This window comes from Ciconia boyciana, chromosome 18, assembly GCF_034638445.1.
Source record: "Ciconia boyciana chromosome 18, ASM3463844v1, whole genome shotgun sequence".
Classification (NCBI taxonomy): domain Eukaryota; kingdom Metazoa; phylum Chordata; class Aves; order Ciconiiformes; family Ciconiidae; genus Ciconia; species Ciconia boyciana.
The window spans coordinates 3,258,310-3,313,483 of record NC_132951.1 but is presented as its reverse complement, the minus strand read 5'-3'; the positions used below and the strand labels follow the sequence as shown (position 1 = coordinate 3,313,483).

The window sequence follows — 55,174 nt, the reverse complement described above, 5'->3', positions numbered from 1 at the left end:
AATGGCAAATCTATATATTGAAGTACTACAGCTTTTCAGTTTATTGTCACTATGGTTTTGCAGCAGCAGCAGGATCCTTGTTGTGTTTGGAATGAAAGCTACTAAAAATATCACTTTATATATGTGAAGGAATAGATGAAGGACTTGTTTTATTTCAGACTGGTGCCTTATGTTACGCTATATGTTACACTTGAAGAAGATAACCATTATATTTGCAATTAGGTTTGTGAGTGAAGCCTGAACCCTTGCAAGATGTTATATACAGAAGGACGTAGCTGTAAAGTAACTAGTGCTGATGAGAATAGGAAGTGTCTGCATAGAGCATGTCAGACACATTTAATATCCCCCACCATTCTGTGTTCAAAATCTTAGATTCTGGCACCCAGATATATTGACCTGTTCAGTCAGTGGCAAGACTTCAATATCAAGATTACTCTCCTTCAAGGTCTAATATTTTGTTTGCCTTGGTTTTGATCAATATTAACCTCCTGGGTCAATAAATCTTGATACTAGCCTCAAGAGGAGTCATTATCTTTCATAGAAAATGATTATTTCTCAGTTAAACCCTACATTTAATTTTCCTGTAATCCATCTCTTTCATCTTCATACATTTAACAATTCTTCTGAATAAAATGCACTCTAAAATATCTTAGGCACTGCAGATTTTTAAAATCCCAATTAGCAGCTGCCACAAGATTTTTCAATTCTTTGTAACCGCCTAATTTTGTTGCTTACAGTACCCAGGAAACATAGAGATAGAAAACCCCTCAGCTGGGATGTGGTACAAGCAACCATGTAACACATAGCTGTGGACACAAAAGATATGTGACTGAACCACTTCGGATATTAATGGTCAAGAAAAGAAGATCAGGAAAAGGAAAGGCAAAGGTGGCAGAATCTGTTACTTGCCTCTCAGACGAGAGGGTTTTTACTGTATAAAAGATTCCCACTGTATAAAAGATTCCCACTGTATATAAGATTCTGGATTACTGGCCAGAAACAATGATACACTAGATTCTCATCTCTGAATTTACGCTGGTGGGACTGAAGTAAGAATTTGGACGCATTTGTTTCTTACTTGTTCTTGGAGGATTAAAAAAAGCGTTTGTGAGTAACAGAAGTAAGAATTATCTTTTTGGAGACCTCAGTCTTTCATTATCTGAGTTTTAAACTCCCCTGAAGTCGGCCTCTGGGGACGTTTTCTCCGTTGGTTTTCTGCCTCTGTTAATGTAATGAAAATTCTTGAGCCTGTATTTACAAATGAAAGGAGACTTTCATACTGTGGCTACAGCTATAAAAGGTGCTAAAATCCATTACTAGCACACAACCAGTACGAATTCACTGTAAGGACAGAGTTTCCAACGTCCTCTTCAGAGCTCTCGGAGTCCTACGTGCAGCCTTTCATCGCATCTTCAGTTTGAGGAGAAACGGCTCTTTCCTGCCGAGTGATGCACTTTGGGATGAAACAGTTCTCGGCCCAAAGGCCGTGCTATTTTCATCTCTTCTCAGCGAGAAGCTTTGTGAAGTCGAAACTTCTGTGTCTATAGCAGATTGCTCCATAAAATCGGCCACCAAGCTATCCCTGTTGTTTTAACCTCATTAGTTTTACGTTTTTCCTGAAGACAGTCCCCCTGACGGAATCGTGGCTCTGAACACAGCGGCAAAGGGTTTATTTGTGGGGTGTCCCTGTCACCGGGGGTTGGGAACGCACTTGGGCCAAGCAGGAGGGAGCGACCCTCCCGCCTCCCTCGCCCCGCACCTCCTGGGCTGGGGGGTCAGGACATGGCGGCTGGCGGTTCGTGGGGGGCGGCTGCCAACAGGTGCGTCCCCACCCGGGGAAAGGCCGCCTCGCCGCCTACGGCCGGTGTGGCGTGGGGGGCCGCGCTCTCTTTGGACGGAGGACCCCCGCTTCCCTCAGAAGGAAACAGGGGCCAGGCCTCCCCTCGGGCCGCCAAAGCTCCGGGACGCCGAGGCGGGGCGGAACGGAGCGGGGACGGGTCACAGGGCGGCCCGGCCGTCCGGGCACTAGGCCGCGTCGCCAGGGCCGGCGCGTTGCTATGGCGCGGCCCCGCCCCGCCCCGCCCCTCGCCGCGCACCGCCTGCGTCCCAACATGGCGGCGGCGGGCGGCGGCGGGCCGCTGGCGGTGTTGGCCCTGCTGCTGGCGGCGGCGGCGGCGCGGCTGTACCTGGCGGGGGAGGACCCGCTGACCGTGCTGGCGGCCGGCTCGGTGCGGCGGGCGCTGCTCAACTCCTCTGCCGCCTGGGTGGTGCAGTTCTACAGCTCGTCCTGCGGCCACTGCATCGCCTTCGCCCCCACCTGGCGGGCCCTGGCGGGGGACGTCAAAGGTGAGGCGCCGCCGCCGCCGCCCCCTCCGCGGCGGGCTCTGACCGGCACCCGGGGAGCGGTCTCCGCCGCCGCCCGGCGTGAGGCCAGGCTGCGGCGGGCCTGAGCCGCTGCTGGCCCGCAGCCCTCCGTCCCCGCGGCCTCCCTCGGGTCCCCGGGCCGCGGCCGTCAGTCCCCGGTGTCGGTGCTGCGACCGGGGCCGCGGCTGCGACCGGGGCCAGCGGTGCCTCGTCGTTCCTCGGCGCACGTGGTCACCCGTGGGGCGCTCGGCTGCAGCGAGGCCTGGGCACGCGTGGGTGGCAGCGGGGCCTCGGCTCCCTCTGTCACCCGTGGCCCTCGGTGGTGCCTTGCCACGCGTAGCCGTGCTGCACGTGAGCCGCGGTGCCTCGGCGTGTGAGCGTTGTCCCGCTTCTGTGGTGGCGGGCACGGCCCTTGCCACGCTGCCAGAATGGCACCCAGGACAAAGCGAGGCGTGGATGATAGTAGCAAGTCTCCAAATTAAAGGTTTCATAGGAATCCAGGGATAAAACATCGCCACCTCACACATACGCAGCGATCCAGCTGCGGATTTACACGCAAGCGTCTCCGTGTGTGTTGCAGCGTGCGGGTGGATGCGCTGAGGCACAGGAGTTATGTTTAGACTAAACTCTTTGAGGCAAGATCTTTATCTTCTGACCGTTTTGTAAAGAGACTAGCCTATTTTAGAGGCTAAATGAAAAATGAATATTGTGGTACTGGAGAGGCCATGCATCTCCAGTTTGATTTGAGTTTTATCTTGCAAATTCAATATAGCGTGAATGGACTAGAAGGGGGAAAAGGACCGCCAGGAAATAATACAAAAATCAAGCTAAGTGCGAGTCAGATTTTCAGATTTATCAAATAGTGACTTAAAAAGAAATGGTGGCCTCCATGGTGTATCCTGAGGGAGACCTGCCTTACTGTGTCTTAGTCTGCTCTGGTTTTTTGGCAGGTGCTGAAGTGCTTTACTCTATTTGTAGATCTAAGGTAAGGAAACAAACAGGCCCCCCAGGTATCAGTTAAATTCACTACCTCTGGTGGGGAGAAGACCTGAGATCAAATTTGTAGGAAATGTTATGCTTAATATAGTGGTGTTAAAGGCTTTTAAACTACTCTTAATTTAGCATTTGGCCCAAGAGATGTTTCCAGGATGGAGGCAGCAGTTCTAATGCAGTCATACGGTTTCAGTTTGAGAGGGAGTGAAGAGCTCTGGCTTTTCTCTGGCAGCCTTGTATGTGAAAAGTGTCACCGATTACCATGAAATTTAGGTGCAGTAGTAGGTATATGTGGTTTTAGATATATGGAAGTGGAGGCCTTCCCAAAAATAGATCCTGATGAACTCGTTACACGCTGAGGATTGCTGACTGATGAGCAGAAACTCAAAAATGGAGAAACAGAGCAGTAATGGTTTCAGAGCATTTCAAATGCTCCTTACTTGCATGGGGGTTTTGTTTATAAAAGCAGTAGCTTTTTTCTGTTTTCTTTGCATAAGTTTGTGTAACATTTTCACCTTCTGATGTGACTTGCTTGTGGACAAAATAGTATTAGATTTTCTTCTTTTTTGAAGAAAAGTAAGAACAAGGAGGTGTTTGAACACTGCAGTGAAGATCATGAAGAGCCTGAACTGACCAGAGCTTTTGCCAAAATAAGACAGGGACATATTTATGTATTACTACAGCAGCATGATACCTCTGTAGGCAATATTTTTTGTAACTTATAATGACTTCTTCAAATATATATTTTCTTTCTCATCTGCAGTCGTGATAACTGCAAATGATGTTATGCACATGTATTACTATAACCAGTTAAAGGCCTATCTACTCTTTAATCCATTGAGTTTTTATGAAGACTTTCATTTAAAAAGTGGATTTTTATGTTTGTGGACATTGGCACTATCAGCAAATGCAATTGGCTTCTGGTGTTATTTGTCAGGAAAATGTTTTCATTTTAAAGTTGGAATTAATGGATTTTAGTAGGAGACTGAGAACAGTCACGCTTTTCGTTCGTAGCTTCATCCAAAAGAAAAAGCCCAAAAATGTTTCGCCCATTTATGCTGTCTCAACAGTTATTTTTCAAAAATATTTACTCATCTGCTAGGATATTACAGCTATCTTTGAGGATGCGGACTCATCTACATTAGAGAACTCCTAAATCACTGTGGTGGTATTTGCTAGTTTGGTATAGTCCACTTAAATTGGTGCAGCTACTTTGTCCATAAAAGGCCTGTGCTGATATACTTAATTTTTATTTCATTTCTCATTTGTTAAATCTTGGCAATACTATCATTGCAAACTTCATAGCAGAACATAATCCTCCTGAAATATAGGAGTGGTGCTTGCCTTTGTGTAATCTTCGTTTTGAGTTTGATACTCCCTCTCCTCTCAGAACAGGCTTTAAGCTTAAGAGTCATTGCTGCTGCATTCCTAATCACACATTTAGTATTACAGTAGTGTCCAAAGTGGCTGTTATAGTTAATTGTACTTTTTCTGTCTTAAAAGGTGATTGAATCTATCCACCAAAATGCCTGCTGGCTGGAATTATGTGTAGTAATTTTCTGTGTAGAAGTAACAAACCCTTGGAAATCCCATATACGACAACCCTTGAATTATATGCAGAAGCAATCCACTCCTCTGGATTTGGAACAACTGTTCCAAATCTAGCAATAATGATTTCCTTCTAGAAATGGTTCTTTAAACACGTTTGGTGGGGAACTGCAGAAACCTCATCATTGTTCAGGAAGCAGCTGATGTGTTAAAATACGTAACTCTCAAGTAGCATGCGGGGAGAGGTTCCTTGTGATGCATCTCTTATCTCCCTGACTGAAACTTCGTAATGGAAAATAACACACGGTACTGCATCTACCTGCTGGAGGGAATGCGCAAGGTTTATGCAAAGAAGGTGTCTTTCTCGTAGTGCACGATGACTGGTGTGTTGGTGTTCTGTAGCATTTCTTAAGTGAGAGGTTTGACCAACCTGCTGGATTTCCAGTTTGTCCAATACATTCATGTCATTCATTGGAGCTTGTTTAGCATAAACAGAAATAGCATTGGTTAATATATCATCACTCATCTACCCCTTTCATATAGTTTGTGAGTTAGTATTTCAAAAATACTAATTTAAAATTCATCAGCATTTTAAAAAAGCAATCCAGGCTACAGTGCCACTGTAAACTTGCACGCTCTAGGCTGTGCACTCCAGCAACTTTCGCATCCTTTAGAAAGGAAAAGCTCCTTGTTAAGCAGAAGCAAATGCTAAGCAGCACACATCCCAGCTGGTGCTCTTTAACCCACGTATTTAGCTGGAGATGGGTTTGCATTGTTGTGAGCAGGCTATTTGCATTAGGCTCATAGTACTTCTATTCATTGTATGGAGGAAGATCAAAACAGGTGGAAAAAGGAGGAGGAGTGCTGAAAGTTGAATGAGATAGATACCCAGAAGCCAAACTTTTTTTTTTATTTTGCATTTTATTTGTTGAAATAGACTGTTGTGTCTTTTGTGCTGCTGTGAATGCGTGCCCATCTGCTCTAGCATGCTTGTAGTTACTCCTGGTGCCTGTTCAGCAGTTGGCATGTTCAGCACAACTGAAATTCTCCATCGGCTGCCCCATCCTCCTCCAAAGACAAATAAAGGTCAAGCTAAATTTCAAAAGCAGCTAGGCATACAACTGTCAATCAGATCTTGAACTTGATGAAGCTTTCATGCTCTTTGCTATAAAAGCAAGTTTATTTTTAGTGCTTTTTAAATTTTATTGATACTAGGGGATTGTGGTGTACCTTCAAATTCTGCCTGCAGCTGTTTTGATTTAGCTTAGGTTTAAAAAATAATTGTCTAAGGAGTCTCTTGGAGCAGTTCTTCCTTAAAGTGATTGCTGCAGCGGAGCATGGCTCAAAAAGATAAGTTCCTAGCAAAATGAGAAGGAGAAAAATCTATAAGTGAGTTGAAAGCCTTTATTGAAGTTATATAAGCATATTTATAGAAATACTTGAACTCTTGTGGGTATTGCTGTGAAACATTTATAAAGGAAACTGAGCGATGTTCAAACTATTTAGCGCACTGGTTAAAACTCAGCTATTTTTTGAGGTATCTCTGATGTTCAGGATGTGTTGGGATTCTTCTTATTTAGGTGTATGGAAAATACTGATGCAGCTAAGGAAAACAAGGAGGTTTTAGTTATTTTAAAAATCATAGATTGTATTACACTTGAGGATAGAAATGAATAGCAAATGAGAATCGACCGGGGGCTTGATTTTTATGCCATTGGAATCTATTGGAGTTCTGTTGTTGATTTCCATGGGAAGCAGGGTAATCCATCAGCTGGGATCTGTGATCACCTGCTGAAAATTGAGAGATATCTTTGTTTTCAGACTGGGAAGCTGCAATTAGAGTTGGTGTGCTGGATTGTGGGGAAGAGGAGAACTATGAGACGTGCAAAGAATACGGTATTCACTATTACCCAACTTTTAGGGTAAGTGGCGTGATGTATTGCCGTAGGTAAATGATGCATGTTTATAGTAACTAAAACCGTAGCAAACCTGCTTGTGCAGTGTTACATGTAACTAGTTGTTCTTTAGCTGGACTTTTATTTTGTTTGCTGAGGAAACGGCAGAGTTGATAAAAGATTAATTTGAGTTCTTCTTCCTGAATGCAGTAGCTGATGCAGTTATTTACAGCACTAATTCAGTCCTCGGCTCTAAATCTGAAAAATTCTTATTGAAAGAAGATACCATTCTAGAAAGTACTATGTTGTTACATTTATATAACACCTAGTTTTAATATATTCTTTAGATAATAACAATTTGTATAAATATTTTTCAAATTCAAATGTTCATGTTTCTTAATAGTGGTTTTAGTTTTGGTATGTGAAAGTAAAGGTAATACATTGAGACTGCGTCATGAAGTCAGCTGATTTCATGACCAATTAAAAAATTACCCTTGATTGATCCTTCACTATTTTTCTAATTTATTTCATAATTTGCTTAAACAGGCTTTTATAAGGGATCTTGTGTTTGCCCAGAGTATTTGCCATTGTTCATTTTCAGGTCTAAGTGCAATTTTTAACTTCTCTGTCTTTGTCAATCTGTCTAATCCCATTATTAAGCGTAAGGATGAGCAGAATGTGATGGATGGAGAGGATTGAATAAACTGTGTTTGTTATGACAGGAGAGGGAACAGGAGACGTTTCACTGTAGAATTTGTGATGTTCTACCCTGATAGAAAGAACAATTTTTTTTAAAGTTTTGGGTGTAAATTGGAATGCACTCTTTATTAGCTATTGAATCTTTTCTATTTTACTTTTTATAGCAGAAGGCAACCAAGCTCCTTTATATATCGTGTTTAACCACTGGAGGGAGTTGAGAAAATGTGAATAGTGTTCTAAGTATATACACAGTTGGTAGTACTGATTTGGTAATCAGTTAATTTGTGTTTGAGTTAATGTTTGCAGTAATGGATCGATACACAGTATTGAATTATGCATTATGGTATTTTTTCCTCTAAAAGTTGGCTTTATTGTATACCAGAGTTTCAACTGGTACATACGAGCTACCCTCATATAGTTGAGAAGCAGGTCTTTGGAACTTATAGGCTAAGAAGGAAAACTGTCTTCTCAACAGAGAGATAAAAATGTTTTGTAATTAGAGCTGTAAAAAGTAAAAACTCTTGAAAGCCATTTTTGTTTCTAAACTGAGCTTTCGTCTGATACAGTGAGTTATTTTCAAAGCAATAATACTTTTTTTTTTTTGTCCCACATAGTACTTCAAAGCATTTACAAAGCAGTTTACTACTGGAGAAAATTACAAAGGTAAGAATATCCTACTGTAAGAAATCCCCAAAGCAGTTATCCTATCAGCCAGGAATGTGTCTCACAATAAGCAAAATCCCTTTGCCTGTCAATTAGTTTAGACAGCTAGAGATGGGATGGACACTAAATAGCTCTTTAAGATATGATATTACAAGTACTGTATGAAAATGGAATGTCAGGCAGAATTTTAGACAGGCAAAACATTTGTTCAAGAACTTAAGGCTCACATTCCTCCTTTTTTTGAGATGTAGTTCTTAATTTTCACAAATAGCTAGATAATTTTTTAAAATTCCTTTTTTCTACCACACACCTCATCAGCATGAGATCCAGTTTGCTCAGTCCTGACTTGGTGCTTTTTGGTCTGTCAGCCACTTTCCAGGCATCCTGAATCTCACTGGGAGAAGCCCTATTCACATGTTGGCTAACTGAGAACAGGCTTATCCTGTGTGTCTGAGGGGATCACAGCTTGAGGTGGTTTGTCTGGGGACAAAAGTAATGTTGTCTTTTTCAGTGGATTACCATTTAAAAGGCCAGGGGTCGGAAGAGAGACCACCTGCACCATTAACCCTTCAAGAAGAAGTAGACCATAGTTGTACCTGTTACTTTTTAGCATTTGTGAGAGTTTCTGCGTTTTAATTTATTTCTTTTAAAGCGAATAAAATATTCTCACACTTCAGTTATTTCCTCATATTGTTACGTGGCTTTGTAACCTCACCTGGCCCATTTGGTAAGAATGGTACACCTTTGCAGTTTATAATGCATGATGAATATCCTTGTTGCAAAAAAGCTACTGAAGTCGCCCACACAAACTATTGTGAAAATCAGCACAGATTTAGAATGAAGCATTGTTTGAAGAGAAAATCAGCAAGGCAGCCAGATGGTTAGATTTTGAAGAGTCTTGAGGTTTTATTAATTTTGGGGTGGGATGACAGCTTTTAAATATGATCTCATCTCAACATTAAAATGAAATCCTACAACTAAATCCTTAGTCCCTGTTCTTCAGCGAAATATTATTCTGGGTTTTAAGTCCAAATTTAAAACAAAAACCCGACACGGAAAACCATGAGAATGTATGAAAACCTGCATGTGAGTCATTTTTTCCCAGTTTTCTGAAGTGTTGTATTTTTTTGTAACCTGTACTCAGCAGGAGCAGATCGAGAGCTGCAAACAGTTCGTCAGATGATGATTGACTTCTTACAGAACCATTCCCAAGAGCTGAGACCGCCTGCTTGCCCACCATTGGATCCAGTTTCGTAAGTTCCTTGTTTAAAATGCAGCTGGTGTATGCTTACTATGTTAATTAAATAAAATGTAGAAGGTCCTATTAAAGATGAAGTAAGCTCTTTTCTTATTATCAGCTCTGCTACGAGATTGTAAAAGGAAATTCCATCAATAACAGTGGGTGTATTGCATTCTACCAGTGCTAAATAGCTTTTCTTTTCTTAAAAGGTCCAGTGATATTACTTCTCTTCTTGACAAGAACAGCAATCATTATACTGCCATTGTGTTTGAAAGTAATAACTCCTATGTTGGACGAGAGGTAATGTATGACTTATGAATGACATAATGAATATGAATGAATGTTATCATAACACAGCTGAATTTTATGTTATTTAGCCAAGCAACAAAATTTCTGATTATAGGACTGAATTAAAGGGTCATAAAGGGCAGGTCATGCATATTTGAGATATCACAAAGTCAAGGGGTTATACGGGGCTATTGTATTTAGTCACACAGAGGAACTTGCTTGCAAATGAATGTGATGTCATGTTAACTTCTTCCATTCACGTTTTAGTGGAAGATTAATCTATCAATTTCATTGTTAGCAAAATTATTTTTTCTTTCAAGATTTGGGAGATCACAACAAAAATATTGTCAGATTATGTTATTGTTTTGTTACTGCTAGAGAACTGCTCATAATATTCATTCTTCTGGACAGCTTCGTGGTTTCAACTGTTTCTAATAATCTAAATTCTCTGGTTCTCTTTCTTCATGTATAGGTTTTAGGAAATTATATTCCAAATTAAGATGATAGCATAAAATTATTTTCACAGCTCTGAGGCACTGAGGAAGTGGAAGTCTTTGGTTTTTTGCTTCCCCCACCCCTCCAATAAAATATTTGATTTGGCATCATTTCACCACCTAATGAGCCTGCCATTAGCTTAGACAACTGTTACTTTTCTCTTCCTGCCAAGATCTAGGATAAGTAAAGAAAATAAATTGCATAATTATCTAGGCATAATCTGTGTAGAAACATCCAGTGTCTGTGAAATGTTTCTAATTAGATTTGGTGCTGAGATGGCCCAGTTGTGTAAGTGGAGGAGAGTGTGCCGCCAAAAGCGAGAAACATTTTGAGAAGCAGACTGCTTCCAGACGTTTGTTTTCTGGAAGCTGCTGTGTTGATACAAGTGGGCATTACTGAAGAGAAGGAAGGTGATGATTATCAAGTTCTTCAGCTTTTTTTATCACACTTGCTTCAATTTTATTACCTGCTGTTATAGGGAAAGACTGAGTGTCATTTGATTAACAGAAAGTGGAGTCTGCTTTCAGAAGAACAAACATTTGCTAATGTTATGTAGTATTTTTAGCTTTATAGAATAGTTTAGTGAAATAGAAAATAACATTATTTTCAAGTTTACAGTATAAGACAATATGGGCAAACCTAATAGAACTCACAACAGCTGAAGAAAGGAAGGCCATGCGTTTATCACTGATGGAAGGAAGGAAGGGTCTCTTAAATTATAGGTTTGAAAGTGAGGGAAAACATAGCAAAGATAATACTCACCTGAAAGGGAAAAGTGTGGTGGAAACTGTGAAACTAACAACAGGAAAAAGATATAGAAGAGGCAGACAGGGGTAAAAGTGAAAGAATGACAATAGAAATGTGTGAAGAGTCGGAAGCGTGGGAGGTTTTGTAGGTAAGAATGGAACATTTGAAACAGTAGGATAAGAGCATAGCCTAATGGAAGGATGTGAGGAGTGTGGCCATTAGAATGGCAAAAGAAGATGCCTTTAGCAGTGGAATCCTGTAGGATTTAAGAAGAGAAGAAATGAGTATTTGAGGTTTGTTTTTTTTTAAAGGGCAAATTTTCATTACTTATAACTGAGTCATCATATTTGTAGGTGCAGCTTTGGCTGTAGTTGGCAAAGAATTTTGATAGTTGAGTCCTCACAAATCTTTGAGGCATCCTGATGTTACCATCCTCTTCTGCCTCCTCCACCCTTTGCTGAATTTTACACCTTGCAAAGAAATTTGTACCCACTCCCAGCTGCTCTAGTGCAAAAGCCCAGCATCAGGTTTAAACAGCTGAAGATTGGTTTCAGCTAAGATGCTGGACTGTGAACTGGAGCTTTTGAGATATAGGCACCTCTTCCTGTATGGAGTCTCTGCTGTGGGGTTGGTAAACAAAAAGAGCTGAACAGACAGCTGGGTGCTGTGACACCACAGACTACACAGCTTGATTTGGCAGGGCTTGCCAGGCAAAGCCTTAACTCCTGTGGAGCCCTTAATTGTTTTCTAAGTCATGGACTTTGACATCAGAATGCCCTAAAGTGGTGGGACCAAATAAATGTTTCTTCACTACCTGAAAATTTGCCTTTAGACCCTTACATATATAACATGAAACGTAACCCTCTTGGTGCCTGTGGAATATCATCTGGGCTTTTCTGAGGTTTATGAGGACATTTTATCATTCATTCTCATGTTTTCTTCAGATGTTAGACTTCAAAGGGAAAAGATCAGGATAGACTAAGGACAAAACATGGAAGACAGGAATAAATAATTTCCAGAGAAGGGTAAATCTTCTTTAACTGAAATTGTTGGTGTCCACAGAATACTTGTAGATGTACTTCCTTGGTGAACAGCTTAATGATACCCTTAAAGGATGATGCACTTCACCTATTTATATGTCTTGTGCTACAAGATTGGCTATTCCTTGAACAATGTATAATTGATGTCATCTTTTGATTATCCAGGTTATCTTAGACTTGATCCAGTATGAAAACATCATTGTAAAGAGAGCGTTGAATTTCGATAAGCCTTTTCTTGAGAAACTTGGTATTACCTCAGTCCCTTCATGCTATCTGATGCATCCAAATGGGTCCCATGGATTAATTAACATGTAAGTAGTTATCTGTCTGAGGAATATGGGGAGGTTCACTTAAGCTATAAAAACAGTTTCCATAGCTTCCTTTCATACAAAGTAAGTTACTCTATAACCTTCTATTTGCATAGAAGGTTATAGAGTATATAACCTATAACCTTCTTTTGCATATATATAATGACATCGTGTCCTGGCGTGTAATCGATACGTTGTACTGACTGCAGTTGTGTGGTCCATTTCTTTGTTTTTGAGAATGGCCTGTCCTGAGTGCTCTCTAGCAATTATTAAATCATCTAGTGGTCTTGTTTACTCTTTGTGAGTGCTTGTAATAAACAGACCTGGGTTATGCCAGTGGAAGTTAGATTTCATCATATAGTAGGGAAGATTAGCCAAAATGGTGTGGTGGCTAATTATAACCCTTGTGGTGTTTGACTACGATAACAACTTTATACTGCTGACGAAACTCACTTGTTAAGTGGATGATTTGAAGTAGTGTTTCTAACTGGAAACACTATTAATTAATGGACATAAAAGCTCCAAGCCAGTGTTTGTTATATGGAGTTTGATATGCTGAGAGCAATGAGCAATGTTCTTAATGAACCATTTAATATTGTTCCCTCTATTTTTTTTAATGAGACCTAATATTACTTTTGCTTACCACTGTTGCCTATTTATAGCTTTAACCTAGTACTGTGTTACTTCTGAAAGGAAAACACTTTGGAATAAAAGTGAAAAAAAATTAATGAAGCATCAAAGTTCTTAAAAAACCTTGCTTCTAAGTCAAAACACTTGTTCCATGTGAACATTGCCTGTGTAAGGCAAACTGACGTTTTGATGAACAGGTGTTCTTATTTTGAGTGGAATTTCAAACCACTAATCCAAATGATTGATATTACTATTCCTAAATTGAACATTATTTCATTTCACTGTGCATCAAAACATACCATATTGCACTAGGACTGAAAAACATAGAACAAAGTGAATATCTTATTTTATAAATACAGTGATTTGCTCTGGATATTCACTTAGTCTGAGATTAAAAGTAATCTTTACTTTGTCCATTTATATGCAGTTTGAAGCCTCTACGGTCTTTCTTTTCTTCGTATTTAAAGTCATTGCCAGGCGTAAGAAAAAAACTTCTTTTGCCGCTTCAGCTACCTGTTCAAGAAAACAAGGAGGAGAGTACAGAAGTCAAGGTGTGGAAGGAGTTCGATAAGTAAGTGATACCCTTGATTTTCAGATCAATGCTTGGTTATAAAAATTTGCTTGCAGGTTTTTTTTGCCACATGGGAAACTGTGCTGTAATTTATTATGAAATCCTAGTGCAGTTCAAAATTTTACTTCATTCCATCCCAGGTGATGCACCTTGAGTTGAATAGGTTGGTCACTACTGAACGATCTACATTCTTCTGCCAAGTAAAATTACAGGCGTTTGTGCTTAATCCTGGAGAAATCATGGCATCGAAGCTGAAAGCAATGCTTTCAGCTGTTGCTTCAACTTCATCCATTTCTCAGTATATTCAGGTAACACTTGTGAATTAGTTCCATTCCAGCATCAAGGTTACAACTTATTTACGATTGTGAGCAGCGCTTCAAACAATTCAGAGGTGAAATTATTGAGGGCTACCAGTACTTGTTTTTTAGCAGCAGGCATTGCACTGCTAGGGAAGGAATGTTTTTCTCCAAAAGTATTGCTAAATACTTAATTGACTGAAAAATACCAAGGACTCATCATCCATTACCTGAATTATATAGATCACTGATTTGAATTGTTGAAAAACTTCAGCAAGTAATGGGTGTCCCTGAAAAAATAAATAGTAAAATAACAAGCTATAGCATTTCTGTAGAAAATGAGAATTCTCTGAGTGTATAATAGTGAAGCAGTGCCCACTAAAAAGTGCTTGTCAAATGCAAGTATAACAAAAAATACTGAAGTCACTGTAAAAGATGTTTATCATACGAAATCTGGTAAGGTTTATCTTTACCCTCTTTCCCTCTGTGTCTTTTTGAGAGAAGGATGCAAAGGCTTTGCAGAGAGATAATCCCTCGGCATCTTTAGATGGAAAAGATGTAGGACTGAGTGCTTTCATTTTGTACTTATTTTCCCTTCATGGACACTATTAGTGTCATCTTCTTTCAGTGACTATTATAAAATATTTTATATGAAACATTCTGTTATCAAAACGACTTAGTTCAATTGAGCTGCTTTCTAGCAAGACAAAATCTTGTTGATGTGAATCTCAAGTCCTAGTATCTTCTAAATAGGATTCTTTGGGGGAACCTCATGCATTCACATGGATGTCTCTTTATTTAAGAAACTTGAAGGAGAATTTTGCTGTTCTTTTATGTTTAAGTGAGTATGTTATTAATTAAGGAGAGAAATTCAAAGTAAGTCTAGTTTGAGTTGTTGAGAATGTAGATTATTCTGTATTTTCATATGTTACTTAAGGGGTGGGGCCAGCCAATTTCTTGAATGATTGTTCTTTTAATTCTATTTGTTTTCAGAAATAATAGTGCTGCTGAACTCTTACAAGAAATGTTTAACTCTGTTAACTATGTGAACTTCTGTTTGTTTGGTTACATTGCTCTGTATCATTCTGTCTAGAGTTTGTACTCTGAAAGAATTGAAAGATAGGGTGTTTTACCTGATGTATTTGTACTTTGTAAAGTGGTTTTGTTCTTATGAAGTTACTTGGTTGTGAGAAGGAACTCTTAAAATCTTTGATTTGCTTTACGTGTTTTACTTGTACCTGTCATAAGGTACCTAATTCTGTCTTAAGCAGTGGTGGGATTAAAATTGACTGTTAAACTTGTATGCGAAGAACGTACAGTAAAACTACTGCATTTGGGAGAGGACTCCTAGATTCAGTCCTTTCCAACACTGACCTTTTTCAGTCTTGTTTGCACTCCTGCTCTGTGTATAATCTACTTTTGTTCAACAAAGTCTGCCTTTTTTCATAGCATGTCATTTTTCTATTTGTGGTCAATCCTGAAGAGAAGCTATAATTTCTTTACACTAGCTATTTCCTTGCTGACAATGTCAGGGTTATAATTTCATACAAGGTAAAGCTGGCTGGGAGGCAGAAAGTTTAGTCAAATATAAAAGAAATTCTTGTGTGTGGTTATGCTTCATTTGTCTAAACTCTGAACAAAATGACATAAAATTACTCTTTTAAGAGAGTTACAGTGAAACTCATTGAACTTGACATTCACCATACTGAGCACCTGAAGTAACTGCTGTGTCTTCCCGTACTGGTGTAGGATATAATGCAATCACTGTGGAGTGGCAAATGTTGAGGTTTTAATGACACCTACTATATATCAATTTTACCTTCATGACTGGTGAGAAAATGAGCGAAAGAAACCTGCCACTGTATAACATTATATATGTGTGTTTCAGATCTAAGCTGTACATGGCTGACCTTGAATCGGGATTGCATTACCTGCTCAGGGTAGAGCTTGCCACGCACAAGACACTTGAGGGAGCTGAGCTAAAGACCTTCAAGGATTTTGTTACCATCTCTGCCAAGGTATACACTTCTAGTCTTTGATTATTTGTAAGAATAAAGTGACTCTAACATAAAATTTATTAGGTGACATAAGCCTCTCAAAACATCTTTCAGAATGTTTAAATATATGCTTTCTCACTAGCTTAAAAATAGTTTTGTGGGTTTCTTTAAATTTTATTTTTGAGTTATTGTATGCCGTTCTGACATAGGGTTGAAATGCATTTTAATTTAATCTTGGAGGGCTCAAAATTAAATAAAGCTTAAGTAGTCTGCAGCATATTGAACAAACACTGTAAATATAGTCCATTTATCAGATTTTCAGGATAAGTAGCTATTGTAACTGAGTGGGATTAAAAAAGCCTTTGTTTTTCATTCGTGACTTTTGGATTTCGTTAGTGCATACTTGACAAATGGTGTTCTATTTAGAGATATTAGTAACTTCTGTCTCAATTTTGAATATAATTGAGTTATTGAATTTAATTATTTCAAAATAATTGAGGTATTGAATATAATTGAGTATTTAAAAAATAAAGATGCTTACATATTACATTTGAGTGAAGGGACAATATCTGTAATATAATGTGATATAACTTGAAAAAAATTGAAATAATTTACTTTATAATGTCAGCCTACTGAAATGACCAATGTCTCTTTATATTTACTTACTGAACAGCTAACACTTTGTTTTATTTTAAAGAAAGTGAATCAGTATCTCTTTAAGGGAATAATAAGGCCTATATGAACTATTTCCAAATATCTGGATTTATCTGAAAATCAGACAGACAGTTTCTTCCACCCACCCCCCCTCCCCCCGCAGCCATCAGCGGTCCGAAATCTCTAGCTGGCCTCATTTCTTTAAGAAAGTGTAGTAGTAATCTTTCCATCATATTATCCCTAAAACATCCTCTGTTCTTCCTGATGGCTCCTGGCCAGCTGATGTCATTTGCTTCCCTGGCTATTAGTGCCTAAATGGGGAACGCTCTCTTTCAGTTGCATGCTCATCTCCAGACTGCCGTTGTACGAGTGGGGACTGCTGTCCTTTATTTGCGTTCTCTTGTCATGTAACACTTTCCTCGTAGTTCTCATTCATGATTCTCCGGTGTTTCCATTAGGAAACTTTTTATACTATCCTCCTGTGTAACAGCATTTATAGTGATGATAAATCCCAAGTCACAGAGGTCTCTAGTTCCCTACTTGGGGAATTTTCAGTGTTGTAGAATTATTTTTTTGGCAATCAGTGCAGAAGTCCATTGTTTTTTGAATACTTGATGAGACTAATACCTACCTGAGATACTGTGCAACTATTGTCTTTTAGATAGTAATGCATGATATTCTGGGCCTCCTACAGGAGTAAAAGTAATCATAGTATGTCGTCAGTAGTTCAGAGGTGTGCTGGTTTTTTACAGACTATTTAAGAGTTGTCTTTGAACCCAAACAATGCACGGGGTCCCTTGTGTTAGATACAATACAGACAATTAGCAAAAGGGAGTTCCTGCCCATTAGATTTGCATGGTATCAAGTAAGTGGTCTGTGAATTAGAGATATTATTGATAGTTGGACAACAGCTGCAGAATGACTAGCATATGTATAGCATGTTCTGTCATAAATTGCTTTATGTATTTAATGTAGCAGATACAGGGACTTTATTTCCCCATCTGGTGAAATACTGCTCCCTCTGGAAGGGTACTTAGAGGATGGTATGCATACTGTATTTAATCCTATAGTAATTACAACTATCACTAAAGCAAAATACCATTTCTAGTGTAAAATAACGGCATTACCTCTGATTTACAGTTCCTCACGCTCATCTGCCAGACTCTGACTTCAAGTTGCAAGTTAAGGAAGTCACTATTTCCAAATCCCTTTGGAAATCGCTGTTACACATATGAAAAGGAAAATGCTCTTCTAGATGACCAACATCATCTACGTTTACAGAAATCTGAACAAATATTTTATAAGAACTAATTTTTGTGATTAATTTTCTAAGAGTGAGAAGGGATTTCAGTCTCTCTGATTCACTTAGGTCTTCTGCTCCTTTTTGAGCTATACACTGAGCTGAATTACCTTAATGTGAAATTCTATGTAATCTGTCAAAAGTTGTTCTGTAGCATTTCTAACTGCTGTTGAGTAGCTTCATTTTACTGGTTAACATTTTGTGCATGCAACTTGTTAAATTTTGTAAGCAAAAGTTAGTGTGAGAGGGCTTTTTATTGGAAGTAGAACAAGTAATTAATGTGCCCGTAGCAAAAGAGAATCTGAAGCATTTTAAAGACAGGAACAACGTGTTTAGATAAATATAGAAGTGTCTTGTTGCTAATGAGATTTGTGCTTTAAAATATGGGTATTTTCTTCTCACTTTTTTTTTCTCAGCTTTTTCCTGGCCGTCAGCCTGTGGTAAAGTTGTTAGAGACCTTGCAAGAGTGGCTGGTGAGCCTTCCATTAGACAAAATCCCTTATGATGCTATCCTAGATCTGGTCAACAACAAAATGCGGGTAAGCTGTTACTAGTTCCCAGCATAAAATACAGCATTAGTAAAGGATAAGATTCTATATCAATCTAAGACATCACTTACTGATGGTCCCTCAGTCATAATGGAGTTATAAGAAGGTTAAAATGAAAATAAAGTGAAATCATTACTAGAAAAAAAATCCACATGAAGGAGTTGAGAGAATTGAAATACACAATCCTGTCTCAGTTTTATAATGAGCAAGCAATCGCTAACATACGCGTGTTCCCTAACGTCAGCTTCAAATGATGCAAGATTCCCAGCAGATATTTTTGAGTCGCCTTTGGTCGCTATGCCTGCTGTCAGCAGGATTCTCTTGAAGGTCAGAGTTTAAGTGGTGGGAAATTCACCCACTGAAATGGGCATTATTCCTGAAGAGTTTCCCCCAATACTCTTTAACTTCCTGGCACAGTAAAGGCTTTGCTAGGAATCCCATCTCACTTGGGTAATGCAAAGCCCTGTGATAGGGCCATCTTTGTGCAGAAGTTCAGATCTGTCTTTCTTCCCGTGAAATGGGATTGTTATCTGAAATTTGGAAAGCTCTTTTGTGTTTTAGGAAGCAGAGAGATAAGTCTCAAACTAAAATCTTGCACTGAATTTTAGGTATAATGAATAAGTAGTGGTTTTGTTTTAAGAAGAAATAATAATGAATTCTACATCTTAGCCTGTTAAGACTTTACCACTGTGAATCATGTAGATCTTGCTGAGTAATATGGAATTTTTAATGTGCCCAGGGAAACTGTAGCTCTCAGAGTTTACAGTAGTATTTGTGTGTGTTGTGTTCACACTGTGCTTAAATACACTTTACAAGTTAAGCTACTTAATGTATTCTGTCAGACTAATTAGACATTTGTGATGTGCATTTTAGTAGGTTTGACATGAGTGATGGTACGTTGTGTATCATGTAATATGTTTGCAAGAGGGATGAGTGTTATAGTGGTGCATCAGAGTATCTCAGACTTAAGGACTGTTAGAAGTTTAAAATTTGTTTGCCTCAAGCGTGAATTCATTAGCAACCAGAGCAGAGTGTCATTTACCATTCTTTATCCTTGGATCACCTCAATTTCAAGGTAGGATCAACTGTGACTGCTGTTATGTTCAGTAGTGAATTTAGGTCCCAGAGCTGTGTATATCTTAAATACATTTTTTTTTTTTCAGATTTCTGGGATATTTCTCCCTACGAAAATTCAGTGGGTTGGATGTCAGGGCAGCAGACCAGAGCTGAGAGGTTATACCTGTTCCCTTTGGAAGCTGTTTCATACCCTAACTGTTCAAGCCGCGCTGCGACCAAAAGTTTTGATAAATACAGGTAAGCAGCAGTTATGTGAAACACTTGAAGGATGAGACAAATATGTGCAGCAGTTCTGCTATGCAATAGAAAAAGTAATGGCTTAGAGCAAATTTTGTGTGTGTGTAAATACTCAGCTAATACATTGGTGGAGGACAGGGACTTTCGAGGCTCAGCTTTCAGGGTTTGTACCAGCAGGGGTCAGAGCCTAGCTTTACTGCAGCGGGAGGGCTTTGAAAGAGAGCGTGTCAATTTGTCCTTACTTAGAAATGTGGTAAATAAAGAAAATAAAGCAGGAAAAGGGGAGAATTTCCAACAAAGAAATTTTGAACTACTTGAAAAGGGTTGAAGATTGTTCAGGTTACCTGAGGTTGCACTGTTAATTTAATTTGAGAAGAATGAGATTTAACTGTGCAATTTAGTAGCTAAAAAAGCTGTACAACCATTAGCCAATCCTGTAATTTTAATTCTTAAATACTGAATGTTATGACAGTGGTTTTTTTCAGCTGAATGTACCCAGTGTCCATTAATCTGTGCAGTGATATACTACTTTGCAAGCACTTTGTAAAATTGTTTATTTTTAGACTTGTGGCATCTTGTGAAGCAGTGTGTTAATATTCTGGTGATGATTCCTGTTTAAGAAACATGCTGGATATATAATCTATTTTTCTTGCACAAGGGAAATAGAATTACTAATGCTAAAATATTGGCCTTCATATGTTTTTATTCTTGCCAGGACAGTGCTTTGTTTGGTTATAGTTCTATTTAGGTTTCATTTAAACCTTTTTAATGTCTCTTCCAAGGAACATAAGAATGCTAGATGGAATGTTACTAGATCATAAAACTCAGAAATTTGCAATTTGTCAGTTGCTGATTGTATGTTAAAAAAAAAAATATTTCAAATTATGGATACACACATTTGTCCAGTTTCACTTGCAATCACGGTGAAAATCTCTCAATTCTTAATATTGAATCTCCTGCAGAATAGTGATTTTTTTGGATAGCTAATCATCCTGTTGTTGATTTCTGTTTCTCTCTTTGGTTTGTCTTGTATTGTTTGTTATTCATGGGACAGTAGGTTGAATCCCTGTAATTTAGTACTGTGTTCTGCCTGGTGAGTTTGGGGGTTTTTTTGTACCAGATGATATATTAGCTGTTCAACAGGATCATGCATAAGTTAAATTTCCCCTTTTGTCCTAATTGCCAAAGGTGTTCTAATTAAAAGTAATATTTAACTTAATATATAACTATACAAAATTGCATCTTAAATTGCTCCCACGTTTCAAGCATGAGCTCTAGTGAGTCTGAAGTTAAAAATACATTGTAGAACCTGAAAACTCTTTGGCACACTTAACCATCAATTTAAATCGGGACAGATATGTGATGATCACTTCTTATGGTGAAAGAATTGGGTCAGTCTGAGACTGTCGGATTATGTCTTGGGAGGTTTTCCTCTCCTTATTGCTTGTTTAAATCCCATCTACTAAAAAGCATGATGTACTCCCTAATCCTTCCCACCACAGGTAGGGTTTTATGGTTCTTGTCCACTTTAAAGATTAGGGTTACCCTGAATTGCAGTAGTTTGGGAGGAAAGAGAAAAGGAGGATTACACGATGATACATGGCAGATGTTAATAGAAGATTCATCTCTGGGCTGATAAAAGAAAAACAAACAAAATGAGCCATTTTGCAATTGTTTGTTTTCTTTTTAAAGCAGATGTATTTTTCTTCATAGTTTCCTCTACTTGCAGAGTCTGGCAGTCAGTGTGAACTTGCTATGGCTTTCTTGATAGGATGTTTTTATTGGTTTAGATTTGACACGTTTTAATGTTGAACGGTGTAATTTGAACCTGCAGTGGGATCAGCATAAGGGAATCCAGAGGAACTCTGAACAGAACTGCTCACATCCGAGGATGTATAAAATCGTTGTAGAAATCTAGTCCTGAACACACTTAATTATACGAAATGTGTTTTTAGGTAATAGGATCTATTGGTGTGAATAAGACAGGCTTGTGGATTTTATAAAAAAAATTATCTGGATTCTTTTTAATCTGTTGCTGAATTTGAAAGACCTCCCCACAAAATGAATTTTCAAGAGCGTAACATTACACAGGAGAACAGATATAATTAAATTTGTGTATGAATCTCTGTTCCTCCATAAAGAGGTTATTTGCTAGTAGTTACTTTTGTTGTGTGTGTTGGGTTTTTTTCTAAATATATATTTTGGTATATATGGTAAAACTGTTTTGCCTGAAATTCGTTTCAACTTTCCAAAATTATTTTTCAGCCTTTCTTCTAATACTGTAATTTAATCTGCTTTAATCTCATAGCTTTTATTTATACATGCCTATTCAATCACAGATATTGAATGTCTGAGTAGAGATTGTTTGCTTTTAGTGATTTATTTTTGGCTTTAAAGAGTTTTTTTTGCTGCCTTATTTAAGAATATAATGTTGTTGTTGTTCTAAATGAAGGTGTTTATGACAGTCTTCATGCATTTCTTGTATCCATAACAGAGAAGTACTCTGATAGTTTTGCAGAGGTTTTGTTGAGAATTTTTGTTTTTTGAAAAAAAACAGTGCACGTATGGAGGGCATATGTGCTACCAAACTGTTTGTTATTCACTACCAGAATAGTACAGTGAGCAAAGCACCGTAACCCTTTACTACAGAACCTACAAAACCTGCATTGTAAATTACTCGTGATAGAGGTGTTCAACTGCAGGAGTCGGTAATTTGATCAATCTGCATCATAAAATGTGTTTCATTTGACAAGTGTGTGTTCGTGGTAACATATAGTACATTTGTAAATACATTTTGGCATAATTTACTAGGTCAATTAAGCATGAATCAGAAAATCTGTGAGACAGAGATGAAACCATTAGGATTTCAATGAATTATATCAGGTTTTAAGCCACTTATAGATGTAGGGACTACCTGCTGTCATAATAAAGGCCCAGGACAAAGTTCTCAATCTGTAAAGACCTTGACTGACTTCTGAATAAAATAATGATTCTTTTGCATTGTCTTTAGTGTAAAAGTGTGAGTGTTAGAGAAAGAATAATGTGTGTGTTTGTATTTTAGGAGGAATTCCTGAGTTACTCTTGAAAGTTCAAATGTTGCTAAGTAGCTATTATGTGTATGCATTCAGTGCCTGCCAAAAAAGCCATGGAATTAATAACTGTAATGAGATTCTGGTATTCTGTAGTACTTCAGAGTTATGGAGTAACAAACAGATATCACAGGCACCTTATGAAATACTTATCAGAGGGTTTTTGACTCTTGGTTTTTCAGTAGCAGGGTCACCGTAACTTTAGTGCCTGAGCATAAATGCAATGGTGGATGCATAACAAATGGTCATTTAGTTATTGGGCAAGAAATTGGAGAGAGTCTCTACTTCCAGAAGAATTGTGTGAAGTATGGACAGCATGGACTTTGCATGTTTTAACAATTTCAAAATGTACTCTGATAATGGGCTTCTGGAAAAAAATTTGAATGTCTGATTTTCATTTAGCTAAGTTTGTTCCCCCCTCAAATTGTAAGATATTCTTTGAAAGAAGAAATTTCACTGTAAAGAACACTTGACCTTTAACTCTTATTTTAATGTAACTTTAATTTTAATGTAACTCAACAGGGTAACTTTGAACACATTGTATAGACTAAATGTGTTAGTATGTATTGGTATAAATGCTACTTGGCGTTTTTAAGAACACTATCGCTCACCTGGCATTTTTTTGAACCTTAGTGTGTTTGAAATAATTCCCTTGCACTTGTGTCTGATATCCCAGACAACCTTTCAAAACAGTATGTGTTGAAACGTACTGTTTGAGATCGCTTTAAACAATAAATAATGTAATTTATTGCCAAATAATTTGGTTTCTAAATGTCTCACCTCAACTACTTAGTGACAATATTATATATGTATTTTGTTGGGGAAGGGTATTTCTTTTAAGGACTGTGTGAAGCTTTTAATCCCTTTAATATTTTTGTGACTTACTGAGGTATAGGTTCTGTATGATGGCACGTTTGCTGTGGATATCTTTAAATTATAAAAGCAGCTAGTTTCTTGTCTCTAAAGTGGAGGTGTAAATCTGCATGGAACAAGAAGGTAGCAACATTTCCTTTCCTTTTGCCACGGTTCACTTTTATGTACGTTAAAGTACCTCTGTTGAAGCTGCGTTTGTCCAGATGCTGCTAAATGCATCTATCATCTGTCTTCCTAGGTCTTGAAGACAATCCCCAAATAGTACTTCAGATCATGCGGAGATACATTCACCACTTTTTTGGATGCAAGGCTTGTGCTCAGCATTTTGAAGAAATGGCTAAAGAGTCCATGGATTCCGTTAAAACCTTAGACAAGGCTGTTCTCTGGCTCTGGGAGAAACACAACATAGTGAATAACAGGCTCGCAGGTATGGAAGACCTTGCTAAGGAAAACCCACCAAAGGTAGCTGTGTCTGAAAGGCACGGCTATAGCATTTTATACAACGTGGTTTGTATTTGAACAGAGATATGCAAGTTAGGCTCTAACATGAGTTTAGAAACAACAGTAACAGTTGTTCCAGCTTGACAGTCCTTTATTAAATACTGACTTCCAAAGACTAACTCCACATTTACATTGGCGCACGAAAGGGTACTTGTGGATAGAGCAAAACCTAGGGCATCCCAATCAAGTATATCTCTAAAGACCAACACACTAACCTTTGCATGAGTGAGAAGTATACACTTGAGATACACTATCCTCCAGTAACATAGTTATCTCTTAGGATATGTAACGAAAAAACATCATCGTTCTCAAAGATCCTGTTTGTTCTGAGATTTCACCTGTTGCTTGATGAGAGGATCTTTCTGGAGTACAAATCAAAGCCTTTCCAAAAAGGAGCAATACAGTTCAGCTACTTATCAGTGGATAAAAAATAATTACATTTCTTTCTGTAACAGTTTAAATAGATGTTAAAACCTGTCTTCATTTTGTTCTGGAAAGATGCTGTACAGAAAATGATGATAATTGAACAGGAGACTTTCTCAGGATAAAAGAGCCTAAACTATTAGCAGATCAGCAACTGAATAAAATAAAATTACTGTGTGAGGAAAATCTGTTCCCCCACTAGATTGCTATGTTTTCAGTTAGACTAAAAGTACCGTTAAAATACTGGTTGTATTTAATCCGTTCTGTTATGGGGGTATCAAGTAACTAAAGCACTAAAGAAAATTGGTTTCTCTTTGCACTTAATCCCTGTCTGCTGTTATGGATCTGTGTAATGTAGCATTAGTTACAATTTAAATATGCTATATTGTGTTTATATTATGGTTCTGCTGAATTCCCAAGATTTATGAAGAATTAAATACAGTTGTGAGCATAAACAGTTTAAAAAGTAAATGATGAGGTATTAAACAAAAACATCCCCTAATGTTTGTTACTATTGCCAGGTTGAACACACACACAAAAAAAAAGTTGTCTTGTTACCTTGAAGTTGCTAAGTAGCGGAGCAATATACTTATTTAGAACATTACGTTATTGGAAAACTCGCATGGATATTGATTTAGATGACGCAACAGCTGGCTAAAATACCCTTTTAGTAAGAAGTATAAACATACTGGAATAAATAATAATATTAAATTATGCTTTTTAAGTTTACTAAAATTTCTCTTTGGGACAGTGACTTATTTTAATTCCTAAAAGCTGCATCTGTATTTCTGGTAATATATACAGCTTTCAGTGAGAAATAATGTTTGACCGGTCAATGAAAACACCTTGGCACAGCCTTCTAGTGCGGGTCATGAGATTGTTGTATATGGCTCTGCCCTATTTAGTTCTTTCCTGTTGCTTTAGAATGTACCGAATTTATAGCATTCTTCTTTTTGGCAGGAAAACATGAAGTACAGCAAATTTTCTGTTTGTAATCTTACCATAAGATGTTTTGTTTCTACTTTCTCTACTGAGACAAACGGATTACCGAGTGATCTTTAGTTAAAGATATCTGAAACGCAAGCTTGCTCTCTTACGTGTAAATATCACGGAGACAAATATTTTTAAGTGTTCTTTGAATCCCTAAACAATATTTTCCTCAAAATCACAGGGAAGTTTCCTGCCTTTAAAAAGGATAAGAATACTAATAAAACAAGAATCTGTATTTATTTCTGAAATATTTTAAGAGTTAGTGTACTAGTAACAATCAGATAAATAAATTAGCTTTTTTACCAGGTAGAGATTTTTGTTCTAAAAATGATCTCCGTGCACATTTCTAAATGTTATTTTTTTAGAGCAAAGTGCAGCACTAGCTACAGTGTTCAGCTCTCTGCCATCAAGACAGAAAGGTGGCCAGAGCTATGAGCGACTGAAATGTTAAAATTGGATCTAGTTCGAGACAGCGTTACATCTTGAAATGGTAAAAAGCAAGCTGAAAAATACATGTTAAATATGACAATGGTTCTTAAAGTGCTGACAGTAGTTTGCTATAGTAATAACGCAAGCTATGAAAAAGCAAGCTTAGGATGGAAGGAGTCACAATATAGAAACGTGAAAATATCTGCAAGTCTTTGGCCTTGAAACTGCTTGCTGCAAAGCAGGCTTCAGGATTAAAGAGTATGGAGTGCAAAAGAGCAGTTTGTTTTGAACCATAATTCAAGTTAACCCCTGAAAGGCCCAGATGGTGGTGTTTTCATGCCTTCTAAAAACACAGCAATTGTAGCATCTTGTTGTATTAGAATGCTACAGCTTTTACTGAGAGAAAAGGAAAATAATTATGATTTAGTGTTTGTATTTTGAAAGAGGAAGCAATACTTCGGAACCTAATTGATGCATCCATAAGGAAACTTAGGAATTTCCAAATTTGTTCGTGATTGTCTTCAGTTGAATACAGACATTGTTGTGCTGCAGGCTTTTTTTGCCAACCTCACTATTTATAAGTGGAAAATACTCTCTGTGCTTTCCAGTGAAGTGCCTGATGGTTCAGCTTTCCTAGTTCATTCACTGATATTTTTATTTTTTTCTCCTCCCAATTAGGTGATTTGACGGAAGATCCAAAATTTCCCAAAGTTCAGTGGCCAACTCCAGACATTTGTCCTGCATGTCATGAAGAAATTAAAGGATTACACAGCTGGAATGAAGCCCAAGTTCTACAGTTCATGAAGTATCACTATAACAGTGAAAATATTCTATATAAATACACCGAAAGCCAGACTGACTCCAGTGAAACTGAACAGGGAGATACAAGGGAGGTGAAAGACAAAAGCCTACTGAAGAAACCAAGTGGAAACAGAGAAAATAAGATCCAGGATAAAGAAAACATACTAGATTCAGAATCGAAGGTCTTAGATAAGCTAATAGCAAATCGTGGACCTGTCAAAGATAGCAGTAAAGGCGCAGGTGGATCAGCTAACCTTAAAGAGACGAAGCAGGCCGTGTCTTTCCTAGGGATTGGATTTTCAAACATAGACATGAGTCTGTGTGTCATACTGTATGTAGCATCATCCTTATTTTTAATGATAATGTACTTTTTTTTCCGAATGAGATCTAAACGGTGGAAAGTGAAGTATTATCGTTCATCTGTATAGAAGTTTAAATCGGAAACAAAGTTTTCATTGTATGTGGCTGTTCAGTACCAGATACAGCTTTAATATTTATGATCAGGGATTTTATATACAGTATTCCTTGTTTAAAACCCCTTTCTTCCCAAGTCATTTCACGAGTGTTCTAGGTTAATATACAGAGCTCGCTGTAAGAACCCTCATCTTTAAGTGAGGCACATAGTGCTATCGTAAAATGTCCACTGAAGTAAGCGTTGCATTTTTCAGTTAAGACTTTTCCGTGACTTACCACCTACATCCTTTACTCATTTTCAGAGTAAACATTACATTATGCAATCAGCAGTGCCTGGTTTTAGAAGGAAATTGGATATTGTTTTGTGTACTTCAAGTCCGGTTTTTTTTTTAAATTTATCCACAGCTGATTTTACCTACCAGAGTACTGAACAGTTATGCTGGTACCTGGGCTGCTTCATTTGGAGAAGCAAGAATTCTGATTTTTTATTTTTTATTTTTTTTCAGGAAGCAAGAGTTCTATTCTGATTAAATCAATTCTAAACCTATGTGACTTTCTCAAATATTATTTACACTACATATTTAAAGTAGAAAGCATTACGTGTTCAAGTAAATCTTCCATTCTCCCGTGTGTTCCAGCCAAGGATGTGTATGTCTCTGCTAGGATGAGAGTTTTGGGGCAGTTTGTATCTCGGTAAGCAGCCTGATTCTGATTGCTAATGCTGTCATCTATTTTAATGGAGTTTAGAGGTAAGCAAGGACAGACTTGGACGCAGTGCTTTACTTGCTCCTCTGTTGGATGTGTTGATGGAGCATTAGATAACTCGCCTCGCTCATTTATGAACTGGAAAAGTGGCTGCGTAATTACTGTGTTATCCAGATGGAAGCCAATTCTGATGAACTCCAGTAAAGGGAAACAGTAGTTTTGGTGAAGGACAGTGAGATTTGTATCAGCATGCCAGAACAAATGTACAGAGCTGGAAGTATTAAGTTTCTTGTGATGTTGGATAACTCCGTTACCATACAGTAATTTTGCTTCTCGTAAGAGCTGCTCCTTTCTGGGGTGTGGCAGCAATTGGGAATACAGTGGTTGCCTTTACAGATCTGTCTGGGGTCCTGGCTGGCAGCAATTAGAAGAAACCATGCAAACAGTTATAAAATTACCATTTGGAATAGGAGTTCCTTTCTGATCCTAGCTGTGGGGGATAATTCACGTCCTGGATAGTGAAGTTTATAATCCTATCCAATGTAATTGAGCATGTTCTAGTTATCCATTACCTAATCTTTAGTTAATCCTAATAGGTTTTGGCCTCAATGTTTTCTCGTGGCAGTGAGTTCTACAGATTAATTATGTTATATAAAAAGGCTTTTCCTTTCAATTCTACATTTGCAACTTTTAATTTAATTGAATGTTCGCTAGCTCTTCTGTTACGCGAGAAGGAATAAATAGTCCCAGGCCAATTCATAGTATTTATACTGTTAGGGTGTCCTCCTCTTATTTCCATCATAAGCCCTAGCATAAAAAGTTTAAAGCCTAGGAACAAGAATGGTCTAAAAGCACACAAACTCAACGGGGATATTTTTTCATAACAAATCTTGTTTGTTCACAAAACTGAACGTTTCTGACAGGAGTTTCTGCAGCTTCCAGTTGGAATTGAGCTTCAAAGATTTACTGTCCCTTGTTCCTTAAGTTTATCAAAATAACATGCACATAAAGTAATAACTTTCTGTGGTTATTGTAAACATATATCAGAGGAAAAAATCGCCATTCACAAGCCCCTGTTAGTCTGATGTACATAGAGAGGCGTGTTATCTGTGGTTTTCTGAAGCCATCCTCAGTGTTTATTGTACGCACCCAACATTGCTCCAATGTGAGAAAATTGGTGCAACATTGCACCAATATTCTTGCTCCAATGTGAGAAAATTGACCCCATGCTCTCTCCGTGAAGCTGGAGGCCAGCTCCTGCCATCTGCCACGCACGGCCTCCACGGAGCCGAGCGCTGCTGGGAGCACCTGCGGGCAACTGCTGCTGCAAGCGCTCTAACATGAAAACTTCTCTTTTTAACTTCGACGTTAAGTCTGTGATGTTAAGTCAGTCTGTGCTTTTTAAGGACCCTCACTGTTCAAGAGTTCTGGCACAAGGAGCCATCACCGGTGTCTCCTTTAGGAATTTATAAGCGCCCCTATAATTCTCTTTCTAGCACCCGGGTTTGAATATTAAAACAACTAATGAATAACTAGAAAGACAGTGAACCAGGGTGGAAGGTGGTCCAGGCTGGCTCATCAGTGCCACTTGCTTTGTGCTGGAATCCAGTGAGAGGCCCCAGGAGGAGGTGACTTAAGAGGAAAGCCCAGAGTTTCCAAATTTCGTTTTGAAAATCAGGCAATTTTTAAGTGACCTCATCTGGGGAGATGTTGATATCAGCCAAGAAGCAAGGACATTTAGCTTCTCAAAAAAACCCCACGCAACCACCAAAACACCAAAACCGCAGCACAGCAAGTATGGGATCTGAAAAATTTGGCCAGTTTCTGTGGGGCTCTTGAGTTGCCTGCTGTCAGTGCTGTCGCGCATTCTGGAGCTGAAAACCAGTCGCTACGGCTGCTGTTTAGAACTCTACCAGATACATAGACCCGAGTTTGTTAGCTTTGACTCCTTCTGCTTATTTTCATCTGCATATGAAAACAAAAGGCATTGAAGGTTTGTAGGGATGATTTTGCCATTAAAACAGCAGCAAATGTGGTTTTGGAATAAGGTTGGGTGGGGTTTTTTTGCCGCACACCGTTAACTTTCATGTTGCTGTGACCCTGCTGGAAACATGACAAAATAAACTGAGACTGAAACTTCCAGTGGGTTTTTTTTTTTGTCTAAGAGTGTAAAAGCATGAAATTAGGATGTTGGTTATCCGTGTTGGTGCTCTGACTCTGTTGCCAGCTACCTGGCTAAGGCTTTCACTTTAATTGCTAGTGGTGACCTCATCTGGAAAAGTTTTCTTGATTTTGAATTCAGTTGTGTAAATCTCTGTTTACTTGTTCTTGTTTTCCATCTTTATAATGACAAATTACATCCTTTTATGTACTCTGACTGTAAAGATCTGTCTGCTGGGGAATGTGTGATGCTGCTTTGCTGTGGTGTGCTATCGGTGGGTGACTTACAAGAAAATTTTTCCTTTTTAAAAACTGTCTCCAGCCACCATCTCCTCAGTCCCAGAGGTTTTATTTGCGTATTGTGTTGTACTACAGACATGTCTGCAATGCCACGTTCATCTGTGGATCGTACCATGCTGGTTGCAGTCATTTCCGAGAAGGATTTCTTGGCCCTTCATAATTCATGGAGCCGCCTTTGCTCTTCAGATGTTTTTAAAGAGGAAATATTAAGCCTGCATAGAAGATAAAAGGAGTACTGTGGAATGTGTCAGGAGAGAAAGAAAAGCTGCAAGTGCTAAAGAAACCTGATGAAGTTATTCCCGAGAACTCTTGATTTTTAATTTCCAGCAGTGTATCCATCCTGCTGTTCCTGCTCAGAACTGGATGGGAACGACCATCTTAAAGAAAGGTCCAAGCTGTGTTGTCTAGGCCTGTGCATTGCATATGAGGTGTTAAAAATAGTGAATATAACAGTTCGGTAATTTAAATGTTTTATTTATTTTCATTCAATAACTTGACATTTTTCAAGTGTAGTCTGTTTGGTTTGGTTTTTTTACTCAGTCTCGTACCTCTCTAGGAAGGAAAAGTGACCATTTTGTACTAAACTGTAAACTAATGTGCTTGTTTAAAATAAATTGTAAACATTTCGGCAAAGTGGTGCATTTTGGCTTTTTACTGGTGTTTTCAAGTTATTTTTAGCTAAACTATTGCAAGGATAGCTTGTATGTGCGTCCATTTCAAACCACATTGGTCATTTTATGTAGGTACTTAATTTTGAAAAGTACCAGGAGCAGGTAAACTTTTACTCCATTTCTTTCACTGTTATCCCGTAACTTTAGAAAATGTTTGCAGGAGTGATGGAAAAATTGTCGGTTTCTGACCACTGATTTGCACGTTCTCTCCCTATACACACATACCCAAATCTTCCTGTCCCTTAAACCCGAGTATCTCTTCTTTGGCCGGGATGGTGCTAACCTCCACGGGGTGCTGCTGAATCTTTCTGCAGCTTCTGCTGGCACCCGCGGGGCCTCTAAGGAGGTGGGATGGGTGACTTGTTGAAAATATTCTTTGTCTACCCACGGAAGTACTCCACGATATTTTTAGAAATTGGTAAGATTTCTAAACCTGTAGGGAAGGTTCTTTGGAGTTTGGCACTGCAACCCACTTCTCCAGGGAGACACGTGTTTCCTTGCCGGCCCATGACCTTGCCTGGAAAACAGGGATGTTCCCCCAGGGAACCTGATGTAGGGCTCATCGCCTAAAAGTCTTGGCAAAGACAGACGTTGTCCCTGCTGGGGCAGGGTTGGGAGTGCCCTGTCCTTACCACCCAGTTAATACAGCTGCTGCCTCGTTTGAGAGAGGTGTGAAAGGTTGTCCTGGGAACTTGCTGCATGAGCTGCTGCTCTGGTGTCAAAGTGAGGGGGACAAGGGCTGTCATCCAAGAAACTTGTGCCAGTTTGTGCCTTTGGGTCTGTCCACAGAAGGGAACAGGGAGGGGGATATGTTTAAGCCCAGACTTCTCAGGGGCTGCTAAGTGATCTTCTGAACCCAGGAGAGAGAGAGAAAAACAGGAATAAATATATATTTGGGTTGGTTTTTTTTAATGGTGGCAGAACCACAATGAGGAAGGCTATGGGCAGGGTCTGATGCCCGCTACAACCTGAGCAGGAGGACACAAGAGCGTGCATAGTGCGGAGATCATCCAAAGGGGCTTTCGTGGAAACCTGCCAAGATGGTGCCACCATGTGAACGACCCGCAGGGCTGAAAACATGAGGCTGTGTAGGGCTGGTGTGTGCCATGGACAGTCCTGAGCGGGACATCAGCCACTGCCCTCCATCTTGCACAGCCACAGCTGCCACGACCCTGCCCCGTGCGCTGGGGAACAGCCACCACCACGCACAAACACACACACGCTTCCTTAAACTGCTTCCTTAGAGGATCAGATTAAAAATCCACTTACAAAACTGAGATTAAAAGAGTCCATGTGGGTCATCACCTGCCCCCCTCCCCCAGAAGCTGTTCATGGTCCTGGGGAGGGTCGAGGTGCCCCAGCGCAGCCAGTGCTGGCGGTACCCAGCAGGACTCGCTGCGGTACCTGGGATTACTCCAGCACGGTACTGGTGATGCTCCAGCAGTGCTCTACCTGTTCCCCAGCTGTACTCCAGCCTGGCCTTTCTAGGTACTTTAGTTGGGGACCCCAGATCTTGATCCCCAAAAATGTCTCCCTGCATTATTTTCTAACTCTACAGGTCTGAGCTGTCCCCCAGGCTGGGACCTGGCCCCCAGCCAGATGAACCACCTGAGGGGACAGTCCTGACCCAACCGTCGGCCCCCGCAGCCCTGCACTGTGCACGACCCGGAGCAGGCAGAAAGGCAGCCTGGCACCCAGGGGCGCTCAGTAGCGGTGCGGGCCCAATGTGGGTGCCGCGAGGTTGGGGCCCTCGGGGGCTCGGTGCTGGGCCTGCTCCCCAGCTGCCCCCATGGGCGGGCGAAAGTCCCCGTGCTGCCGTCCGGCAGGAACATATGTGCGTTTGGAGGCTCCCGCCCCTAAGCCGCTTTTATTAATTTGTAATCCCCTGCGAGCAGGAGGTAAAGGGATTCGGGGGATTAACGGGCTCACAGTAACAACCACAATTATCAGCTCCGGCTGCCTGGGGCAAGCGGTGCACACACGCACGGGGCTGTCACCCCGGCCCAGACACGCACAAGCACACAGACACGTGCCCGCTCCCCCCTGCGCACACACCAACACCTCTGCACACGCAGACACACAAGCACCCACGGAACAGAGCACAAGCACACAGGTACAGACACGGCTCCCACACCCGCGTGCACGTACGCACACACAGAACCTGCGCACCCCCACACCCCTGCACACCCGCAGGGATACACAGGCTGGCACAGCCTCCCTTCGCACGCACAAGCGCACACACACGAACTGCATACAAACAAGCGCACGCCCATGCACGCACGCCCAGCTGCACGCACAGCCCTGCGTGTGCACAGCCCTGCGTGTGCACAGCCCTGCACCCGTGTGCACACGCGTGCTCCTGCACACGCACCCACACACAGACACACACACGTCCACGTCCGCCCGTCCTCAATTAGCCCAGTTAACCTCCTCCAGCCGCCGGGCGCTGATTGCCGCGGGTCAGACACGAGTCCCCGGCGTCACCTCTCCGCGCTCATTAACTAATCACTGGAGGGGGCAGAGACCCCCGCTCCCCACGGGCGGCGGCGGGGCAGACCCACGCCGCGGGGGCAAACGAAATCCGGGCGCGGAGCGGCCGGGGGCGGGGGCGGCTCCCCCCGACGGCGACTCCCTCGACCCCCGGCGCGCCGCCGGCGGGGGCTCGGCAGGGGCCCGGGGCCGCTTGGCGCCGAGGGCGGCGGCCGCAGCCTGAGCCCACGCGTGGGACGCGGGGGGGACCGTGCCCCCCCCTCCCTCCCCGCCCCGCTTTTGCGATGCTGAAGAGCCCCGCGCTGAACCGCGGCCCAGCTGCGGCCCGGCCCGACGGCTCGGTGCCGCCCCCGGCCCGCCCCCCCGCGCCGGCCCCGCTCCGCCCCGGGCGGCGGCCGGCCCCCGCGCCGCTCCCTGCGCTCCCCTCCGCGCCGCTCCGCCACTCCTCCGCAGCCACCCGCGCACCTCGGACGGCGCCCGCCGCGCCCGCGGAGGCCGCGATGTTGCTGGAGCGGGTCCGCGCCGGCTCGGAGAAGGCAGCGGAGCTCTGCCCCTTCCCGCGGAGCCCAGGTGAGGGGCGGGCGCGCAGAGCTCCGCGTCCCCCCGCGGAGGCGCCGGCGGCGGCTCGGGGAGCCCCGGCGGGAGCGGGGCGGCCCGCGGGAGCCGGCCCGGCCGTGCCCCCGCCTCTGCCCGTTCCGCGCTCCGCGGGGCACCGTCGGGGCCGGCTGCAGGGGAGGGCGGGCGGCCCGACGGCACCGGGGGGGTCCGTCCCGGTCCATCCCGCCCGCCCCACGCTCCCTCTCGTTCTCTCCCGCCTCGTCCCCGGCACCGGAGGCCACCCCGCTGCCCCCCGCACGCCGGCGGGTCCGGCCCGGCGCCCGCTCCGGGCGCCCGTTCGGGTCTCGTCGGGTCCGGACCGGGGCTCCCCGCCCGCTCCCGGAGGAAGCGCGGCGGCTGCCCCGAGCTCAGCCCCTGCCCCAGCCCCGGCGGCAGCTCTGCCCCGCACCGGGGAGCGGCGGCTCCTGCCCCGGGGCCCCGCCGGTCCCCGCACAACGAGGGCAGGGACGAAACGGGGAGTTTCTCCCCGCCGGTTCCCCCCCGACGGCGGGCAGCCCCGGGCGGCACCCCGCCAGGCTCCGACCCGGCTTTTCCCCCGCTTTGGAAAAACTCCCGTTAATTCCTCTCCTAAATGTTTTTTTCCTCCCGTTTAACGAACGGGGACAGCGCTGTCGGGGCGGGGAGAACCGGGCCGCGCTCCCCTGGAGTGTCCGGGGAGCCGGGGGTCTCACCGGGGCTGGCACAGCCGGGTCCCGGGGCGGCGGGTCCGGTGCCGGTGCGGGGCCGTCCCGGTTCTCGCCAGCATCGACCGCGCCCGACGGGGGCTTCAAACCAAAACGACGAGGAGCCGGGGCGGGGGCCCCGCCGGTGTGCGGGGGCCGAGGTGCCACCGGGAGCGGGACCGACCCCGCGGGCCGGGCAGCCCGGCAGCCCCCCCCGCCGTCGGGCCGGTGTCCCCGGTCCTGCCCCGCGCTCGGCGCCCGGTTTGTCTTTCTGCGGCTCTTCCCCGCGGCTCTGCGCGGTGCGGTCACCGCGGCCGCGGTAGTTGCGCGTTTGACCCGGCAAGCAGGAGATGCTTTTGCTACCGGGGGGAGGAGGCGGCACGGCCGAAGGCGAACTCCCGGTAGAAGGAACGACGCGAAAACGCCGTTTGCCCGCAGGACGCGACGCCCGTTCGTGGCACCGCGGCCCCCGGCCGGCCTCCGTCGGGGCGCGGGGAGGCAGCGGGAAGGAGCAGCGGGGCTCACCGGGGCTTACCGTGGCGGAGGGCCGGGGCAGGGCGGCGGCAGGAGCGGGCCCGGCGGGGGACGGGCTGTCCGCGCCGCCGGAGGGGCCGAGCCGCGCGGTGCTTTGCCCGGGCCGGGGGCGGATCCCGGGGCTGGCGGCTCACAACGGGCTCGGGGCAGCGGCCGGCGCTGCCTGCCCCCCCCGCCCCCACGCCCCGGCTCGGCCCCCGCCCGCCGCCGGCCCCGTCGGGGGGCGGCCCCGCCCGGGTTCCGTTTCTGGGCCCCCCGGAGCCGTCGCCCTCCCCCCGTGCCCGGCCGGGAAGGGGCGGCGGGAGGGGTCGGGCCGCCGGCCCCGGGGGGGGGGGATTAAATACAGCTCGCCGCCGTGCCCTGCCCGCCGCTTCAGACCGGCCCGGGCGGGGGGGGCCGGCGGCTAAAAATAACCCGCTTTAGCGAATTAAGTCCCCGGCGCCGCGGGGGTGGCAGCGGCCGGGGGGGGGGGGCAGCTGCCGCCGTGATTTGGGGGGCCGGGGGGGACCGGCGGGGGGGAGCGCGGCGGTTCCGCGCCCCGGCCCGGCCTCGGCAGCGACGGGGCGAGGGGCGGCGGGGGCTGCGCCCGCGCCCCGCGGAAGATGCGCCCGTGCCCGCGGCCCGGCTGAGGGAGCGGGGCTGCCGCGGCCCGCGGAGCGGCCATGCAGCGTAAGAGCCGCGGGCCGGGCCGGGCCGGGCCGCACCGGGACCTTGCGGGGCCGTGCCGCGTTACCGTGCCCGGGGCTGTGCCGGGCTGTGCCGCGTTACCGTGCCGGTGCCGGTGCCGGAGCCCAGTCCTCCCCGGGCAGCCCGGGCCGGGGCCGCTGCCTTCAGCGCTGCCGTTATTGGGGTTATTTGTTCGGACATGGTGAATTTGTTGAGGAGACGATTAACCCCCGTAACGGTATCATCGCCACCTCCACCCCCACGCACAGCTGTACATCTCTATGTATCTAGATATAGTTATCTTTACATATAGATACTCTTATGTCTGCATCTATCTCTATCTATACAGCCGTGTCTATATATCTCTCCGTCTGTATCTGTGCCGATACATCTATATTTACATAGCTCTATATCCACATTTTTACCTACCTATCTATATCTATACCTACATGTATATATCTATACCGATATCTATATATTTATGTCTATATGTACTTTTTCGTTCTCTGTCTACTGTATCCGTTTATTTTTATATCTCTGTTTCTCCATATCTGTATCCCTGTATCATCTCTTTCCATATCATCTCTGTCGGTATCTGCAGGGCGACGGGACGAGCCTCCCGCGTTTTCATTTTCAGGGCAATTCTCATAATTTGTGGCAGTTTCTTTCCCCACCCCGCCCGGGCTACCCCGCCGTTATTTGCAGATGAATTTTGGAAGGGTAGGAAAAGGCAAAAGAGCCTGGAATAGTTGCCGTGCAGCTTTGCCGGCGGCTCGGCCCGGGGGTTAGTTCCGTTCCCGTCACCTCCCTTCTCGTTTTCCTCGGCGTCCCGGGCGCTTCCCCCGGTGTCCGCGGCCCGGGGCTCCGCCGCTCTCCGCGGCGCGGGCAGAGGCTCGCGCGGCGCCGCCCCAACGAATCGGAACGAATGCTCATGTTTTTCGGGCCGTTCCCCGGGCCGCCCCCGGGGCCGCCGTCGGGCGGCAGCAGCCCCGGGGCCGCCGGGCCGGGCGGGTCGCGGGCGGCGGCGGGAGGCAGCGGGGCCGTCGGGGCGGCGGCTGACGGGGGCTGCCTCCCCGCAGAGATCCCGCTGTGCGCCGGCTGCAACCAGCACATCGTGGACAGGTTCATCCTCAAGGTCCTGGACCGGCACTGGCACAGCAAGTGCCTGAAATGCTCCGACTGCCAGACGCAGCTGGCCGAGAAGTGCTTCAGCCGCGGGGACGGCGTGTACTGCAAGGAGGACTTCTTCAAGTGCGTGGGGACGGGACGGGAGGGCACGGGGGGCGACCGGGGACGGGGAGAAGCCGGGGTGTGTGTGTGTGTGTGTGTGTGTGTGTGTGTGTGTGAGGCAGCCTGGGTGGGTGTCAGCCCCGCGGGCAGCGGCGCGCACGGGCACGCGTGGGGTTCAGCACCGCGGACAGCGCCGGGCCGGGCCGGGCCGCCCCCCCCCGCTCAGCGGCCGCCGCTCCGCTTGTGCCCCCCGCTCAGGCGCTTCGGGACGAAGTGTGCCGCCTGCCAGCAGGGCATCCCCCCGACCCAGGTGGTTCGTCGGGCCCAGGACTTCGTTTACCACCTGCACTGCTTCGCCTGCATCGTCTGCAAACGGCAGCTGGCCACCGGCGACGAGTTCTACCTCATGGAGGACAGCAGGCTGGTCTGCAAGGCAGACTACGAGACGGCCAAGCAGAGAGGTACCCCTTGCCCCCTCCTCCCACCCCCGCCCCCCGAGGGCAGGAGGGAGACGGCCCGGGGCCCTCCTGCCCTCCGGGACACGCTCACGCAACCGGGCGGGAGGGGTGCCGGGAGCGTCTGCCGTCGGGGGGTGGCTGGAGGGAGGACGGGGCTCCCTCGCCCCCGGGGCCACTCCGTGGTACCTTCGCCTCTAACTCGCACCGTGCCGGCAGAGGCTGAGTCCACGGCCAAGAGGCCCCGCACCACCATCACGGCCAAGCAGCTGGAAACCCTCAAAAACGCTTACAACAACTCGCCCAAGCCGGCGCGGCACGTCCGGGAGCAGCTTTCGTCGGAGACGGGGCTGGACATGCGGGTGGTGCAGGTGAGACGGGGCGGCCCTCGCCCCCCGCCGGGGCTGCCCCGGGCCGCGGGGCGGGAGGCGGCGGGGAAGGAGCCGGCCCCGCTGCGAGGGAGCTCCCCGGCGTGCCCTGCTTGCAGGTCTGGTTCCAGAACCGCCGGGCCAAGGAGAAAAGGCTGAAGAAGGACGCGGGGAGGCAGCGGTGGGGGCAGTACTTCAGGAACATGAAGCGGTCCCGGGGGACCTCCAAGTCCGACAAGGACAGCATCCAGGAGGAGGGGCCCGACAGCGATGCCGAGGTTTCCTTCACAGGTCGGTCCCCGGAGCCCCCCCCCGTTCCCAGCCGGGGCTGTGCGGGTCTGCGCCCTCCCTGCAAAGCTGCTGTCCGTGCCTAGGCTCCTTTCACCCCCCCGGTGCTACGTTCAGAATTTTCAGCCACAGTGTAATGAGTGAAAACAAGTGCCCAAGGAAGGAAGGAGGGGTGCGGAGCTGCGGGATTTACCTGCCCGGTCCTGGCAGGGCTGCGGGGGGGGGGGGCCGTGGGAGCCGGAGCCGCGGCAGCGAGGGGCAGCCGTGGCCGAGGAACCGCGGGGGAATCTCGGCTCTTCCTGCGGGGGCCTGTGGCTGTGTCAGGTCCAAGAAGGCGCGGGGAGAGCAGGGAGGGCGCTGCGGGTGTTAGAGCCGCTGCTCACGAACAGCCTTTTCAAGGGACTCTTGGAAATACAAAAACCAGAGAGTGCAGAGTCACTCAAGGTTTCTGTGCGAAAAGTATGTAGAATTTTTTTTTTCATCCTATTTAGGAGTGGTTTTATTTGCGTAGGTACCAGTTAGGGCTCCCTTCCCAGTTCTGTGGGAGTTGTTACCTCTCCACTGTGCTGTAAAAGGCAGGTTGCTGCCTGTTAGGGGGTTTCTGCATCGGAGGGTCCCATTTTTGGAGCAAAGATTTCTGTTGACAAACCCAGGGACGTACCTACGCTAGCTCTTGTCCTGCATAGCCTCATCCCGCACTCCCCAGACCCAGGGCATCTGCTGTAGGAGCAGGATACGGCCCTGTGCCGGGCTGGGGGGGCTTGGTGCCCGCAGCGCTGCGTGGGGCCACGTCCTGCACGGCCCCAGCTCCAGCCCAGAGCTGCCCCAGGGCCAAGTGGTCTCTGCCGATGTCGTCTGGGCTGCGCTACCGCAGTGCCCAAATGCGCGCGCGTGTGTGTGTATCGTTTTTAGGAATACAGGAGAGAAGCTGAAATGCAAAACTCTGTGCACATATTTACACAGACGTACGTCTATAATGCACGTATGTTTATACACACACAGCTTTGCATCTCAGCTCCTCTCCCGCGTTCCTAAAAACTATTTGATTTTCAAGTCTGTTTATACACACTCTGCATCAGCGTCATTAAATATGAATATACTATAAATAATAACTAAAAAATGTTGAACAATTATTGATAGCTTGGTGCCACAAACAGGTTTGTATCCTTGGCAACAGAGCAGCTCGCGCTGTCCATAAAGCCCCTAACGAATGCAAACAATTTTTACTGGTAACTTAAAAAATATTGCCCATTTTTCAGAAGTGTTTTTAAGTCGGACAGGTACATTTCATTAGCCTGCTCCTGAGCAGACAAATACTGCTGAGATTTAATATTTTTTTTCTGAGCAATGGAGAGTTTTTCTTGCATCGGTGAGTGTTCAGGTTGCTCCTAAAAATGATATCAAAATTCAAGATAAACCTCAAAGCCAAATAGAAGCGCAGAACAAAAGGTGGGCAGACATTGAACTCACGTTCCCCTTGAAAGGATTATTTTTAAATCACAGTCTTATAGTTTAATATGTACTTCTCGTGCATATTTTTAAAATCCAAAATGTATTAGATGTTTGTACTCAGGAAAAATAATAATCCTGTGGCCTTCTATGAAGATCCATCAACAGGGACGGGAATAATAAGGAATTACAAGTGGCAAGCGCGTGGCTGCTCAGCTCCCATCCGTCTAATCTATTTATACCCAGAGCTCGCAGGAGTTCCCGTGCGACCGCTGCCAGCCGTGACCATTGCTCTCCCAGTAAAACCAGTCCATTTCCCTTTCAGATGAGCCCTCTATGTCTGAAATGAGCCATTCCAATGGGATTTACAGCAACCTCAATGAAGCGTCCCCTGCTCTGGGGAGACAGGCTGGGACCAACGGGAGCTTTGCTCTGGACCACAGCGGCATCCCAGCTCAGGACCAGTACCACGACCTGCGATCCAACAGCCCCTACGGGATACCCCAGTCACCAGCTTCCTTGCAAGCACTGCCGGGCCACCAGCCTTTAATCTCCAGCTTGGTTTACCCAGACAACAGCTTGGGCATCATGGGACAAAGCGGACAAGGGGTGCCCCAGTCCATGAGGGTCCTGGCCGGGAACGGACCCAGCTCCGACCTCTCCACTGGCAGCAGCGGGGGATACCCGGATTTCCCTGCCAGCCCGGCCTCTTGGCTGGATGAAGTCGACCACGCTCAATTTTGATACAGGGTCCACCACCGTGCAGTGGGAAAGGAAAGGACTCGATGCTGTGAAACGTCATCTACTCTTGGAAATAAAGGAGGGACAAACTGTGGTTGCTGAGCGGGGCAGGAAAGCGTGACGACATGGAGAGAGCGGACGACATGGAGAGAGCGGACGACATGGAGAGAGCATACGTGCTTTCGGAGGGCACCCCAGCGGTGGGTTGGCAGAGGACGGTGGGCAAAGGCAGTCGCACCGCAGTGGTACAGAGCGTCCAAACGAAACTGATTGTTGTGTCTTTACTAAACACCAAGACTTGTGCTTTACAGATTTGATATAAGGTATTTCGCTTTCTGTTGTCAGTGCATTCTCCAAAGCAAGGACTTGCTTCATCACCCATCCACCCTGAAACCTTTTAAAGAGAAAACAAAGTCCTCATCCACGGTAAAAGGTGTGACAATGTCTATATTTCTATAGGAGAAATGTTAATAGTGAATCACTTCAGAAATCCATGGTAGAAAACTCTGTTCTTCCAGCAGATTTTTTAAAAAGCGCACCGATGCGGTATGTTTTGTTTTATTTTGAATTTACATTAACTTTTCTAAAATGAAATGCTCTTTAATATGCCAATCATTTATCAACAACCCTTTTCCTTTGTAAAATGAAAATCATATGTTAATTCTGCTTCTCATCTTTTTAATTTGTAGATTGCTAGTTTTATTCTTCCATATAAGCATTAAACAGTGAATAGCTGTATTTACTACCAAATAACTACACTTCTATCCCGAGGTCAAGAGGTGATTTTTCTCGACCCAGGAACACTAGCGGCTCTGGGTTGTGAATCTTATGCTGTTCTTTCACATTCCTTTGCAACAGTTTTACTGCAAAGTGTCTCAAAAATCACCCCGATGTCTTGTTGCCAAATACCTTCTCGGGGGGTCTCTCAGCAGGGGGGTCGGCCGCTTTAGTTCAAGCCGTTCTCCAGGCACCGCCGGGAGCGTGCCGGAGCGAGCACACGCCGTCCTGGTGACCCTTCTCTGTTTCAGGCATTTGTGTATTTACGCAGCTATAGTGCGAGCTGATTGTGAGGAAAGGGAAGACGATATGTATATTGTTATCTGTAAAAATTATTGAATTAACTGTAGATTATGTGAATGTCCAGTGTCTTTTATTTATATTCTCGCTTTCTCTCTGATGATCAAATACTTCAAGATTCCAAATAAATTTGTCAGCTAAACTTTAAATAGTCTTTTGCTAAATTCACATCAAAAGCATCATTATAGTTAAATACAATACCTGAAACTAAAAGGCAAAGCCCCCAAAACTGAATGCCATGATTCAACAAAGTGTTGAAATACACTCTTCCCTTTTAAATACAGGAGCAACCCCACCGACGTAAAAAGGCTTTGATAAGCTGAAACAAAAATTGAGGGTTTTGGAGGCTGGCAATCCTTGGGAGAGCCAAGCGATATTGCTCTACGCATGCACAGGCTTTGATCGCGGTCAGGCTATTTTTGATGGGTCATGGTTATTTTTCAGCATTCATTGCAAAGGTAGAAATATGTAAAGCAGAAATCTGTGCTGATAAAGCGATAGAAAATAGCAGAGTCTGACACTGCCTGTCTGCGGACAGAAAGTTGCGCACATGAAACGCTAAAAGTCAGATATGGGAATATTTCAAAGAGAAATCAGAAAGAAAAGAAAAAAACCCCTAAGGAATTAAGCTTGACCAAACATGCAGCCCGTGTGTGTGTACACACGTGAGCAGTGCGTGCACGCGCATATCTTCATATACAAATGTCGTGGTCATGCTCCTCAGAGCAGAATGAAGCACTTTGCTGAAGTCTCTGATTGCAGAATCAGATGGGAAACACTATTTAAAGCACGTGGGCTTCGAGCCTCTCGCTCCCCTAAGAAGTCGGGGAATATTTGTACCGGGGTCTGCAGTGTATCAAGCGTCTTCGAGAGCGTGTGAATTTGAGACCGGCAGCACGCTGCGGCGGGGGGGCAGCGCCGGGGTCGGGGGTGCAGCTGCCTCTGGACCCGGCCCCGCGGGCGATGCTCTGGCACACGCCGTCCCGCGCTTTGCAGGGGACCCCGGGGAAGAGCTGTGCCGTCCCCGGGAGGCTGCCAGCACCCCGGCACCGTGCGCGTGGCCCCGGGGACTCGCCAGATGTCAGGCAGCGACACCTGGGAAGTCCAGGCTTTTGTTCCTTACCTTTTCCAAAGGACACATTGCCACTGCCGGAACCGGGTGACGTGTCCTTGTCTCCGGTCTCTTGCTATAGTCGCCCGTGCTGTTTTGCAGCTGCGGGGAACATGCGCTTGCCATAACACGCGGCCGTTGCTCCCTGCTTCCTGGGCCTTTGCTCGGCAAAGACGGGACACTGATGTCTCTGGAAACAAGCAGGGATTGATAATATTTGCAGAAAGATATAGATTTGCAAAATACTTGTTAACCCCCAGCGCTGGGTATGCATCTTTATAGCTTTTCCCCCTCCTGTTACACAGGCGTTGCACCTGAGGAGAAGAAACGTGTCCGGTTTCTGCTGACAGGGAGCTGTCAGAAGCCTGCCCGGGCCGAGCAGCGAGCAGCACAGCGGTGCCGCAAGCTCTCGAGATGCCTCTCACTACTTGCAGCGTACGCGGCTCTCTGGGTGTTTGCTGTTACTGGGATATAGGGTTAAAACACCCAAAGCAAAACAGGTACATACATACCGCCTTACTGCTGCAATATTCACTCAACAGAGAAACTCACTCTGTTTTTCAGGAGACCCAGTCCGAGGGCTTCGGCAGGGCAGGGAGAAGCCCCGCTGCGTGACACCAGGGGGCTTTTGGTGTAAAAACACCGCACCAGCTTGGACCTGGGGGTCATACGTGCAAATTTGCTCATGTCTCTGGTCCTGGGGGGGGTCAGATGGGTGAAGCTGTGTCTCCTGCAGCCAAGGCAGAAATTTGCCTCATTGGGGTCTGAGCTCTCGAGTCTGAGCCCAGGGCTGGGCTTGGCAGGAAGAGTCTGGAGCTGCTTTTTCTTCCTTCTCCAGAACTGAGTAATAAAGAGACAACTGTTGCTGCTAGCCCGTAGGTACATTGCAAGGACATTTCTTACTGAAATTTATGGAGTAATTAGAAAATTATGGGATTTTAAAAAAACAGATTACAGAACTGCACCCAAAGAGAAAACAAGAGTTTGTGTTTTCAAGAATTCTGTGTTTTCTGCTCTCTGGCCCTATGATCTAGAAACCCTCACCAAATCTGGCTAAGTGTTTTGCATCAAAACATTTTGGCAGTTCAAGTAGAAATAATATTTTCCTATAAAAGACTAAAGAAGACTCTAAAAGACTCTTATTTCCTAAAAAAGAAAGAAATAAGAACACGAAGACAGAAATGTAGTTGATTTTAGGATAATGCTGCTGTTATAAAACCACTGTCTAGAAACTGTAATAATTGAACATGTATTTTATAGATCTTTTTTTCACCGTTTCCCTCCCAGCAAATAACAGGCGCTGATGTTCCTCTCACTCTGGGAATTCCCAGCGGACGGCTGAATTTAAGAAAGGAAGAAATGCAAATCTCCCCCTCTGCCTTTGTGCTTTGCTCTGAAAGGCAGAACGGGCTGAAAGTTGCCGGCGCGTGTGCTCGTCTGAACATGGAGAAGAGCTCCCCGAACGTCCTGGTACAAAATTCAGGGGTTGCATTTCAGCCTCTCCTTTCAGGGCTGAGGCTCAGGGATTCCATTAATATAAATGCTTTCTTCCTGTTAAAAAGAAAACCAATTTGAAAGAAGCAAATAAAACTAACGCTATCCAACTGACTGACAGCTTGTAAAACCCAAACAGCATTAGGAAGAGGGGTTTTGCATTGCTCAATTTGCAGGTGAGCTTTACAACCTCTGCTGATTTGCGTGAGTGCATGACATGGGAGGCAGGAAATTTTTTGTGCCCTCAGCGAGGAAAATCTAATGTATGAATCTTTTTTTTCCGAACAGCATATTCATCTTTTAGAAGCAGTTGTGCCTAAACTTGCATCCCCTACAGATGCAGGAAATGATTAGATTTTGTGTCAAACAGTAGAAGTAACTTATTTTTTTCTTATTCTGATTTCCTGTATGAGGCCAATGAAAGCAAGCCCCTCATGCTAGGAGGGACAGACACCACCTTATTGTTAAATATTTTCTGCAATTTCTGCAGGGGCGTCAGCTCTGCAAGGGATCCTGTTTATTGCAGCGGCTGAGGCTGCCGGTGCTCGCAGCGGGCTGTAACCCAACGCCTGTGAGCCCGGCTGGGAGCAGCGAGGCCAGCGGGAGCCATGAGCCGGGAGGGCGGCTAATCCGCCCAGCTCCGCTCGCACAGCTTCAGCGGAGGCTACAACCTGAGGAGCCGGCGCGAGCCGAGCCAAACAGGGCCGGGGCATGCGGGTTTTGTCCAGCCTGAGCCAGGGGAACGAGGTGGCGGAAGGGGGGTGTCCCCGGCTGGGGTCCTAGGGCTGGCCTGGGGACAGCCCGCTTCCCTGGGGCACGGGGCTTGGGGACCTTAGTGCAGCTTTGGGGACATTAGTGCCCCTTTGGGGACCTTAGTGCAGCTTTGGGGACATTAGTGCCTCTTTGGGGACCTTAGTGCAGCTTTGGGGACATTAGTGCCCCTTTGGGGACGTGGGCCAGGTGAAGCCCCTCGCCCCCGGGGAGCAGGGAAGGTGGCTGGGGCTGGGTCATCCTTGGGGTCCCCTCCGGTGGCTTCTCGCAGGGGTGTCAGAACACCTGAGCAAAGGTGCTCTCCCCGCCCTGCGCATCCCATCCCGCCTTGCCTCTCCCTCCCCGCACCAAGGTCTGTGGGAGCAAGGCAGGAAAGCAAAGACCTGCTTGATTTATACACTGAAATAACATTTAAAAGCAGCAAATGACTTCGTTAAAACCTGACAAGAAAACCAAGCTAGCAAAAATATGTCGAGAAAAAAAGCACAGGTGTTTAAATTCGTTTTTTTTTCTTTCTGACATCTTTATTATGTGTCTAGGTGGGAGTGCATTTTGCACTAAACCACACGTGCAGACGTGTTTGTTGGCACACAGGTGTAGTGGATAGGGAAACATTGACCTAGGATGCAGAAAGCACTGCTTTTGTGCTCAGCATTTTGCAATCTGGGGATGAAAAATAATTTAATAGCCAAATATGCAAGGTTTCTGGATTTAAATGAACTTTTCCATGTTAGAGCACAGCCAGTTTCTGCACATTATTTCTCTTGCAGGACACACATATGTATATATATATGTGTGTGGGTGTGAGCAGTGTCAGGGAGGTATGTGTACTGCCTACGGAAAACACAGACCGTGATGCCCTGACAGAAGATGCTGTTTAAATGGTCTTTTTTGGTTTATAAGCAGAAACTGCATACTGGCTATCGAGACATTTTGTCTTCTTTCCATTTTGAATGAAGACTTGGGTAATTTCTAACAAACGAATAAAGGAGACCTGGTGTCGCCCCGGGGGCTCTGGGGCCAGGCAGCCGGCAATGGTGCTGCCGGGACCGGCACTGGCCAGCGCACCCTCGCTGCTGTTTCAGGGCTCTGGGAACAGCGACGGAGGAGTCCCGAGGGTCCCCAGTCCCGAGGGAGGAGTATCCGAACAGGGGGGACCCGCATCCCTTCCCGCACAGCTGATGACCTGACCCATTCGCTGTGTGTGAAGCGCTGAGATTCTTGTTCTGAGCCCAGGGAAAACGGAGAGGAAAGCTAACAAATGGCTCAGCCCTGACTCACCGGAGATGTTTTTTGACACTTATATATGACCCAGACCCTCCTCCTGCAGCGGAGGCAGAGCTGCCTGCTAGGGCGAAGGAGAGATCCCAGACATTGGGGCTCAGTAAATATTCAGCAAAGATGCTGCATTTTAACAGGCACTTTTGGTCACCAGCAGCCCCCAGTTCAGACAAAACCAAACTCCACACCTTTTTTTAGCTCCCCGGTTACTTTTCCACCGTGGTCTGAAGATCGTCTCTGTCTCTGCGGGGAGGGCAGAGCCACTTGCTGCCAGTACCTGGCTGGACGCGTCCTGCGTCCCGCTCCCACCCAGGCACTGGCCTCTTCCAGCTCCTACACAGGAGCCTGTAAAAAGTCTCTGAGTCAGCTGGAGGCGAGTAAATCATTCCTGACAGCTACATCTCTACAGGGCAGTTAGAATTAATGTAACAATTTGGCGTTTAATGAAGCAACAACATGCTGGGCTGCAGAGAATAGCTGGGACCTGCTGCAGTCATATTATAATCCCTGAGGGACCCAAACGGCAGAGACTTCATCAGATGCTGACTTGTTAGGCTGAGCAAACTGCCATGTGGGAGGAAAGCGGAGCGGCCGGGAGCCAGCAGCCCCCTCCAGCTGGGAGATAGCCAGTGTCGGCCAGCTGAGCGCGGCTCGCAGGGACCAACCTGCGGCTCTGAGCCCAAAACCATGTGGCCTTGTGCTCCGGGGATGGGCATCGGTCTAAACAGAAGGAGCGGCCCAGGGGATGCGAGGGCACGTTGGTCACGCGTTGCCCGTGCCGCTCTGCCGGGAGCTGCGTGCCGAGGGTCGTGGGGAGCCCTCGTGCTGAGGCAGGTCGCAGAGATGCTGAATCGGTGTCGTCAGTGTAAAAAAAAATCTTCTCAAGTTTGTCGGAAGAGTAGAGAAAATAAATCAGCGTTGGAGGTGCTGGGCGGGGGGGGAACTGGCAGAACAATATGTTTTGTAAATGAAAACCAGCTTGATCAGGTGCTCTGCACCCAGAAGTCTCTGATTTCCGCAGAAGTTGCAGGTATTCCAGCCGTCTCCAGGATAAGTCCTTTTAAAAACACTCACTGCATGGGGGAGGGAGGGAAGGGACAAATGCAAATGACGTCGGAGGCAATCTCCTGTTTCCCATGTATATACATATGCTCTCAAAGCATTGCACTTTGCAGCAGCCTGGATGCTTTAAAATAAATCATGCAGTGCATTTTTTTTTTCTTGCTTTAAATGAAACCACAGCACAAAACAACATCCCCTCACTTCCAAAACCATCCATGCTGGTTCTCCTCTCCGGGGCTGGCTGGCGTGTGTGTGGCCATAAACCTCAACACATTTTGTTGTGAAGCCTCATGGTCACCGGCTTTAAGGGCTTGACAGGTTTATAAAGTGCTGAGTGTCCCAGAGGGAGCGCGGCTCTGTTTGCAGAGAAGATGAAGCGTGCCATATCCAGCTGGTCTAACAAGGCAGCGGGAAATCTAAATTAATTCAGGAATCACTTCTGTTTTTTCCGAGGGAGGATGTTGTTCTCAATCTATGGAAATAGCACATCAGGAGAATACTCATTAACGGCAGGCACGGGGGGCACGACGCCAGGCTCCGCTCTCTTATAGTGGTGTAAATCAGGGGGCATTTAACAGAAGTGCAAAGCAGCAGAGCGAAACGAGGGCCCCAGGGCTGTGTCCCCGCACAGGCACCCCACAGCATAGGCAGGATTTGGGGTAGAAAGTTTATTTCCACTTGAAACAGCTGATTTACTCAAACCTGCCTGTAAAGAGGGATCCACCTCAACGAGCCCCAGCTGGGCCCTGCAGGTGAGGCCAGAGGGGAGTTATTTAATGGCTCCTGGCTGCCCTTTTTCTAGGGCTGTGCCCTTGCTGATTCCTGGTCTTCCTCAAGCATCGTGGGGTCACTCTGTATTTACTGTTTGGGACCTGGGATTGAGCTTCCCCTCTGTGCTGAAGGTCAGTGGCACGGGCTGTGGGGCTGGTCTGGGGGGAGGTTGTTGCAAATTCATGGGTTGTGGGGCTGGTCTCATCTCCAGAACATGGTGCTTGGTGTTTCCCCAGAATCTGTCCTGGCATTCGTGTGGGCCATAGGCTAAGCAGTGTGTGTTTCTTTATATCCATAGGGAGGTTAGTTTCCAACATGAGATTCTTTTCTCAACTATAAAAACCCCAAAACAAACCTCAGATGATCTCACTCATGTATGACAGGCCTTTACTTTAACACAGCTGGGTTTGAGGGGTTGGAGTTGTTTGCTGGATCCTTTTTGTGAGGCCACACAATGCTGAGCTGTGGCTGCTTTTCCTTCTGCATGCAGCAAGTTGGACTAGGATTTGTTGGGATTTGTTTTGTTTTCTCAAATGTGAATGATAATTTGAAAGGCAGAAAAATTTCTGGAGACTGGATGCTGAAATTCCTGCTTGCCTGCTCCTGGAGGTAGTCCTGCCCTGGGTCTGCTGCTGCCTCGTCTCTGGGGGGGGTCTCTGTGTGCTGGGGATGGGAGGGTCCTGGCAAAGGAGAGGGACAAACCAAGCTGTGACTGTGTGTGCAGGAGAGGAGGGATGGTGATTACCTGCTGGCTAAGGAAGGGCTAAACACTGTGTATCGCTGCACCAGAACCATTGCTCTCGGGTGCAGTGGGATGGAGGTCCCACAGTGCAGGCGATGCCTGGTGGGCTCATCTGAGGAGGATGGAGCAAAGCGAGGCTGTGTGTGCTGAGCAGACCCAGGCTAGCAGAAGGTGGGGTGTGTGTGATGGTAGTGGCGTTAAAGATATCTGTTGTGACTATGCTCTTTGGAAAATTAAATGTCCAGTGTGGTCCTTGGTACCCTGCTCGTGTCGGTCAGCGTGCAGCCCCTCGGACCCACCTCTAACAGCAACTGCTCTGATGGCTCTGACCAGCCCTGATCGAGAGCTGCGGGGAGCCTTTAGCTAAATGAGGGAGGATTTGGACAGCAGACCTCCCCGTTTGGGAACTGGGCTCCAGTTGTTGAGTTTATCGTGTTGAATTGGCTTCATATTAAATGGGGCTTTTATGAGAGCAATTGAGAAGGAGCAGAGCCAGATCCTGCTTCTGTTCTTTGCCACCAGCAGTACTTAGCACAGCCTTTTCATTTTCTGGACATAGTCTCCTTGCTGTGGCCTGTTTCTGACAGGAGGCTGCCATGAACTTCAAAATTAATTTTTCTGGACTATCCTAATCATTCTAGTTGAAACATCCCCTTGTTATACTCTTATTGGGACTTGGCTCTGGGGGATAAGGGTGTTTTGATGAACCTGCCTGATGTGGCAAAATTAAAACTTATTCTGGTTTTAATTTGTACTAATCATGCACTCAGAAATAAAGAATTGGTCCCCCAAGTGTTTTCCTGGACTAGAGGACCAGGCTCATCTATTTGCATGGATTAATATGCTGCATGCTAATTGTGGGATGCCAATATTAGCCATGCCACAGCAACAGGGGCAGTGGAACCACACCGAGTCAGTCTGGAGACATAGCTGTAGCCCAGATCATTGAAATACAAATTTGTGCAGCTTTTATCACTATATTTGCCAACAGGAAAATCATCATTTTCAGAAACAAATTCCCTCGTGTTAGTTGAAGCATCTCATTAACTTAGAGCACTAATTGGACATGCTTTGATCAGACGGGATATTTCTTTCCTGCTTCAGTATAAAGGGCAGCGGGTTATGTCCTATGTGCAAGTTTAACTGTTCAGCCCAAACGCAGTGTGATGCAGTGGGCTCCTGAGCAGTGTTCACAGAAGCTGTCACTGAAGTAACTGAGTACTTGGCTCGGATTTTTGCAGGCTGGTGCCTGGTATCAGGCCTGGCTGTGGTGTGCAGCCGTAAGACGTGTCTGTGTGCCCCAAAGCCTGCCCTGGGGGTAGGAAGCCCCTCCGTGCTTGGGGGTGGCTGGGGGAGGTCCCCCTGCACCATCCGAGCTGTCTGTGCCTCTCCTTACAGCACCAGCGTGCCTGGTGAGGCAGGGGCAAGGGGCTGCGGGTGCAAGGTCCCTCTGCACTCTCATGCATTCACAGGGTTTTTGGGCCCTGGCATGGCCCTGGAGTCAAGGTGAGCCTGGGTTTCTCCTTCAGGTATAGCACAGCTGGAATATGATTGCCTTTGTGGCTCTGTGGATTGACACATTTACTTGTCATTAATATTATATCAAGCCAAGCAGAGATCGAGCTGCAGTGCACGGAGCCTTGATACAGTTGTGCTTTCCCTGCTGTGCCCAGCAGGCTGGGGGGAGAGGACTGGGAGAAGCAATGTAATGGAAGTCTGTCGAAAGCTCATGAGCCAGCACTGAGTCTGGCCCCATCGCCCCTGGCTTGCTGCGTCTGTGGGGACAGGAGTCACTCGAGAGCCACCTCCTGCTTCCAGCATGGCAGATGTTTTATTTCCTGCTTGTCTTGGCAGAAAGACCCAAATGCTCAGCAGAGGATGGAGGAAGGGAAAACCAGAGTCCTTTAGTTTTGAAGGCCATCCTGCTCCCGCTGTGAGTTAGGGCAGGGAAGGTGTCAAACTTTAGCCTCCCCCAGGGAATGGCTTTGTAAAGTAACAGGTCTCTGCACCAGCACTCCTTAGGGCAGAGCCACGGTTAATCATGTATTGCTCCAGACTCCGTGCGTGCGTTGGGTGTTACATGTGCCCCAACGTGTAACACCCATATTGAATGGGTGAATACTGAATGATTGCTCTACCGATAGCTCTATCGGCTACATAGCTATAGCTCCATATGTGCCTACAAGTGTGTTATAATGTGTACGCTACGTGCATTGGGCACCATGTGTTGTGTGTACGCTGTGACACTGCTCACCAGTGAGCTGGCAGTGGGTGGATACTCCAGTTACAGATGGGAAAGTAAAGCCAAGACTTATCTTGGGTATTTTTCAGCTGTCACAGACTAACCCATAGCCTGATGGCAATTACAAGCCTGGAGGTCAAATTCATCTCTGAAAAGTGGAGTTGAAAGCACATGTGCTTGAGGCAGAAAGACACTGGTGGTCAAGAAAAAAAAACCCTGCAGGTTGCATTAGTGGTGTTTTGGGGAGCTGTGTCACTTCCCACAGATCAGGCAGTCGCGCTAATGAGAAGGCTGGCTCTGAAGTCACCTCTTCTCCATTAATTAAAGCTGTTTGGTGTGAAGCAGGGAAGAGGAATTGAGGAAGGGCTCTTGATGCAGTTACACTTTCCATAGATGTTGCTGAGTATCCATTATGGCCCGTGAAAGCCTTGTCAACATTTTTCCAAGGAAGAATGAAAATGTAAATAACTTTAAAATGATTCAGTGTCACTGTGGTATGGGAAAAGGTCATGCTATTGGAGACCATTTATCTTTTTGCCGATTTAAAGAGCTTTTTTCCTATTACATTTTTTGAAATTAATGTTTTTAAACATTACCCAAAGTAATGTTAACAATCACGGGGTTTATGGGATTGATCGTTATGCAGGCTGGGATTTAAATTGAAAAAGATTTGTTTTAGGTAGTTGTTGCTGGGGGGTTTTAACAGACTTTTTGATTTATTGCTTATAAAAATGTTTGCATGATTTAATGAAAAAACAAAACCAAATCCTGAGTTCCCGCAAATATGAGGGTAGAATATTCTTTGGGAGTGAGTTTGGGATTATGGAAGCAGAGCTCATATGTGCATGTAAATGTTAAACTATATAAACCTGAGGTGAGCCTGAAGGGATAGGGTCCTTATTTGCAGATTAAGGGAAGGGAGGGAAGGATGGGTTGGAGACTGTTTCCCCTTAGCCCCATGTAGTGCTGCTCCTCGCTGCTGTGAGGCATTTGGACCTCTGTGCTCTGCGAACCTGGTGGTGTAGCAGAAAGTCTGTACCTGCTAATGCCCTCAGCAAAGACCCAGTCTAGTGCAAAGCTGGAGTCCAGATGTCTGGTGTCCCAGTCAGCTAGGACACAAATGGTCTCTTGTGGGTTTTTGGTACCTATTAACCTGCCAAGTGTCGATACAAGTGCAAAACACTGCATGGGGAGGGAAGATGAGGTCCCTGATCTGGGGAAGGTGGGCCACAGGGACCTTGGAAAAAAAGGTTGGGTGTTAAAAATTAAGGTTCAGGCTTGTCAGTGTGGTTTAAAGAAAAATGCTTGGGAAGAAGGGGGTAAAGACGCTCTTTGCATCTGGTGAGGGAAAGCCCCGCATCTGTTCCAGAAAGGGCAATAGTGCCAGTGATGACAGGCTGTCAGGGAAGATTGGAGGTGGCTACCTGCTTCCTGCAGTGGCAGAGCCCAGCCCCTTAACAAGGTGGGCCAAGACCTTCTTGTTAGCTTGTCTGCTCCAGCTGTCCTGCAGCAATGCTGACTTGAAGCTAATCTCCCCTCCAGTCATTTCTGACTGTGAAAACAAGATGACACTTGTGAAAGGCTTTCTGCTCTTCTGCACAGGAAGAATTTCAATAGTACTGAACCTTGGTTTGGAGAAGGGGAAAAAATAGCTGTGCTCTTAATAGAAATGTTTGGCCTGCTGAGATGTACTTGCATTTTTTCCTCTTTTCCCTGCTACATCAAGTGTGATGGAGCAGGGGATGCCACAGCTGGTGCTTTGCATGTAATTTTCACCCTCTTGTTAATGACCTTGCAGGGATTAGCATGGCCTTCTCCATATGCCAGTAGATTATGTCTGTTGGCAGCTGCTACTACTGGAGCAAAATGGGATAGTTTTCATTAGGAGTGCTTGACACTAGGTTGCCCTGGGTGTCGTCAATCCTAAACTGTCAGTGCCTTTGAATAAAGCCGTGTACAGATGTGATTTATTAGATGTGTTGCTGCTTTGCTGAAAATGTGGCATTTTCAAGTCAGCAAGGTCTTGCAGAAGTGTGAAAGGGACCTTCTTGCTCTTCCCTACTCACTTACACTTCCACCCTGCAGGCTCTTTGGGGCTGTCCAGCAGTGCTGGATGGAAAATCTGCCCTGAAATGACTGAGTGACATGGACTTGGATGAAATAACCCCCTATGCTGTTCAGTGTAGCTACTCACTAGTAAATACATAGGTGTTTGTGTTTAGTGGGGGAAACTGTGTATTTTTCAACAGCTTTAACTTGCAAGTATGTTCTGAATGAACATTTCTATCCAACTTGAACGGAGGGTAGGAGGAGCAAAGACTCTCTTCCTCAGTGTTGAAACACAACTTGACCTTGGAATTATTTTATTTTTATTATTAAGAAAATGTTCAGGTTTACCACACAAACTTTTCCCCCTTAATTCAAGGGGTGCAGCAGAAAGTCAGGCTTCAGTATCACCTTATTCCTATAACTGAATTGGGGGCATATCCTGAGACTGCAGAATATTTTTGCAGACTCAGGTGGACACAGCTCACTCCTGGGGACGCAGTTTCTAGGGTGCAGGGCAGGGGGTGGGGGGGATCCTCACCCAGCTGCTGGGGAAAGATGCTGCAGAGGCTTCCCTGTTCCCTTTGCCCTGGGAGGAACCAGGCTCTCTGTGTTCTGCAAGGTTATTAATCCTCTGTTTATCCTGTTTTAAAATAAGCAGTTTAAAGGAGGCTGTCAAAGATGACAGGCCACAAATCCATGTCATCCTTTTGATTTGCAACAGCAAAGCTAAACCCTCGTGTGTCCCTCCCTCCTTAACAGAAGGAGGGCTTGTGCTCCCTGGTATCCTGCAGCAATAACCCAGCCCACCCTGGCCGAGGAGACCTGTTTCTTGGGCAGGACTGCTCTTTTAAAAGGGCCTAAGACTAGCCTGATGACACAGAGAGTATCCAGACAGCTAGTCCACCGAATTCCGTGGTGTTTAGGGCTTGTATCCACCTGACAGACCCATCCATCACCAATGTGATGTGGCTTTATTGAACAGCAGACTTGGGTGAGGGACCAGCTGCTGTGGGAGAGTCCCGAAGCTCTTTGCTCGACTTTGTGTTCACTCTCAAGAACGGGCCCACCAGCCCTTCTGAGCAATACTGAGCAGAACAGCTTCACTGCAATCTAACTACTTAATGGCACTCTTTGCAAGTTCAGTAACAACCAACTAACTCTTTAAGACATGCCAGAGGAGCATTAACAGCCATGTAATACACGAGGTATGATTCATCTTCAGTAAATGTCCCTGATAATCAATGGGTAATTATTTAATTGGTAATAGTTCTGATTAAATCTAAATTAATAGTGCATGTGGGACATTTGATTTAAAAGTGGTAATGTTAAGTGAATTTTGCTTATTGTTTATTGCAATACAAAAGCTAGTGTTTGTAACAGAGCAGCAGAGCTGGACCAGCCCAAATGCCCAACACGCACTGCCAAAAAAAAGGAAAATGGAGAAAAACCTCAAATTTGAATCAAGCTAATTTATTGGCCCATAATAGTCTGAAAACATTCACAAATACTGTCTATGGGCAGAGCTCCCACTTCCCTGGGGCTGAGGGAGGACTTTGTGCAAGTCTGTCTGAGCTGGGCACTGGGGGGGCTGTGTTGTGCCCAGGTTCCCCAGGGACAGCCGGGGTGGGGGGCTGCAGGCGCCTGGGGAGCAACTTGCTCTGAGCAATTTCCTAGTCAGAAGAAGACACTGAGGAGTGGTGAAAGAGTGTGGGCAGGGGATGATAAATGAGGGAGGAGGAAAAAAGAAGCAAGAATGGAGAATGTGAAAAGAAGTGCTTGAACTCTGACTGCAGTAGCATTACACCACAGATGGGTTTGACTTCTGTATTCAGCAGTAGGAACAAAACATCACCCTTGACAATTGGAGGCAGGATCTGCACCGCTAGTTTTTGGGAACGAAAAATAAAACAGGTTAGTTAACAATGGTAGTTCTAAAAAGCCCAGGAGGTAATTAGAACAGTCTCTTTCCATATGTAAAGACTAAACTCCAATACCAAAGCACAGAATAAGAAGTCACAATCATAGCTATTTTCTTGTCACCTATTACAGCACCAAGTACATGAATCCTGTCAGCAGGTGACTATCTAGTAATGATGCTAAGGATTGTGTGAATGAGACTGCAGCTGG

At 45.4% G+C, this 55,174-nt stretch overlaps 2 protein-coding genes across 3 annotated transcripts; both read left to right on the top strand.

Moving 5' to 3' along the window:
* Nucleotides 1-2,084: 2,084 nt before the first annotated feature.
* On the top strand, nucleotides 2,085-30,898 carry QSOX2 (quiescin sulfhydryl oxidase 2). Of its 2 annotated transcripts, none has more exons than XM_072883119.1 (12): nucleotides 2,085-2,346; nucleotides 6,727-6,827; nucleotides 8,114-8,162; nucleotides 9,310-9,415; nucleotides 9,612-9,702; nucleotides 12,138-12,283; nucleotides 13,338-13,481; nucleotides 15,666-15,795; nucleotides 18,145-18,267; nucleotides 19,440-19,590; nucleotides 23,791-23,979; nucleotides 26,574-30,898. In XM_072883119.1, the coding sequence occupies exons 1-12, from the start codon at nucleotides 2,112-2,114 to the stop codon at nucleotides 27,122-27,124; spliced, it is 2,016 nt and encodes a 671-aa protein (XP_072739220.1). In that variant the 5' UTR covers nucleotides 2,085-2,111; the 3' UTR covers nucleotides 27,125-30,898. The 2 variants fall into 2 exon arrangements, with proteins under 2 accessions (XP_072739220.1, XP_072739219.1); XM_072883118.1 differs by having other exon boundaries at nucleotides 9,307-9,415.
* Nucleotides 30,899-33,936: 3,038 nt separating this feature from the next.
* On the top strand, nucleotides 33,937-40,450 carry LHX3 (LIM homeobox 3). The gene is made up of 6 exons (XM_072883169.1): nucleotides 33,937-34,006; nucleotides 36,996-37,167; nucleotides 37,405-37,607; nucleotides 37,821-37,972; nucleotides 38,089-38,260; nucleotides 40,032-40,450. The coding sequence occupies exons 1-6, from the start codon at nucleotides 33,937-33,939 to the stop codon at nucleotides 40,448-40,450; spliced, it is 1,188 nt and encodes a 395-aa protein (XP_072739270.1).
* The last annotated feature ends 14,724 nt before the right edge of the window (nucleotides 40,451-55,174 follow it).

Bases quoted from the DNA above. Each gene is read 5' to 3' on its own strand.
- QSOX2 (XM_072883118.1), top strand. From the start codon at position 2,112: ATGGCGGCGGCGGGCGGCGGCGGGCCGCTGGCGGTGTTGGCCCTGCTG. The intron at 6,828-8,113 runs GTAAGTGGCGTG...TGTCCCACATAG, and splicing joins ACTATTACCCAACTTTTAGG to TACTTCAAAGCATTTACAAA. The intron at 12,284-13,337 runs GTAAGTAGTTAT...ATTTATATGCAG, and splicing joins TCCCATGGATTAATTAACAT to TTTGAAGCCTCTACGGTCTT.
- LHX3 (XM_072883169.1), top strand. From the start codon at position 33,937: ATGTTGCTGGAGCGGGTCCGCGCCGGCTCGGAGAAGGCAGCGGAGCTC. The intron at 37,168-37,404 runs GTGCGTGGGGAC...CCCCCCGCTCAG, and splicing joins TGCAAGGAGGACTTCTTCAA to GCGCTTCGGGACGAAGTGTG. The intron at 37,608-37,820 runs GTACCCCTTGCC...CCGTGCCGGCAG, and splicing joins CGAGACGGCCAAGCAGAGAG to AGGCTGAGTCCACGGCCAAG.